We start from the raw sequence: 72,089 nt of genomic DNA, 5'->3' as shown, positions 1-72,089 counted from the left end.
CAGAATGCTCCATGAGACTTGTCATTACAAGTCTCCATGGTCTTCTCCTCACAATGCTCCAGGACCTTGTCATCACCATGCTCCATTCCCTTGTCATCACAATGCTCCATGACCCCTGTCATCACAGTAGTCCATTAACATTTTCAGCCCAGTGCTCCACGACCTACTCATCACAATGCTCCATGGCCCCTGTCATCACAATGCTCCCAGACTCCAATCATCACAATGCTTCATGACCTTTGTCATCACAATGGTCCATGCCCTGGTCATCAACAGTCTCTGTGACTTTTTAACCACAATGCTCCATGAACTTTTCATCACAATACTCTTTGACCCTTGTCATCACAATGCTCCATGCGCTTGGCAGCACAATGCTCCATGACACATGTCATCACAATGCATCATGTGCTTGGCATCACAGTGCTCCACAATCTTGTCATCACAATGCTCCATAAAACTTGTCATCACAATGCTCCATGCACTTCTCATCAAAATGCTCTCTCACCACTGATATCACAATGCTACATCACTATTTGTCACAATACTCCGTCACTCCTGTCATCACAATGCTACATGCAGTTATCATCACAATGTTCGATGACCCCTGACATCACAATGTTCCATAACACCTGTCATCAAAATGTTCCATGACACTTTTCATCAAATTGCTCAAAGACCCTGTCATCAGAATGTTCCCTGCCTTTCTCATCACAATGCACAACGCCCTTGCCATCAAAATGCTCCATGACCTTTGTCATCACAAAGATCCATGACCCTTGGCATCACAATGCTCCATGTCATTGTCATCACAATGCTCCATGAACGCTCTCATCACATTGCTCCCTGCCCTTGTCTTCACAAAGCTCCATGACACATGTCATCAGAATGCTCCATGGCCTTCTCATCACAATGATCCATGCCCTTGCCATCACAATGCTCCATTACCACTGTCATAACAATGCTCCATGACCCCTTCCATCACGATGTTCCATGGCCTTGTCATCACAAGGCTCCATGACCCTTCTCATCACAATGCTCCAAGAACGCTGTAATCACAATGCTCTATGCCCATTTTCATCTCAATGATCCATGAAACCTGTCATCACAATGCACAATGCCCATCATCATAATGCTTCATGCTATTGTCATCACAATGAAATCAAATTGCTCCATGACCTCTGTCATAACAATTCTCCAAACCCTTGTGATCACAATATTCCATAAAACTTGTCATCACAATGCCCCATGACGCTCGTCATCACAATTATCCATGGTCTACTCATCACAATGCTCCATTCCCTACTCATCACAATGCTCCATGACACTTGTCATCACAATGATCCATGCCCTTGTCATCCCAATGCTCCATGACCCCTGTATTCACAATGCTCCGTGACGCTTATCATCACAGTGCTCCATGACACATGTCATCACAATTCTCCCTGCCTTTGTCAGCAAAGTGCTACATGACATTTTCATTACAATGCTCTATGCGTTTGTCATCACAATACTCCATTACAATTGTCATCACAATCCTCCATGAACCTTGGGATCACATTGCTTCATGCCCTTGTCATCACAATGCTCCATGCTCCTTGAAATCAAAATGATCCATGACCTCTGTCATCTCAATGCACCAAACACTTGTGATCACAATGTTCCATTACACTTTTCATCACAACGCTCCATGATGCCTGTCATCACGATACTCCATGCCCTTTTCATCACAATGCTCCATGACATTTGTCATCACAATTCTCAATACACTTTTCATCACAATGCACCCTGACACTTGTCATCAGAATGCTCCTTGAAACCTGTCAGGAAAAGGCTCCATGCCTTTTTCATCACAATGTCCCATGCCGTTTTCATCACAATGCTCCATGCCATTGTCATCAAAATACTCTACAGGCTTGTCTTCAGAATGCTCCATGACCCTTGTCATCATAATTCTCCATACACTTGTCAGCACAATGCTCCCTGACCCTTGTCTTCACAATGCTCCTAGCCATTGTCATCACAATGCTCCATTACCTTTGTCATCAGAATCCTCCATGACACTTGGCATCCCAATGCTCCATGCCATTGTCATCACAATGGGCCATTACATATGTCATCACAATGCTCCCTGACACCTCTCTTCACAATACTGCATGACCTGGTCATCACAATGCTCCATGCCCATGTCATCACAATGTGCCATTCGAACTGTCATCACAATAATCCTTGAAACGTATTAGACCAATGATCCATGCCCGTGTCATCACAATGCTCCATGCCCTTGTTATCACAATGCTCCATGAACCCTGTCATCACAATGCTCCGTGACTCCAGTCATCACAATGCTCCATGACCTTTGTCATCACAATTGTCCATGCCCTCATCATCAACAGTCTCTGTGACCTTTTTAACCAAAATGCTCCATGAACATTTCATCACAATGCTCTTTAACACTTGTCATCACAAAGCTCTATGCCTTTCTCAGCACAATGCTCCATGTCCTTGTCATCACAATGCTCCATGACCCCTGTCATCACAATGCTCCTTGACTCCAGTCATCACAATTCTTCATAACATTTGTCATCACAATGGTCGATGCCCGCGTCATCACAAGGCTCTGTTACCTTTGTAACCACAATGCTCCATGAACATTTCATCACTATGCTCCGTGACCCTTGTCGTCAAAATGCTCCATGCCTTTGTCAGAAAAATGCTCCATGACACTTGTCATCACAATGTGCCACACGCTTTTCATCCCAACGGTCCACAAATTTGTCATCGCAATGCTCCCTAAACCTTGTAATCACAATTCTCCATTACCCCTGTCATAACAATGCTCCATGACCCCTGCCATCACAATGTTCCACGGCCTTGTCATCACAAGGCTCCATGACCCTTGTCATCACAATGCTCCAAAACCACATAATCACAATGCTCAATGCCCTTGTCATCACAAAGATCCATCACACATGTCATCAGAATGTTCCATGGCCTTCTCATCAAAATGCTCCATGCCCTTGTCATCACAATGCTACCACATCCCTGTAATCACAATGCTCCAGGCCCCTTTTCATCTCAATGCTCCATGAACCCTGTCATCACAATGCATCATGCCCATCATCATAATGCTTCTGACTATTGTCAGCACAATGAAATCAATATTCTCTATGACCTCTGTCATCACAATGCTCCATGACCCCTGTCATCACAATACTCCATGAACATTTTCAGCCCAATGCTCCATGACACTTGTCATCACAATGATCCATGCCCTTTTCATCCCAATGCTCCATGACCCCTGTATTCACAATGCTCCTTGACACTTGTCTTCACAGTGCTCCATGACACCTGTCATCACAATGCTCCATGCCTTTGTCAGCAAAATGCTACATGACCCTGTCATTACAATGCTCTATGCGCTTGTCATCACAATACTCCATTACCATTGTCATCAAAATCCTCCATGATACTTGGGATCACATTGCTTCATGCCCTTGTCATCACAATGCTCCATGCTCCTTGAAATCAAAATGATCCATGACCTCTGTCATCGCAATACTCCAAACCCTTGTGATAACAATGTTCCATAACACTTGTCATCACAACACTCCATAATGCCTGTCATCACAATACTCCATGCCCTTTTCATCACAATGCACCATGACCTTTGTCATCACAATTCGCAATACACTTGTCATCACAATGCTCCCTGACACTTGTCATCAGAATTCTCCTTGAACCATGTCACGAATGGTTCCATGACTTTTTCATCACAATGCCCCATGCCGTTTTCATCACAATGTTCCAAGTCATTGTCATCAAAATACTCCAAAGCTTGTCATCAGAATGCTACATGACTCTTGTCATCATAATTCTCTATGCACTTGTCAGCAAAATGCTCCCTGACACTTGTCATCACAATGTTCCAAGCCATTGTCATCACAATGCTCCATTACATTTGTCATCAGAATCCTCCATGATACTTGGCATCACAATGCTCCATGCCATTGTCATCACAATGGGCCATTACATATGTCATCACAATGTGCCCTGACACCTCTCTTTACAATACTGCATGACCTGGTCATCACAATGCTCTATGCCCTTTTCATCACAAATCGCCATTCCAACTCTCATCGCAATAATTCATGAAACTTATTAGACCAATGATCCATGCCCTTGTCATCACAATGCTCCATGCCCTTGTTATCACAGTGCTCCATGACCCGTGTCATCACAATATTCCGTGATTCCAGTCATCACAATGCATCATGACCTTTGTCATCACAATGGTCCATGCCCTCATCATCAACAGTCTCTGTGACCTTCTTAAGCACAATGCTCCATGAACATTTCATCACAATGCTCTTTGACCCATTACATCGCAATACTCCATGAAAGTTTTCACCCCAATGCTCCATGACCTTCTCATCACCATGCTCCATGACCAATATCATCACAATGGTCCATGACCCCTGTCGTCACAACACTCCATGACACCTGACAACACAATGATCTGAGACTTTTGTCATCACAATGCTCCATTCCCTAGACATCACAATGCTCCATGACCCCTGTCATCAAAATACTCCATGAATATTTTCAGCCCAATGTTCCATGACCCTTGTCATCACAATGATCCATGAAATTTGGGATCACATTGCTTCATGCCCTTGCCATCACAATGCTCCATGCTACTTGAAATCAAAATGATCCATGACCTCTGTCATCACAATGCTCCAAACACTTGTGATCACAATGTTCCATAACACTTGTCATCACAAAGCTCCATGATGCCTCTCATCACAACACTCCATGCCCTTTTCATCACAATGCTCCATGAGACTTGTCATCACAAGTCTCCATCGTCATCTCATCACAATACACCAGGACCTTGTCATCACCATGCTCCATTCCCTTGTCATCACAATGCTCCATGACACCTGTCATCACAAAAATCCATGAACATTTTCAACCCAGTGCTCCATTACCTTCTCATCACAATGCTCCATGACCAGTATCATCACAATGCTCCATGACCACTGTTATCACAATGCGCCATTCCAACTGTCATCACAATAATCCATGAAACTTATACCAATGCTCCATGCCCTTGTCATCACAATGCTCCATGCCCTTGCTATCACAATGTTCCAAGACCCCTGTCATCAGAATGCTCCATGCCCCTTTTCATCAATATTCTCCATGAGACCTGTCATCACAAGGCTCCATGGTTTTCTCATCACAATTCTCAAGGACCTTGTCATCACAATGCTTCACGACATTGTCATGAAAATTCTCAATGGCCCTTGTCATCATAATACTCCAAGCCCTAGTCATCACAATGCTCCATCATATTTGTCATCACAATGCTCCATCATATTTGTCATCACAATCCTCCATTACATTTGGCATCACAATGCACCATGCCATTGTCATCGAAATGGACCATGACATATGTCATCAAAATGCTCCCTGACACCTGTCTTCACAATACTCCATGACATTGTCATCACAATGCTCCATGCCCTTGTCATCACAATGCTCCATGAACCCGGTCAACACAGTGCTCCGTGACTCCAGTCATCACAATGCTTCATAACCTTTGTCATCACAACGGTCCATGCCCGCGTCATCACAAGTCTCTCTGACCTTGGTAACCACAATGCTCCATGAACATTTCAACACAGTGCTCCGTGACACTTGTCATCACAATGCTCCATGCATTTGTCAGAAAAATGCTCCATGACCCTTGTCATCAAAATGTGCCACGGGCTTTCCATCACAATGATACACAACCTTGTCATCGCTACGCTCCATAAACCTTGTAATCACAATGCTCCATGCTCTTCTCATCCAAATGCTCTCTCACCTGAGATATAACCATGTTCCCTCACTAGTCATCACAATCCTCCCTCACCCCTGTAATCAAAATGTTCCATGACCCCTGTCATCACCATGTTCCATTCCCTTGTCATCACAATGTTCCATGACCACTGTCATCACAATATTCCATGAATATTTTCAGCCAAATACTCCATGACCTTCTCAACACAATGCTCCATGACACATATCATCACAATGCTCCATGACCACTGTCATCACAACACTCCATGACACCCGACAACACAATGATCCGGGACTCTTGTCATTACAATGCTCCATTCCCTAGTCATCACAATGCTCCATGACCCCTGTCATCACAATACTCCATGAACATTTTCAGCCCAATGCTCCATGACCCTTGTCATCACAATGATCCATGGCCTTGTCATCCCAATTCTCCATGACCCCTGTATTCACAATGCTCCGTGACGCTTGTCATCACAGTGCTCCATGACACCTGGCATCACAATGCTTCATGCCTTTGTCAGCAGAATGCTACATGACCTTGTCATTACAATGCTCTATGTGCTTGTCATCACAATACTCCATTACCATTATCATCACAAACCTCCATGAACCTTGGGATCACAATGCTTCATGCCCTTGTCATCACAATGTTCCATGCTCCTGGAAATCAAAATGATCCATGACCTCTGTCATCACAATGCTCCAAACCCTTGTGATCACAATGTTCCATAGCACTTGTCATCACAACGCTCCATGATGCCTGTCATCACAATACTCCATGCCCTTTTCATCACAATGCTCCATGACATTTGTCATCACAATTCTCAATATATTGTCATCAAAATGCTCCCTGACGTTTGTCGTCAGAATGCTCCTTGAACATTCTAATGAAATGTCTCCATGCCTTTTTCATCACAATGCCCCATGCGGTTTTCATCACAATGCTCCATGCCATTGTCATCAAAAGACTCCACAAGCTTGTCAGCAGAATGCTCCATGACCCTTGTCATCACAATTCTCCATGCACTTGTCAGCACAATGTTCCCTGACCCTTGTCATCACAATGCTCCATGCCATTGTCATCACAATACTCCATTTCCTTTGTCTTCAGAATCCTCCATGACACTTGGCATCACAATGTTCCATGCCATTGTCATCACAATGGGTCATTATATATGTCAGCACAATGCTCCCTGACAACTGTCTTCACAATACTGCATCACAAGGTCATCACAATGCTCCATGCCCTTGTCATCACAATGCTCCATGCCCTTGTTATCACAATGCTCCATGACCCCTGTCATCACAATGCTCCATGACCTTTGTTATCACAATGGTCCATGCCCTCATCATCAAGAGTCTCTGTGACCTTTTTTTTTTTTTTTTTTTTTTTTTCTTTTTGCGGTATGCGGGCCTCTCACTATTGTGGCCTCTCCCGTTGTGGAGCACAGGCTCCGGATGCGCAGGCCCAGCGGCCATGGCTCACGGGCCCAGCCGCTCCGCGGCATATGGGATCCTCCCAGACCGGGGCACGAACCCGTATCCCCTGCATCGGCAGGCGGACTCTCAACCACTGCACCACCAGGGAGGCCCTCTGTGACCTTTTTAACCACAATGCTCCATGAACTTTTCTTCACAATGCTCTTTATCCCCTGTCATCACAATGCTCTATGCCTTTCTCAGCACAATGCTCCATGACATATGTCATCAGAATGCTCCATGGCCTTCTCCTCACAGTGCTCCTTGCCCTTGTCATCACAATGCTCCAAGACCACTGTAATCACAATGCTCCTTGCCCCTTTTCATCAGAATGCTCCATGAGACTTGTCATCACAAGTCTCCATGGTCATCTCATCACAATGCTCCAGGACCTTGTCATCACAATGCTCTGTGACTCCAGTCATCACAGGGCTTCATAATATTTCTCATCACAATGGTCCATGCCCAAGTCATCACAAGGCTCTGTTACCTTTGTATCAACAATGCTCCATGAACATTTCATCAAAATGTTCCGTGACTCTTGTCATCAAAATGCTCCATGCCTTTGTCAATAAAATGCTCCATGACCATTGTCATCACAATGTGCCACGCGCTTTTCATCCCAACGGTCCAAAAATTTGTCATCACAATGCTCCATAAATATTGTAATCACAATGCTGCATGCCCTTCTCATCACAATGCTCCATTACACCTGTCATAATAATGCTCCATGACCCCTGCCATCACAATGTTCCACGGCCTTGTCATCACAAGGCTCCATGACACTTGTCATCACAATGCTCCAAGACCCCTTTAATCACAATGCTCCATGCCGTTGTCATCACAAAGCTCCATGACACATGTCATCAGAATGTTCCATGGCCGTCTCATCAAAATGCCGCATGCCCTTGTCATCACAGTGCTCCAAAACCCCTGTAAACACAGTGCTCCATGACCCTTTTCATCTCAATGCTCCATGAACCCTGTAATCACAACACTCCATGACACGTGACAACACAATGATCCGGGACTCTTGTCATCACAGTGCTCCAAGACCCCTGTAATCAAAATGCTCCATGACCCCTGTCATCACAATACTCCATGAACATTTTCAGCCCAATGCTCCATGACCCTTGTCATCACAATGATCCATGCACTTGTCATCCCAATGATCCATGACCTCTGTATTCAAGATGCTCCATGACAATTGTGTCACAGTTCTCCATGACACCTGTCATCACAATGCTCCATGCCATTCTCAGGAATATTCTACATGAACTTGTCATTACAATGCTCTATGCGCTTGTCATCACAATGCTCCATGCCATTCTCAGGAATATTCTACATGAACTTGTCATTACAATGCTCTATGCGCTTGTCATCACAATGCTCCAAGACCCCTGTAATCACAATGCTACATGCCCCTTTTCATCTCAATGCTCCATGAACTCTGTCATCACAATGCACCATGCCCATCATCATAATGCTTCAGGCTATTGTCATCACGATGAAATCAAAATTCTCCATGACCTCTGTCATCATAATGCTCCAAAGCCTTGTGATCACAATGTTCCATAACACTTATAATCACAACACCCCATGACGATCATCATCACAATTATCCATCGCCTTCTCATCACCATGCTCCATGACTTTTGTCATCACAATTCTCAATACACTTGTCATCACAATGCTCCCTGACACTTGTCGTCAGAATGCTCCTTGAACCCTGTCACGAAAAGGCTGCATGCCTTTCTCATCACATTGCCCCATACCATTTTCATCAAAATGCTCCATGCCATTGTCATCAAAATACTCCACAAACTTGTCATCAGAATTCTCCATGACCCTTGTCATCACAATTCTCCATGCACTTGTCAGCACAATGCTCCCTGACCCTTGTCATCACAATGCTCCAAGCCATTGTCATAACAATGCTCCATTACCTTTGTCATCAGAATCTTTCATGAAACTTGGCATCACAATGCTCCATGCCATTTTTATCACAATGGGCCATTACATATGTCATCACAATGCTCCCTGACACTTTTCTTCACAATACTGCATGAGCTGGTCATCACAATGCTCCATGCCCTTGTCATCACAATGCGCCATTCCAAATGTCATCGCAATAATCCATGAAATATCTTAGACCAATGCTCCATGCCCTTGTCATCACAAAGCTCCATGCCCTTGTTATCACAATGCTCCATGACCCCTGTCATCACCATGCTCCGTGACTCCAGTCATCACAATGCTTCATGACCTTTGTCATCACAATGGTCCACTACCTCATCATCAACAGTCTCTGTGACCTTTTTAACCACAATGCTCCATGAACTTTTCATCACAATGCTCTTTGACCCTTGTCATCACAATGATCTACGCCTTTCTCAGCAGAGTGCTCTATGCCGTTGTCATCTCAATGCTCCATGACCCTGTCATCACAATGCTCCGTGACTCCAGTCATCACAATGCTTCATAACATTTGTCATCACAATGGTCCATGTCCGTGTCATCACAAGGCTTTGTGACATTTTTAACCACAATGCTTCATGAACTTTTCATCACAATGCTCCATGACACTTGTCTTCACAGTGCTCCATGTCTTTGTCAGAAAAATGCTCCATGACCCTTGTCATCACAATGTACCACGTGCTTTTTATCCCAACGTTCCACAGATTTGTCATCGCAAAGCTCCATAAAACTTGTAATCCCAATGCTCCATGCCGTTCTCATCACAATGCTCCATTACCCCTGTCATAACAATGCTCCTTGACCCCTGCCATCACAATGTTCCACGGCCTTGTCATCAAAAAGCTCCATGACCCTTGTCATCACAATGCTCCAAGACCCCTGTAATCACAATGCTCCATGCCATTGTCATCACAAAGCAGCATGACACATGTCATCAGAATGTTCCATGTCCTTCTCATCAAAATGCTCCATGCCCTTGTCATCACAATGCTCTAAGACCCCTGTAATCAAAATGCTCCATGCCCCTTTTCATCTCAATGCTCCATGAACCCTGTCATCACAATGCATCATGCCCATCATCAAAATGCTTCCGGCTATTGTCAGCACAATGAAATCAAAATTCTCCATGACCTCTGTCATCACAATGCTCCATGACCCCTGTCATCACAATACTCCATGAACATTTTCAGCCCAATTCTCCATGACCCTTGTCATCACAGTGATCCATGACCCCTGTATTCACAATGCTCCGTGACACATGTCATCACAGTGCTCCATGACGCCTGTCATCACAGTGCTCCATGCATTTGTCTGCAAAATTCTACATGATCTTGTCATTACAATGCTCTATGCGCTTGTCATCACAATGCTACAAGGCCCCTGTAATCACAATGCTCCATGCCCCTTTTCATCTCAATGCTCCATGAACCCTGTCATCACAATGCACCATGCCCATTATCATAATGCTTCTGGCTATTGCAATTACAATGAAATCAAAAGTCTCCATGACCTCTGTCATCATAATGCTCCAAACCCTTGTGATCACAATGTTCCATAACATTTATCATCACCACACCCCATGACGATCATCTTCACAATTATCCTTGGACTTCTGATCACAATGCTCCCTGATCTTTGTCATCACAATGCTCAATACACTTGTCTTCACAATGCTCCCTGACACTTGTCGTCAGTATGCTCCTTGAACACTCTCATGACAAGGCTCCATTCATTTTTCATCACAATGATCCATGCCCTTTTCATCACAATGCTCCAAGACCCCAGTAATCACAATGCTCCATGCCCTTGTCATCAAAAAGCTCTATGATGCATGTCATCAGAATGCTCCATGGCTTTTTCCTCACTATGTTCCATGGCATTGTCTTCACAATGCTCCATGTACCCTCTCATCACATTGCTCCATGCACTTGCCATTACAATCCTCCATGACCCATGTATCACAGTGTTCCGTGCCCTTGTCGTCACAATGCTCCAGTCCACTCTCATCACAATAAAATATGAAATATTTCAAACCAATGCTCAATGCCCTTCTCATCACAATGCTCCATTACCACTGTCATAACAATGCACCACGACCACTGCCATCACAATGTTCCACGGCCTTGTCATCACAAGGCTCCATGACCCTTGTCATCACAATGCACCAAGAAACATGTAATCAAAATTCTCCATGCCCTTGTCATAACAAAGCTCCATGACGCATGTCATCAGAAGGTCCCATGGCCTTCTCATCACAATGCTCCATGCCCTTGTCATCACAATGCTCCAAGACCACTGTAAACACAATGCACCATGCCCCTATTCATCTCAATGCTCCATGAACCCTGTCATCACAATGCACCATGCCCATCTTCATAATGCTTCAGGCTATTGTCACTACAATGAAATCAATATTCTCCATGACTTCTGTCATCATAATGCTCCAAACCCTTGTGATCACAATGTTCCATAACACTTATCATCACAGTACCCCATGACGATCATCATCACAATTATCCATGGTGTTCTCATCACAATGCTCCATGATCATTGTCATCACAATGCTCAATACACTTGTCATCACAATACTCCCTGACACCTCTCATCAGTATGCTCCTTGAACCCTGTGATGACAAGTCTCCATGCCTTTTACATCACAATGATCCATGCCTTTTCATCACAATGCTCCAAGACCCCTGTTATCACAATGCTCCATGGCCTTGTCAGCACAAAGCTACATGACGCATGTCATCAGAATTCTCCATGGCTTCTCCTCACAATGCTCCATGCTCTTGTCATCACAATGCTCCAAGACCCTTGTAATCACAATGCTCCATGCCCTTTTTCATCAGAATGCTCCATGAGACTTGTCATCACAAGTCTCCATGGTCATCTCATCACAATGCTCCAGGACCTTGTCATCACCATGCTCCATTCCCTTGTGATCACAATGCTCCATGAACCCTGTCATTACAATAATCCATTAACATTTCCAGCCGAATGCTACATGACATTCTCATCACAATGCTCCATGACCAATATCATCACAATGCTCCATGACCCCTGTCATCACAACACTCCATGAACATTTCAGCCCAGTGCTCCATGACCCTTGTCATCACAATCATCCATGCCCTTTTCATCCCAATGCTCCATGACCCATGTATTCACAACGCTCCGTGACGCCTGTTATCACAGTGCTCCATGACACATGTCATCACAATGTCCCATGCCTTTGTCAGCAAAATGCTACATGACCTTGTCATTACAATGCTCTATGCACTTGTCATCACAATACTCCATTACCATTGTCATCACCATCCTCCATGAACCTTGGGATCACTTTGCCTCATGCCCTTGTCATCACAATGCTCCATGCTCCTTGAAATCAAAATGATCCATCACCTCTGTCATCACAATGCTCCAAACACTTGTGATCACAATGTTCCATAACACTTGTCATCACAACGCTCCATGATGCCTGACATCACAATATTCGATGCCTTTTTCATCACAATGCTCCATGACCTTTGTCATCAAAATGCTCAATATGCTTGTCATCACAATGCTCCCTGACATTTGTCATCAGAATGCTCCTTGAAACCTGTCACAAAAAGGCTCAATGCATTTTTAATCACAATACCCCATGCCGTTTTCATCACAATGCTCCATGTCATTGTCATCAAAATACTCCAGAAGCTTGTCATCAGAATGCTCCATGACCCTTGTAATCACAATTCTCCATGCACTTGTCAGCACAATGCTCCCTGACACTTGGCATCACAATGCTCCAAGCCATTGTCATCACAACTCTCCATTACCTTTGTCATCAGAATCCTCCATGACACTTGGCATCAAAATGCTCCATGCCATTGTCATCACAATAGGCCATTGCATATGTCATCACAATGCTCCCTGACACCTGTCTTCACAATACTCCATGACCTTCTCATCACAATGCTCCATGCCCTTGTCATCACAATGCTCCAAGACCTTTGTAAACACAATGCTCCATGCTCCTTTTCATCTCAATGCTCCATGAAACCTGCCATCACAATGCACCATGCCCATCATCATAATGCTTCAGGCTATTGTCATCACAATGAAATCAATATTCTCCATGACCTCTGTCATCATAATGCTACAAACACTTGTGATCACAATGTTCCATAACCCTTATCATAACAAAACCCCATGACGCTCATCATCAAAATTATCCATGGTCTTCTCTTCACAATGCTCCATGATCTTTGTCATCACAATGCTCAATACACTTCTCATCACAAGGCTCCCTGACACTTGTCGTCAGTATGCTCCTTGAACCCTGTCATGACAAGGCTCCATGCCTTTGTCATCCCAATAATCCATGCCCTTTTCATCACAATGCTCCAAGATCCCTGTAATCACAATGATCCATGCCCTTGTCATGAAAAAGCTCAATGACGCATGTCATCAGAATGCTTCATGGACTTCTCATCATAATGCTCCATGCCCTTGTCATCACAATGCTCCAATACCCCTGTAATCAAAATGCTCCATCCCCCTTTTCATCAGAATGCTCCATGAGACTTGTCATCACAAGTCTCCATGGACTTCTCCTCACAATGCTCCAGGACTTTGTCATCACCATGCTCCATTCCCTTGTCATCACAATGCTCCATGACCCCTGTCATCATAGTAGTCCATTAACATTTACAGCCCAATGCTTCACGACCTACTCATCACAAGGCTCCATGGCGAATATCTTCACAATGCTCCATGACCAATGTTATCACAACACTCCATGACAACAGACAACAGAATGATCTGGGACACTTGTCATCACAATGCTCCATTTCCTAGTCATCACAATGCTCCATGACCCCTGTCATCACAACAGTCCATGAACATTTTCAGCCCAGTGCTCCATGACCCTTGTCATCACAATGATCCATGCCCTTGTCATCCCAATGCTCCATGACCCGTGTATTCACAATGCTCCGTGACGCTTGTCATCACAGTGCTCCATGACACATGTCATCACAATGCTCCATGCCTTTGTCAGCAAAATGCTACATGACATTTCCATTACAATGCTCTATGCGCTTGTCATCAAAATACTCCATTTCCATTGTCATCACAATACTCCATGAACCTTGGGATCCCATTGCTTCATGCCCTTGTCATCACAATGCTCCCTGCTCCTTGAAATCCAAATGATCCATGACCTCTGTCATCACAATACTCCAAACCCTTGTGATCACAAAGTTCCATAACACTTGTCATCACAACGCTCCATGATGCCTGTCATCACTATACTCCATGCTCTTTTCATCACAATGCTCCATGACCTTTGTCATCACAATTCTCAATACACTTGTCATCACAATGCTCCCTGACACTTGTCATCAGAATGCTCCTTGAACACTGTCACGAAAAGGCTCCATGCATTTTTCATCACAATGACCCATGCCGTTTTCATCAAAATGATCCATGCCATTGTCATCAAAATACTCCACAAGCTAGTCATCAGAATGCTCCACGACACTTGTCATTACAATTCTCCACGCACTTGTCAGCACAATGCTCCCTGACCCTTGTCATCACAATGCTCCAAGCCATTGTCATCACAATGCTCCATTAATTTTATCATCAGAATCCTCCATGACACTTGGCATCACTATGCTCCATGCCATTGTCATCACAATGGGCCATTACATATGTCATCACAATGCTCCCTGACACCTGTCTTCACAATACTGCATGGCCTGGTCATCACAATGCTCCATGCCGTGGTCATCACAATGCGCCATTCTAACTGTCATCACAATAATCCGTGAAACTTATTACACCAATGTTCCATGCCCTTGTCATCACAATGCTCCATGCCCTTGTTATCACAATGCTCCATGACCCCTGTCATCACAATGCTCCGTGACTCCAATCATCACAATGATTCATGACCTTTGTCATCACAATGGTCCATGCCCTGGTCATCAACAGTCTCTGTGACCTTTTTAACCACAATGCTCCATGGACTTTTCATCACAATGCTCTTTGACCATTGTCATCACAATGCTCCATGCGCTTGGCAGCACAATGCTCCATGACACATGTCATCACAATGCACCATGTGCTTGTCATCACAGTGTTACACAATCTTGTCATCACAATGCTCCATATAATTTGTCATCACAGTGCTCCATGCACTTCTCATCAAAATGCTCTCTCACCACTGATATCACAATGCTACATCACTATTTGTCACAATACTCCGTCACTCCTGTCATCACAATGCTACATGCAATTATCATCACAATGTTCGATGACCCCTGACATCACAATGTTCCATAACACCTGTCATCAAAATGTCCCATCACACTTTTCATCAAATTGCTCAAAGACCCTCTCATCAGAATGTTCCCTGCCTTTTCATCACAATAGACAACGCCCTTGCCATCAAAATGCTCCATGACCTTTGTCATCACAAAGATCCATGACCCTTGGCATCACAATGCTCCATGCCCTTGTCATCACAATGCTCCATGACTTGTCATCACAATCCTCCATGACCCATGACACATGTATCACAGTGTTCCATGCCCTAGTCATCACAATGCTCCAAGACCCATGTAATCACAATGCTCCATGCCCCTTTTCATCAGAATGCTCCATGAGACTTGTCATGAGAAGTCTCAATGGTCTTCTCATCACAATGCTCCTGGACCTTGTCATCACAATGCTACATGCACGCTCTCATCACATTGCTCCATGCCCTTGTCTTCACAAAGCTCCATGACACATGTCATCAGAATGCTCCATGGCCTTCTCATCACAATGATCCATGCCCTTGCCATCACAATGCTCCATTACCACTGTCATAACAATGCTCCATGACCCCTGCCATCACGATGTTCCATGGCCTTGTCATCACAAGGCTCCATGACCCTTCTCATCACAATGCTCCAAGAACGCTGTAATCACAATGCTCTATGCCCCTTTTCATCTCAATGATCCATGAACCCTGTCATCACAATGCACCATGCCCATCATCATAATGCTTCATGCTATTGTCATCACAATGAAATCAAATTGCTCCATGACCTCTGTCATAACAATGCTCCAATCCCTTGTGATCACAATATTCCATAACACTTGTCATCACAATGCCCCATGACGCTCGTCATCACAATTATCCATGGTCTTCTCATCACAATGCTCCATGACCATTGTCATCACAATGCTCAATACACTTGTCATCAAAATGCTCCCTGACACTTGTTGTCTGTATGCTCCTTGAACCCTGTCATGACAAGGCTCCATGCCTATTTCATCACAATGATCCATGCCATTTTCATCACAATGCTCCAAGACCCATGTAATCACAATGCTCCATGCCCTTGTCATCACAAAGCTCGATGACGCATGCCATCAGAATGCTCCTTGGCCTTCTCCTCACAATGCTCCATGCCCTAGTCATCACAATGTTCCAAGACCCTTTTCATCAGTATGATCCATGAGACTTGTCATCACAAGGTTCCATGGTTTTGTCATCACAATGCTCAAGGAACTTGTCATCACAATGCTTCACGACCTTGTCATGAAAATTCTCAATGGCCATTGTCATCATAATGCTCCAAGCCATAGTCATCACGATGCTCCATTATATTTGTCATCACAATTCTCCATTTCATTTGGCATCACTATAATCCCTGCCATTGTCATCGCAATGGACCATGACATATGTCATCACAATGCTCCCTGACACCAGTCTTCACAATACACCATGACCTTTTCTACACAATGATCCATGCCCTTGTCATCACAATGCACCATGTCCACTGTCATCACAGTAATCTATGAATCTTGTCAGACAAATGCTCCATGCTCCTGTCATCACAATGCTCCATGCCCTTGTCATCACAATGCTCCATGACTTGTCATCACAAGCCTCCATGACCCATGACACATGTATCACAGTGTTCCATGCCCTAGTCCTCACAATGCTCCAAGACCCCTGTAATCACTATGCTCCATGCCCCTTTTCATCAGAATGCTCCATGAGACTTGTCATGACAAATCTCCATGGTCTTCTCATCACAATGCTCCTGGACCTTGTCATCACCATGCTCCATTCCCTTCTCATCACAATGCTCCATGACCCCTGTCATCACAATATTCCATGAATATTTTCAGCCCAATGCTCCAAGACCTATTCATCACAATGCTCCATGTCCAATATCATTACAATGCTCCATGACCACTGTCATCACAACAATCCATGACACCCAGCAACACAATGATCCGCGACTCTTGTCATCACAATGCTCCATTCCATAGTCATCACAATGCTCCATGACACCTGTCATCACAACACTCAATGAACATTATCAGCCCAGTGCTCCATGACCATTGTCATCACAATGATCCATGCCCTTGTCATCCCAATGCTCCATGACCCCTGTATTCACAATGCTGCGTGACGCTTGTCATCACAGTGCTCCATGACCCATGTCATCACAATGCTCCATGCCTTTGTCAGCAAAATGCTAAATGACATTTTCATTACAATGCTCTCTGTGCTTCTCATCACAATACTCCATTTCCATTGTCATCACAATCCTCCATGAAACTTGGGATCACATTGCTTCATGCCCTCGTCCTCACAATGCTCCATGCTCCTTGAAATCAAAATGATCCATGAACTCTGTCATCACAATGCTCCAAACCCTTGTGATCACAATGTTCCATAACACTTGTCATCACAACGCTCCATGATGCCTGTCATCACAATACTCCATGCTCTTTTCATCACAATGCTCCATGACCTTTGTCATCACAATTCTCAATACACTTGTCATCACAAGGCTCCCTGACACTTGTCATCAGTATGCTCCTTGAACCCTTTCAGGAAAAGGCTCCATGCCTTTTTCATCACAATGCCCCATGCCGTTTTCATCACAATGCTCCATGCCATTGTCATCAAAATACTCCACAATCTTGTCATCAGAATGCTCCATGACACTTGTCATCACATTTCTCCATGCACTTGTCAGCACAATGCTCCCTGACCCTTGTCATCACAATGCTCCAAGCCATTGTCATCACAATGCTCCATTACTTTTGTCATCAGAATCCTCCATGACACTTGGCATCCCAATGCTCCATGCCATTGTCATCAAAATGGGCCATTACATATGTCATCACAATGCTCCCTGACACCTGTCTTCACAATACTGCATGACCTGGCCATCACAATGCTCCATGCCCTTGTCATCACAATGCACCATTCCAACTGTCATCGCAATAATCCATGAAACTTATTAGACCAATGCTCCTTGCCCTGGTCATAACAATGCTCCATGCCCTTGTTATCACAATGCTCCATGACCCCTGCCATCACAATGTTCTGTGACTCCAGTCATAACAATGCTTCATGACCTTTGTCACCACAATGGGCCATGCCCTCGTCATCATCACTCTCTGTGAGCTTTTTAACCAAAATGATCCATGAACTTTTCATCACAATGCTCTTTGACCCTTGTCATCACAATGCTCTATGCCTTTCTCAGCACAATGCTCCATGACCCTTGTCATCACAATGCTCCATGCGCTTGTCAGCACAATGCTCAATGACACATGTCATCACAATGCTCCAAGACCACTGTCATCACAATGCTCAGTGACTCCAGTCATCACAATGCTTCATAACGTTTGTCATCACAATAATCCATGCCCGTGTCATCACAAGGTTCTGTGACCTTTGTAACCACAATGCTCCATGAACTTTTCATCACAATTCACAGTGACCCTTGTTATCACAATGCTCCATGTCTTTGTCAGAACAATGCTCCATGACCATTGTCTTCACAATGTGCCACGCACGTTTCATCACAACGGTCCACAACCTTGTCATTGCAATGCTCCATAAACCTTGTAATCACAAAGGTCCATGCACTTCTCATCAAAATGCTCTCTCACCAGAGATATCACAGTGTTCCATGAGTAGTCATCACAATACACCCTCACCCCTGTAATCACAATGTTCCATGACACTGTCATCACACTGCTACATCCCCTTATCATCACAATGTTCCATGACCCCTGACATCACAATGTTCCATAACCCCTGTCATCAAAATGCTCCATGATCCTTTTCATCCCAAAGCTCCAAGACCCCTGACATCACTATGTTCTATAACACCAGCCATCCAAATATTCCATTACACTTTTCATCAAATTGCTGCATGGCCCGGTCATCAAAATGATCCCTGCACTTCTCATCACAATGCACCATGCCCTTGTCATCAAAATGCTCCATGACTTGTCATCACAAAACTCCATGACCCTTGGCATCACAATGCTCCATGTCATTGTCATCACAATGCTCCATGAACCCTCTCATAACATTGCTCAATGCCCTTGTCATCACAAAGCTCCATGACACTTGTCATCACAATGCTCGATGCCCTTCTCATCGCAATGCTCCATGCCCTTGTCATTACAATCCTGCATGACCCATGTATCATATTGTTCCGTACCCTTGTCATCACAATACTCCATGCAAACTCTCATCACAATAATCCATGAAACATTTCAGACCAATGTTCCATGCCCTTCTCATCTCAATGCTCCATTACTCCTGTCATAACAATGCACCATGACCCCTGCCATCACAATGTTCCACGGCCTAGTCATCACAAGTTTCCATGACACTTGTCATCACAATGCTGAAGGCCCCTGTAATCACAATGCTCCTTGCCCTTGTCATCACAAAGCTCCATGACGCATGTCATCAGAAAGTTCCATGGCCTTCTCATCACAATGCTCCTTGCCCTTGTCATCACAATGCTCCAAGACCTCTGTAAACACAATGCTCTATGCCCCTTTTCATCTCAATGCTCCATGAAACCTGCCATCACAATGCACCATGCCCAACATCATAATGCTTCAGGCTATTGTCATCACAATGAAATCAATATTCTCCATGACCTCCGTCATCATAATGCTCCAAACACTTGTGATCACTATGTTCCATAACACTTATCATCACAACACCCCATGACGCTCATCATCACAATTATCCATGGTCTTCTCTTCACAATGCTCCATGATCTTTGTCATCACAATGCTCAATACACTTGTCATCACAATGCTCCCTGACACTTGTCGTCAGTATGCTTCCTGAACCCTGTCATGACAAGGCTCCATGCCTTTGTCATCACAATAATCCATGCCCTTTTCATCACAATGCTCCAAGATACCTGTAATCACAATGATCCATGTCCTTGTCATCAAAAATCTCCATGACGCATGTCATCAGAATGCTTCATGGCCTTCTCATCATAATCCTCCATGCCCTTGTCATCACAATGCTCCAAGACCCCTGTAATCACAATGCTCCATGCCCCTTTTCATCAGAATGCTCCATGAGACTTGTCATTACAAGTCTCCATGGTCTTCTCCTCACAATGCTCCAGGACCTTGTCATCACCATGCTCCATTCCCTTGTCATCACAATGCTCCATGACCCCTGTCATCACAGTAGTCCATTAACATTTTCAGCCCAATGCTCCACGACCTACTCATCACAATGCTCCATGGCCCCTGTCATCACAATGCTCCCAGACTCCAATCATCACAATGCTTCATGACCTTTGTCATCACAATGGTCCATGCCCTGGTCATCAACAGTCTCTGTGACTTTTTAACCACAATGCTCCATGAACTTTTCATCACAATGCTCTTTGACCCTTGTCATCACAATGCTCCATGCGCTTGGCAGCACAATGCTCCATGACACATGTCATCACAATGCATCATGTGCTTGGCATCACAGTGCTCCACAATCTTGTCATCACAATGCTCCATAAAACTTGTCATCACAATGCTCCATGCACTTCTCATCAAAATGCTCTCTCACCACTGATATCACAATGCTACATCACTATTTGTCACAATACTCCGTCACTCCTGTCATCACAATGCTACATGCAGTTATCATCACAATGTTCGATGACCCCTGACATCACAATGTTCCATAACACCTGTCATCAAAATGTTCCATGACACTTTTCATCAAATTGCTCAAAGACCCTGTCATCAGAATGTTCCCTGCCTTTCTCATCACAATGCACAACGCCCTTGCCATCAAAATGCTCCATGACCTTTGTCATCACAAAGATCCATGACCCTTGGCATCACAATGCTCCATGTCATTGTCATCAGAATGCTCCATGCACGCTCTCATCACATTGCTCCCTGCCCTTGTCTTCACAAAGCTCCATGACACATGTCATCAGAATGCTCCATGGCCTTCTCATCACAATGATCCATGCCCTTGCCATCACAATGCTCCATTACCACTGTCATAACAATGCTCCATGACCCCTTCCATCACGATGTTCCATGGCCTTGTCATCACAAGGCTCCATGACCCTTCTCATCACAATGCTCCAAGAACGCTGTAATCACAATGCTCTATGCCCATTTTCATCTCAATGATCCATGAAACCTGTCATCACAATGCACAATGCCCATCATCATAATGCTTCATGCTATTGTCATCACAATGAAATCAAATTGCTCCATGACCTCTGTCATAACAATTCTCCAAACCCTTGTGATCACAATATTCCATAAAACTTGTCATCACAATGCCCCATGACGCTCGTCATCACAATTATCCATGGTCTACTCATCACAATGCTCCATTCCCTACTCATCACAATGCTCCATGACACTTGTCATCACAATGATCCATGCCCTTGTCATCCCAATGCTCCATGACCCCTGTATTCACAATGCTCCGTGACGCTTATCATCACAGTGCTCCATGACACATGTCATCACAATTCTCCCTGCCTTTGTCAGCAAAGTGCTACATGACATTTTCATTACAATGCTCTATGCGTTTGTCATCACAATACTCCATTACAATTGTCATCACAATCCTCCATGAACCTTGGGATCACATTGCTTCATGCCCTTGTCATCACAATGCTCCATGCTCCTTGAAATCAAAATGATCCATGACCTCTGTCATCTCAATGCACCAAACACTTGTGATCACAATGTTCCATAACACTTTTCATCACAACGCTCCATGATGCCTGTCATCACGATACTCCATGCCCTTTTCATCACAATGCTCCATGACATTTGTCATCACAATTCTCAATACACTTTTCATCACAATGCACCCTGACACTTGTCATCAGAATGCTCCTTGAAACCTGTCAGGAAAAGGCTCCATGCCTTTTTCATCACAATGTCCCATGCCGTTTTCATCACAATGCTCCATGCCATTGTCATCAAAATACTCTACAGGCTTGTCTTCAGAATGCTCCATGACCCTTGTCATCATAATTCTCCATACACTTGTCAGCACAATGCTCCCTGACCCTTGTCTTCACAATGCTCCTAGCCATTGTCATCACAATGCTCCATTACCTTTGTCATCAGAATCCTCCATGACACTTGGCATCCCAATGCTCCATGCCATTGTCATCACAATGGGCCATTACATATGTCATCACAATGCTCCCTGACACCTCTCTTCACAATACTGCATGACCTGGTCATCACAATGCTCCATGCCCATGTCATCACAATGTGCCATTCGAACTGTCATCACAATAATCCTTGAAACGTATTAGACCAATGATCCATGCCCGTGTCATCACAATGCTCCATGCCCTTGTTATCACAATGCTCCATGAACCCTGTCATCACAATGCTCCGTGACTCCAGTCATCACAATGCTCCATGACCTTTGTCATCACAATTGTCCATGCCCTCATCATCAACAGTCTCTGTGACCTTTTTAACCAAAATGCTCCATGAACATTTCATCACAATGCTCTTTAACACTTGTCATCACAAAGCTCTATGCCTTTCTCAGCACAATGCTCCATGTCCTTGTCATCACAATGCTCCATGACCCCTGTCATCACAATGCTCCTTGACTCCAGTCATCACAATTCTTCATAACATTTGTCATCACAATGGTCGATGCCCGCGTCATCACAAGGCTCTGTTACCTTTGTAACCACAATGCTCCATGAACATTTCATCACTATGCTCCGTGACCCTTGTCGTCAAAATGCTCCATGCCTTTGTCAGAAAAATGCTCCATGACACTTGTCATCACAATGTGCCACACGCTTTTCATCCCAACGGTCCACAAATTTGTCATCGCAATGCTCCCTAAACCTTGTAATCACAATTCTCCATTACCCCTGTCATAACAATGCTCCATGACCCCTGCCATCACAATGTTCCACGGCCTTGTCATCACAAGGCTCCATGACCCTTGTCATCACAATGCTCCAAAACCACATAATCACAATGCTCAATGCCCTTGTCATCACAAAGATCCATCACACATGTCATCAGAATGTTCCATGGCCTTCTCATCAAAATGCTCCATGCCCTTGTCATCACAATGCTACCACATCCCTGTAATCACAATGCTCCAGGCCCCTTTTCATCTCAATGCTCCATGAACCCTGTCATCACAATGCATCATGCCCATCATCATAATGCTTCTGACTATTGTCAGCACAATGAAATCAATATTCTCTATGACCTCTGTCATCACAATGCTCCATGACCCCTGTCATCACAATACTCCATGAACATTTTCAGCCCAATGCTCCATGACACTTGTCATCACAATGATCCATGCCCTTTTCATCCCAATGCTCCATGACCCCTGTATTCACAATGCTCCTTGACACTTGTCTTCACAGTGCTCCATGACACCTGTCATCACAATGCTCCATGCCTTTGTCAGCAAAATGCTACATGACCCTGTCATTACAATGCTCTATGCGCTTGTCATCACAATACTCCATTACCATTGTCATCAAAATCCTCCATGATACTTGGGATCACATTGCTTCATGCCCTTGTCATCACAATGCTCCATGCTCCTTGAAATCAAAATGATCCATGACCTCTGTCATCGCAATACTCCAAACCCTTGTGATAACAATGTTCCATAACACTTGTCATCACAACACTCCATAATGCCTGTCATCACAATACTCCATGCCCTTTTCATCACAATGCACCATGACCTTTGTCATCACAATTCGCAATACACTTGTCATCACAATGCTCCCTGACACTTGTCATCAGAATTCTCCTTGAACCATGTCACGAATGGTTCCATGACTTTTTCATCACAATGCCCCATGCCGTTTTCATCACAATGTTCCAAGTCATTGTCATCAAAATACTCCAAAGCTTGTCATCAGAATGCTACATGACTCTTGTCATCATAATTCTCTATGCACTTGTCAGCAAAATGCTCCCTGACACTTGTCATCACAATGTTCCAAGCCATTGTCATCACAATGCTCCATTACATTTGTCATCAGAATCCTCCATGATACTTGGCATCACAATGCTCCATGCCATTGTCATCACAATGGGCCATTACATATGTCATCACAATGTGCCCTGACACCTCTCTTTACAATACTGCATGACCTGGTCATCACAATGCTCTATGCCCTTTTCATCACAAATCGCCATTCCAACTCTCATCGCAATAATTCATGAAACTTATTAGACCAATGATCCATGCCCTTGTCATCACAATGCTCCATGCCCTTGTTATCACAGTGCTCCATGACCCGTGTCATCACAATATTCCGTGATTCCAGTCATCACAATGCATCATGACCTTTGTCATCACAATGGTCCATGCCCTCATCATCAACAGTCTCTGTGACCTTCTTAAGCACAATGCTCCATGAACATTTCATCACAATGCTCTTTGACCCATTACATCGCAATACTCCATGAAAGTTTTCACCCCAATGCTCCATGACCTTCTCATCACCATGCTCCATGACCAATATCATCACAATGGTCCATGACCCCTGTCGTCACAACACTCCATGACACCTGACAACACAATGATCTGAGACTTTTGTCATCACAATGCTCCATTCCCTAGACATCACAATGCTCCATGACCCCTGTCATCAAAATACTCCATGAATATTTTCAGCCCAATGTTCCATGACCCTTGTCATCACAATGATCCATGAAATTTGGGATCACATTGCTTCATGCCCTTGCCATCACAATGCTCCATGCTACTTGAAATCAAAATGATCCATGACCTCTGTCATCACAATGCTCCAAACACTTGTGATCACAATGTTCCATAACACTTGTCATCACAAAGCTCCATGATGCCTCTCATCACAACACTCCATGCCCTTTTCATCACAATGCTCCATGAGACTTGTCATCACAAGTCTCCATCGTCATCTCATCACAATACACCAGGACCTTGTCATCACCATGCTCCATTCCCTTGTCATCACAATGCTCCATGACACCTGTCATCACAAAAATCCATGAACATTTTCAACCCAGTGCTCCATTACCTTCTCATCACAATGCTCCATGACCAGTATCATCACAATGCTCCATGACCACTGTTATCACAATGCGCCATTCCAACTGTCATCACAATAATCCATGAAACTTATACCAATGCTCCATGCCCTTGTCATCACAATGCTCCATGCCCTTGCTATCACAATGTTCCAAGACCCCTGTCATCAGAATGCTCCATGCCCCTTTTCATCAATATTCTCCATGAGACCTGTCATCACAAGGCTCCATGGTTTTCTCATCACAATTCTCAAGGACCTTGTCATCACAATGCTTCACGACATTGTCATGAAAATTCTCAATGGCCCTTGTCATCATAATACTCCAAGCCCTAGTCATCACAATGCTCCATCATATTTGTCATCACAATGCTCCATCATATTTGTCATCACAATCCTCCATTACATTTGGCATCACAATGCACCATGCCATTGTCATCGAAATGGACCATGACATATGTCATCAAAATGCTCCCTGACACCTGTCTTCACAATACTCCATGACATTGTCATCACAATGCTCCATGCCCTTGTCATCACAATGCTCCATGAACCCGGTCAACACAGTGCTCCGTGACTCCAGTCATCACAATGCTTCATAACCTTTGTCATCACAACGGTCCATGCCCGCGTCATCACAAGTCTCTCTGACCTTGGTAACCACAATGCTCCATGAACATTTCAACACAGTGCTCCGTGACACTTGTCATCACAATGCTCCATGCATTTGTCAGAAAAATGCTCCATGACCCTTGTCATCAAAATGTGCCACGGGCTTTCCATCACAATGATACACAACCTTGTCATCGCTACGCTCCATAAACCTTGTAATCACAATGCTCCATGCTCTTCTCATCCAAATGCTCTCTCACCTGAGATATAACCATGTTCCCTCACTAGTCATCACAATCCTCCCTCACCCCTGTAATCAAAATGTTCCATGACCCCTGTCATCACCATGTTCCATTCCCTTGTCATCACAATGTTCCATGACCACTGTCATCACAATATTCCATGAATATTTTCAGCCAAATACTCCATGACCTTCTCAACACAATGCTCCATGACACATATCATCACAATGCTCCATGACCACTGTCATCACAACACTCCATGACACCCGACAACACAATGATCCGGGACTCTTGTCATTACAATGCTCCATTCCCTAGTCATCACAATGCTCCATGACCCCTGTCATCACAATACTCCATGAAAATTTTCAGCCCAATGCTCCATGACCCTTGTCATCACAATGATCCATGGCCTTGTCATCCCAATTCTCCATGACCCCTGTATTCACAATGCTCCGTGACGCTTGTCATCACAGTGCTCCATGACACCTGGCATCACAATGCTTCATGCCTTTGTCAGCAGAATGCTACATGACCTTGTCATTACAATGCTCTATGTGCTTGTCATCACAATACTCCATTACCATTATCATCACAAACCTCCATGAACCTTGGGATCACAATGCTTCATGCCCTTGTCATCACAATGTTCCATGCTCCTGGAAATCAAAATGATCCATGACCTCTGTCATCACAATGCTCCAAACCCTTGTGATCACAATGTTCCATAGCACTTGTCATCACAACGCTCCATGATGCCTGTCATCACAATACTCCATGCCCTTTTCATCACAATGCTCCATGACATTTGTCATCACAATTCTCAATATATTGTCATCAAAATGCTCCCTGACGTTTGTCGTCAGAATGCTCCTTGAACATTCTAATGAAATGTCTCCATGCCTTTTTCATCACAATGCCCCATGCGGTTTTCATCACAATGCTCCATGCCATTGTCATCAAAAGACTCCACAAGCTTGTCAGCAGAATGCTCCATGACCCTTGTCATCACAATTCTCCATGCACTTGTCAGCACAATGTTCCCTGACCCTTGTCATCACAATGCTCCATGCCATTGTCATCACAATACTCCATTTCCTTTGTCTTCAGAATCCTCCATGACACTTGGCATCACAATGTTCCATGCCATTGTCATCACAATGGGTCATTATATATGTCAGCACAATGCTCCCTGACAACTGTCTTCACAATACTGCATCACAAGGTCATCACAATGCTCCATGCCCTTGTCATCACAATGCTCCATGCCCTTGTTATCACAATGCTCCATGACCCCTGTCATCACAATGCTCCATGACCTTTGTTATCACAATGGTCCATGCCCTCATCATCAAGAGTCTCTGTGACCTTTTTTTTTTTTTTTTTTTTTTCTTTTTGCGGTATGCGGGCCTCTCACTATTGTGGCCTCTCCCGTTGTGGAGCACAGGCTCCGGATGCGCAGGCCCAGCGGCCATGGCTCACGGGCCCAGCCGCTCCGCGGCATATGGGATCCTCCCAGACCGGGGCACGAACCCGTATCCCCTGCATCGGCAGGCGGACTCTCAACCACTGCACCACCAGGGAGGCCCTCTGTGACCTTTTTAACCACAATGCTCCATGAACTTTTCTTCACAATGCTCTTTATCCCCTGTCATCACAATGCTCTATGCCTTTCTCAGCACAATGCTCCATGACATATGTCATCAGAATGCTCCATGGCCTTCTCCTCACAGTGCTCCTTGCCCTTGTCATCACAATGCTCCAAGACCACTGTAATCACAATGCTCCTTGCCCCTTTTCATCAGAATGCTCCATGAGACTTGTCATCACAAGTCTCCATGGTCATCTCATCACAATGCTCCAGGACCTTGTCATCACAATGCTCTGTGACTCCAGTCATCACAGGGCTTCATAATATTTCTCATCACAATGGTCCATGCCCAAGTCATCACAAGGCTCTGTTACCTTTGTATCAACAATGCTCCATGAACATTTCATCAAAATGTTCCGTGACTCTTGTCATCAAAATGCTCCATGCCTTTGTCAATAAAATGCTCCATGACCATTGTCATCACAATGTGCCACGCGCTTTTCATCCCAACGGTCCAAAAATTTGTCATCACAATGCTCCATAAATATTGTAATCACAATGCTGCATGCCCTTCTCATCACAATGCTCCATTACACCTGTCATAATAATGCTCCATGACCCCTGCCATCACAATGTTCCACGGCCTTGTCATCACAAGGCTCCATGACACTTGTCATCACAATGCTCCAAGACCCCTTTAATCACAATGCTCCATGCCGTTGTCATCACAAAGCTCCATGACACATGTCATCAGAATGTTCCATGGCCGTCTCATCAAAATGCCGCATGCCCTTGTCATCACAGTGCTCCAAAACCCCTGTAAACACAGTGCTCCATGACCCTTTTCATCTCAATGCTCCATGAACCCTGTAATCACAACACTCCATGACACGTGACAACACAATGATCCGGGACTCTTGTCATCACAGTGCTCCAAGACCCCTGTAATCAAAATGCTCCATGACCCCTGTCATCACAATACTCCATGAACATTTTCAGCCCAATGCTCCATGACCCTTGTCATCACAATGATCCATGCACTTGTCATCCCAATGATCCATGACCTCTGTATTCAAGATGCTCCGTGACAATTGTGTCACAGTTCTCCATGACACCTGTCATCACAATGCTCCATGCCATTCTCAGGAATATTCTACATGAACTTGTCATTACAATGCTCTATGCGCTTGTCATCACAATGCTCCAAGACCCCTGTAATCACAATGCTACATGCCCCTTTTCATCTCAATGCTCCATGAACTCTGTCATCACAATGCACCATGCCCATCATCATAATGCTTCAGGCTATTGTCATCACGATGAAATCAAAATTCTCCATGACCTCTGTCATCATAATGCTCCAAAGCCTTGTGATCACAATGTTCCATAACACTTATAATCACAACACCCCATGACGATCATCATCACAATTATCCATCGCCTTCTCATCACCATGCTCCATGACTTTTGTCATCACAATTCTCAATACACTTGTCATCACAATGCTCCCTGACACTTGTCGTCAGAATGCTCCTTGAACCCTGTCACGAAAAGGCTGCATGCCTTTCTCATCACATTGCCCCATACCATTTTCATCAAAATGCTCCATGCCATTGTCATCAAAATACTCCACAAACTTGTCATCAGAATTCTCCATGACCCTTGTCATCACAATTCTCCATGCACTTGTCAGCACAATGCTCCCTGACCCTTGTCATCACAATGCTCCAAGCCATTGTCATAACAATGCTCCATTACCTTTGTCATCAGAATCTTTCATGAAACTTGGCATCACAATGCTCCATGCCATTTTTATCACAATGGGCCATTACATATGTCATCACAATGCTCCCTGACACTTTTCTTCACAATACTGCATGAGCTGGTCATCACAATGCTCCATGCCCTTGTCATCACAATGCGCCATTCCAAATGTCATCGCAATAATCCATGAAATATCTTAGACCAATGCTCCATGCCCTTGTCATCACAAAGCTCCATGCCCTTGTTATCACAATGCTCCATGACCCCTGTCATCACCATGCTCCGTGACTCCAGTCATCACAATGCTTCATGACCTTTGTCATCACAATGGTCCACTACCTCATCATCAACAGTCTCTGTGACCTTTTTAACCACAATGCTCCATGAAATTTTCATCACAATGCTCTTTGACCCTTGTCATCACAATGATCTACGCCTTTCTCAGCACAGTGCTCTATGCCGTTGTCATCTCAATGCTCCATGACCCTGTCATCACAATGCTCCGTGACTCCAGTCATCACAATGCTTCATAACATTTGTCATCACAATGGTCCATGTCCGTGTCATCACAAGGCTTTGTGACATTTTTAACCACAATGCTTCATGAACTTTTCATCACAATGCTCCATGACACTTGTCTTCACAGTGCTCCATGTCTTTGTCAGAAAAATGCTCCATGACCCTTGTCATCACAATGTACCACGTGCTTTTTATCCCAACGTTCCACAGATTTGTCATCGCAAAGCTCCATAAAACTTGTAATCCCAATGCTCCATGCCGTTCTCATCACAAAGCTCCATTACCCCTGTCATAACAATGCTCCTTGACCCCTGCCATCACAATGTTCCACGGCCTTGTCATCAAAAAGCTCCATGACCCTTGTCATCACAATGCTCCAAGACCCCTGTAATCACAATGCTCCATGCCATTGTCATCACAAAGCAGCATGACACATGTCATCAGAATGTTCCATGTCCTTCTCATCAAAATGCTCCATGCCCTTGTCATCACAATGCTCTAAGACCCCTGTAATCAAAATGCTCCATGCCCCTTTTCATCTCAATGCTCCATGAACCCTGTCATCACAATGCATCATGCCCATCATCAAAATGCTTCCGGCTATTGTCAGCACAATGAAATCAAAATTCTCCATGACCTCTGTCATCACAATGCTCCATGACCCCTGTCATCACAATACTCCATGAACATTTTCAGCCCAATTCTCCATGACCCTTGTCATCACAGTGATCCATGACCCCTGTATTCACAATGCTCCGTGACACATGTCATCACAGTGCTCCATGACGCCTGTCATCACAGTGCTCCATGCATTTGTCTGCAAAATTCTACATGATCTTGTCATTACAATGCTCTATGCGCTTGTCATCACAATGCTACAAGACCCCTGTAATCACAATGCTCCATGCCCCTTTTCATCTCAATGCTCCATGAACCCTGTCATCACAATGCACCATGCCCATTATCATAATGCTTCTGGCTATTGCAATTACAATGAAATCAAAAGTCTCCATGACCTCTGTCATCATAATGCTCCAAACCCTTGTGATCACAATGTTCCATAACATTTATCATCACCACACCCCATGACGATCATCTTCACAATTATCCTTGGACTTCTGATCACAATGCTCCCTGATCTTTGTCATCACAATGCTCAATACACTTGTCTTCACAATGCTCCCTGACACTTGTCGTCAGTATGCTCCTTGAACACTCTCATGACAAGGCTCCATTCATTTTTCATCACAATGATCCATGCCCTTTTCATCACAATGCTCCAAGACCCCAGTAATCACAATGCTCCATGCCCTTGTCATCAAAAAGCTCTATGATGCATGTCATCAGAATGCTCCATGGCTTTTTCCTCACTATGTTCCATGGCATTGTCTTCACAATGCTCCATGTACCCTCTCATCACATTGCTCCATGCACTTGCCATTACAATCCTCCATGACCCATGTATCACAGTGTTCCGTGCCCTTGTCGTCACAATGCTCCAGTCCACTCTCATCACAATAAAATATGAAATATTTCAAACCAATGCTCAATGCCCTTCTCATCACAATGCTCCATTACCACTGTCATAACAATGCACCACGACCACTGCCATCACAATGTTCCACGGCCTTGTCATCACAAGGCTCCATGACCCTTGTCATCACAATGCACCAAGAAACATGTAATCAAAATTCTCCATGCCCTTGTCATAACAAAGCTCCATGACGCATGTCATCAGAAGGTCCCATGGCCTTCTCATCACAATGCTCCATGCCCTTGTCATCACAATGCTCCAAGACCACTGTAAACACAATGCTCCATGCCCCTATTCATCTCAATGCTCCATGAACCCTGTCATCACAATGCACCATGCCCATCTTCATAATGCTTCAGGCTATTGTCACTACAATGAAATCAATATTCTCCATGACTTCTGTCATCATAATGCTCCAAACCCTTGTGATCACAATGTTCCATAACACTTATCATCACAGTACCCCATGACGATCATCATCACAATTATCCATGGTGTTCTCATCACAATGCTCCATGATCATTGTCATCACAATGCTCAATACATTTGTCATCACAATACTCCCTGACACCTCTCGTCAGTATGCTCCTTGAACCCTGTGATGACAAGTCTCCATGCCTTTTACATCACAATGATCCATGCCTTTTCATCACAATGCTCCAAGACCCCTGTTATCACAATGCTCCATGGCCTTGTCAGCACAAAGCTACATGACGCATGTCATCAGAATTCTCCATGGCTTCTCCTCACAATGCTCCATGCTCTTGTCATCACAATGCTCCAAGACCCTTGTAATCACAATGCTCCATGCCCTTTTTCATCAGAATGCTCCATGAGACTTGTCATCACAAGTCTCCATGGTCATCTCATCACAATGCTCCAGGACCTTGTCATCACCATGCTCCATTCCCTTGTCATCACAATGCTCCATGAACCCTGTCATTACAATAATCCATTAACATTTCCAGCCGAATGCTACATGACATTCTCATCACAATGCTCCATGACCAATATCATCACAATGCTCCATGACCCCGGTCATCACAACCATCCATAACACCTGACAACACAGTGATCCCTGACTCTTGTCATCACAATGCTCCATTCCCTAGTCATCACGATGCTCCATGACCCCTGTCATCACAATAGTCAATGAACATTTTCAGCCCAATGCTCCATGAACCTTGTCATCACAATGATCCATGCCCTTGTCATCCCAATGCTCCATGACCCCTGTATTCACAGTGCTCCTTGACGCTTGTCATCACAGTGCTCCATGACACCTGTCATCACAATGCTCCATGCCTTTGTCAGCAAAATGCTACATGACCTTGTCATTGCAATGCTCTATGCGCTTGTCATCACAATACTCCATTACCATTGTCATCACAAACCTCCTTGAATCTTGGGATCACATTGCTTCATGCCCTTGTCATCACAATGCTCCATGTGCCTTGAAATCAAAATGATCCATGACCTCTCTCATCACAATGCTCCAAACCATTGTGATCACAATGTTCCATAACACTTGTCATCACAATGCTCCATGAAGCCTGTCATCACAATACTCCACACTCTTTTCATCACATTGCTCGATGACCTTTGTCATCACAATTCTCAATACACTTGTCATCACCATGCTCCCTGACACTTGTCGTCAGAATTCTCCTTGAAACCTGTCACGAAAAGGCTCCATGCCTTTTCATCACAATGCCCCATGCCGTTTTCATCACAATGCTCCATGACATTGTCATTAAAATTCTCCACAAGCTTGTCATTAGAATGATCCATAACCCTTGTCATCACAATTCTCCATGCACTTGTCAGCACAATGCTCCCTGACCCTTGTCATCACTATGCTCCAAGCCATTGTCATCACAATGCTCCATTACCTTTGTCATCAGAATCCTCCATGACACTTGGCATCACAATGTTCGATGCCATTGTCATCACAATGGGCCATTACATATGTCATCACAATGCTCCCTGACACCTGTCTTCATAATACTGCATCACCTTGTCATCACAGTGCTCCATGCCCTTGTCATCACAATGTGTCATTCCATCTGTCATCGCAATAATCCATGAAATATATTAGACCAATGCTCCATGCCCTTGTCATCACAATGCTCCATGTCCTTGTTATCACAATGTTCCAAGACCCCTGTAATCAGAATGCTCCATGCCCCTTTTCATCAGTACGCTCCATGAGACTTGTCTTCACAAGGCTCCATGGATTTCTAATCACAAAGCTCCAGGACCTTGTCATCACAATGCTTCACGACCTTGTCATGAAAATCCTCAATGGTCCTTGTAATCATAATGCTGCAAGCCCTAGTCATCAAAATGCTCCATTATATTTGCCATCACAATGCTCCATTACATTTGGCATCACAATGCTCCCTGCCAATGTCATCGCAATGGACCATGACATATGTCATCACAATGCTCCCTGACACCTCTCTTCACAATACTCCATGACCTTCTCATCACAATGCCCCATGCCCTTGTCATCACAATGCACCATGTCCACTGTCATCACAATAATCTATGAAATTACTCAGACCAATGCTCCATGCCCCTGTCTTCACAATGCCCCATGCCCCGTTTAGCACAATGCTCCATTACCCCTGTGCTCACAATGCTCCATGACTCCAGTCATCACAATGCTTCATAACGTTTGTCATCACAGCGGTCCATGCCCGCGTCATCACAAGGCCCTGTGTCATTTGTAACCACAATGCTCCATGAACATTTCATCACACTGCTCCGTGACCCTTGTCATCACAGTGCTCCATGCCTTTGTCAGAACAATGCTCCATGACCCTTGTCATCACAATGTGCCATGCGCTTTTCATCACAATGATCCACAACCTTGTCATGTCTATGCTCCATAAACCTTGTAATCACAATGCTCCATGCACTTCTCATCCAAATGCTCTCTCACCTGAGATATCACAATGTTCCATCACTAGTTATCACAATGCTCCCTCACCCCTGTAATCACAGTGTTCCATACCCCTGTCATCACAATGCTACATCCCCTTATCAGCACAGTGTTCCATGACCCCTAACATCACAATGTTCCATAACCCCTGTCATCAAAATGCTCCATGACACTTTTCATCCCAAAGCTCCATGACCCCTGGCATCACAATGTTCTATGACCAGTGTCATCAAAATGTTCCATTACACTTTTCATCAAATTGCTGCATGACCCTGTCACCAAAACGCTCCCTGCCCTTCTCATCACAATGCACCACACCCTTGTCATCAAAATGTTCCATGACCTTTGTCATCACAAAGCTCCATGACCCTTGGCATCACAATGCTCCATGTCTTCATCACAATGCTCCATGAACCCTCTCATCACATTGCTCCATGCCCTTGTCATCACAAAGCTCCATAACACTTGTCATCACAATGCTCGATTTGTTCTCATCACAATGCTCCATGCCCCTGTCATTACAATCCACCATGACCCATGTATCACAGTCTTCCGTGCCCTTGTCATCACAATGCTCCATGCCCACTCTCATCACAATAATCCATGAAATATTACAAACCAATGCTCAATTCTCTTCTCATCAATATGCTCCATTAATTCTGTCATAACAATGATCCATGACCACTGCCATCACAATGTTCCACGGCCTTGTCATCACTAGGCTCCATGACCCTTGTCATCACAATGCTCCAAGAACCCTGTAATCACAATGCTCCATGCCCTTGTCATCACAGTGCTCCAAGATCCCTGTAATCACAATGCTCCATGCCCCTTTTCATCTCAATGCTCCATGAACCCTGTCATCACAATGCACCATGCCAATCATCATAATGCTTCAGGCTATTGTCATCACAATGAAATCAAAATTCTCCATGACCTCTGTCATCATAATGCTCCAAAACCTTGTGATCACAATGTTCCATAACACTTATCATCACAACACCCCATGACGATCATCATCACAATTATCCATGGCCTTCTCATCACAATGATCCATGACCTTTGTCATCATAATTCTAAATACACTTGTCATCACAATGCTCCCTGACACTTGTCATCAGAATGCTCCTTGAACCCTGTCACAAAAAGGCTCCATGCATTTTTCATCACACTGTCCCATGCCGTTTTCATCACAATGCTCCATGCCATTGTCATCAAAATACTCCACAGGCTTGTCATCAGAATGCTCCATGACCCTTTTCATCACAATTCTCCATGCACTTGTCAGCACAATGCTCCTTGATACTTGTCATCGCAATGCTCCAAGGCATTTTCATCACAATGCTCAATTACCTTTGTCATCAGAATCCTCCATGACACTTGGCATCACAATGCTCCATGCCATCGTAATCACAATGGGCCATTAAATATATCATCACAATGCTCCCTGACACCTGTCTTCACAATACTGCATGACCTGGTCATCACAATTCTCCATGCCCTTGTCATCACAATGCGCCATTCCAACTGTCATCGCAATAATCCATGAAACTTATTAGACAAATGTTCATTGCCCTTGTCATCACAATGTTCCATGCCCTTTTTATCACCATGCTCCATGACCATTGTCATCACAATGCTCCGTGACTCCAGTCATCACAGTGCTTCATTACCTTTGTCATCACAATGGTCCGTGCCCTCGTCATAAACAGTCTCTGTGACCTATTTAACCACAATGCTCCATGAACTTTTCATCACAATGCTCTTTGACCCTTGTCATCACAATGCTCTATGCGTTTCTCAGCACAATGCTCCATGAACCTTGTCATCACAATGCTCCATGCGCTTGTCAGCACAATGTTCCATGACACATGTCATCACAATGCACCATGCGCTTATCATCACTGTGCTCCACAATCTTGTCATCACAATGCTCCATAAAATTTGTCATCACAATGCTCCATGCACTTCTCATCAAAATGCTCTCTCAAAAGATATATCACAATGCTACATCACTATTTGTCACAATACTCCCTCACCCCTGTCATCACAATGTTCCATGACTCCTGTCATCACAATGCTACATGCACTTATCATCATAGTGTTCGATGACCCATGACATCACAATGTTCCATAACACCTGTCATCAAAATGTTCCATGACACTTTTCATCAAATTGCTCCATGACCCTGTCATCACAATGCTCCCTGCCCTTCTCATCACAATGCACAACGCACTTGCCATCAAAATGCTCCATGACCATTGTCATCACAAATATCCATGACACTTGGCATCACAATGTTCCATGTCATTGTCATCACAATGCTCCATGAACGCTCTCATCACATTGCTCCATGCCCTTGACTTCACAAAGCTCCATGACACAGGTCATCAGAATGCTCCATGACCTTCTCATCACAATGCTCCATGCCCTTGCCATCACAATGCTCCATTATACCTGTCATAACAATGCTCCATGACCCCTGCCATCACGATGTTCCATGGCCTTGTCATCACAAGGCCCCATGACCCTTCTCATCACAATGCTCCAAGAACACTGTAATCACAATGCTCTATGCCCCTTTTCATCTCAATGATCGATGAAACCTGTCATCACAATGCACCATGCCCATCATCATAATGCTTCATGCTATTGTCATCACAATGAAATGAAATACTCCATGACCTCTGTCATAACAAAGCTCCAAACCCTTGTGATCACAATATTCCATAACACTTGACATCACAGTGCCCCATGACGCTCGTCATCACAATTTTCCATGGTCTTCTCATCACAATGCTCCATGACCTTCGTCATCACAATGCTCAATACACTTGTCATCATACTGCTCCCTGACACTTGTTGTCTGTATGCTCCTTTTACCCTGTCATGACAAGGCTCCATGCCATTTTCATCACAATGATCCATGCCCTTTTCATCACAATGCTCCAAGACCCATGTAATCACGATGCTCCATGTCCTTGTCATCACAAAATTCAATGATGCATGCCATCAGAATGATCCTTGGACTTCTCCTCACAATGCTTCATGCCCTTGTCATCACAAAGTTCCAAGACCCCTGTAATCACAATGCTGCATGCCCTTTTTCATCTGTAAGCTCCATGAGACTTGTCATCACATGGCTCCATGGTTTTGTCATCATAATGCTCCCAGCCCTAGTCATCACAATGCTCCATTATATTTGTCATCACATTCCTCCATTACATTTGGCATCACAATGCTCCCTGCCATTGTCATCTCAATGGCCCATGCCATATGTCATCCCAATGCTCCATGACCACTGTATTCACAATGTTCCGTGACGCTTGTCATCACAGTGCTGCATGACACCTGTCATCACAATCCTCCATGCCTTTTTCAGTAAAATGCTACATGACCTTGTCATTACAATGCTCTATGCCCTTTTCATCACAATACTCCATTACCATTGTCATCACTATCCTCCATGAACCTTGGGATCACATTGCTTCATGCCCTTGTCATCACAATGCTCCATGCTCCTTGAAATCAAAATGATCCATGACCTCTGTCATCGCAATGCTCCAAACCCTTGTGATCACAATGTTCCATAACACTTGTCATCACAATGCTCCATGATGCCTATCATCACAATACTCGATGGTCTTTTCATCACAATGCTCCATGACCTTCGTCATCACAATTCTCAATACACTTGTCATCACAATGTTCCCTGACACTTGTCTTCAAAATGCTCCTTGAAACCTGTCACGAAAAGGCTCCATGCCTATTTCATCACAAAGCCCCATGCCGTTTTCATCACACTGGTCCATGCCATCGTCATCAAAATAATCCACAAGCTTGCCATCAGAATGCTCCATGACCCTTGTCATCACAATTCTCCATGCACTTGTCAGCACAATGCTCCCTGGCCCTTGTCATCACTATGCTCCAAGCCATTGTCATCACAATGCTCCATTACATTTGTCATCATAATTCTCCATGACACTTGGCATCACAATGCTCCATGCCATTGTCATCACAATGGGCCAATACATATGTCATCACAATGCTCCCTGACACCACTTTTCACAATAATCCATGACCTGGTCATCACAATGCTCCTTGCCCTTAACATCACAATGCTCCATTACATCTGTCATAACAATGCTCCATGACCACTGATATCACAATGTTCCACGGTCTTGCCATGACAAGGCTCCATGACCCTTATCATCACAATGGTCCAAGACACCTGTAATCACAATGCTCCATGCCCTTTTTCATCAGAATGCTCCATGAGACTTGTCACCACAAGTCTCCATGGTCATCTCATCACAATGCTCCAGGACCTTGTCATCACCATGCTTCATTCCCTTGTCATCACAATGCTCCATGACCACTGTCATCACAATACTCCATGAATATTTTCAGCCCAATGCTCCACGAGCTTCTCATCACAGTGCTCCATGACCAATATCATCACAATGCTCCATGACCACTGTCATCACAACACTCCATGACACCTGACAACACAATGATCCGGGACTCTTGTCATCACAATGCTCCATTCCCTAGTCATCACAGTGCACCATGACCCCTGTCATCACAATAATCCATGAACATTTTCAGCCCAATGCTCCATGACTCTTGTCATCACAATGATCCATGCCCTTGTCATCCCAATGCTCCATGACCACTATATTCACAATGCTCCGTGACGCTTGTCATCACACTGCTCTATGACACCTGTCATCACAATGCTTCATGCCTTTGTCATCACAATGGGCCATTACATATGTCATCACAATGCTCCCTGACTCCTCTCTTCACAATACTGCATGACCTGGTCATCAAAATGCTCCATGACCTTGTCATCACAATGCGCCATTTCAACTGTCATCACAATAATACATGAAACTTATTAGACCAATGCTCCATGCCATTGTCATCAAAATGGACCATGACATATGTCATCACAATGCTCCCTGACACGTCTGCACAATACTCCATGCCCTTGTCATCACAATGCTCCATGTCCTTGTCATCACAATGCTACATGCCCACTGTCATCACAATAATCTATGAAACTTGTCAGACCAAATCTCCATGCCCCTTTCATCACAATGCTCCATGCCCTATTCATCACAAGGCTCCATGACCCCTGTCATCACAATGCTCCTTGAATCCAGTCATCACAGTGCTTCATAACGTTTGTCATCACAACGGTCTATGCCCGTGTCATCACAAGGCTCTGTGACCTTTGTAACCACAATGTTCCATGAACTTTTCATCACAATGCTCCGTGACACTTGTCATCACAATGCTCCAAGCCTTTGTCAGAACAATGCTCCATGACCCTTGTCATCCCACTGGGCCATGCGCATTTCATCACAATGATACACAACCTTGTCATTTCTATGCTCCATAAAGCTTGTAATCACAATTCTCCATGCACTTCTCATCCAAATGCTCACTCACATGAGATATCACTATGTTCCATCATTAGTCATCACAATCCTCCCTTAACCCTGTTATCACAATGTTCCATGACCCCTGTCATCACAATGCTACATCCCCTTATCAGCACATGGCTCCATGACCACTGTCATCAAAATACTCCATGAACATTTTCAGCCCAATCCTCCATGAACCTTGTCATCACAATCATCCATGCCCTTGTCATTCCAATGCTCCATGACCCCTGTATTCACAATGATCCGTGACGCTTGTCATCACAGTGCTGCATGACACCTGTCATCACAATGCTCCATGCCTTTGTCAGCAAAATGCTACATGACCTTGTCATTACAATGCTCTAGGCGCTTGTCATCGCAATACTCCATTACCATTGTCATCACAATCCTCCATGAACCTTGGGATCACATTGCTTCATGCCCTTGTCATCACAATGCTCCATGCTCTTTGAAATCAAAATGATCCATGACTTCTGTCATCACAATGCTTCAAACACTTGTGATCACAATGTTCCATAACACTTGTCATCACAACGCTCCATGATGCCTGTCATCACAGTACTCCATGCCCTTTTCATTACAATGCTCCATGACTTTTGTCATCACAATTCTCAATACACTTGTCATCACAATGCTCCCTGACACTTGTCGTCAGCATGCTCCTTGAAACCTGTCACGAAAGGCTGCTTGACTTTTTATCACAAAGCCCCATGCCATTTTCATCACAATGCTCCATGCCATTGTCATCAAAGTACTCGACAAGCTTGTCATCAGAATGCTCCATGACCCTTGTCATCACAATTCTCCATGCACTTGTCAGCACAGTGTTCCCTGACCCTTCTCATCACAGTGCTCCTAGCCATTGTCATCACAATGCTCCATTACCTTTGCCATCAGAATCCTCCATGACACTTGGCATCACAATGCTCCATGCCATTGTCATCACAATGGGCCATTACATATGTCATCACAATGCTCCCTGACAACTATCTTCACAATATTGCAAGACCTGGTCATCACAATGCTCCATGCCCTAGTCATCACAATGCGCCATACAAACTGTCATCGCAATAATCCATGAAACATATTAGACGAATGCTCCATGCCCTTGTCATCACAATGCTCCATGCCCTTGTTATCACAATGTTCCATGACCCCAGTCATCACAATGCTCCTTGACTCCAGTCATCACAATGCTCCGTGACTCCAGTCATCACAATGCTCCATGACTTTTGTCATCACAATGGTCCATGCCCTCATCATCAACAGACTTTGTGACCTTTTTAACCACAATGCTCCATGAACATTTCATCACAATGCTCTTTGACCCTTGTCATCACAATGCTCTATGCCTTTCTCAGCACAATGCTCCATGCCCTTTTCATCACAATGCTCCATGACCCCTGTCATCACATTGTTCCGTGACTCCAGTCATCACAATTCTTCATAACATTTGTCATCACAATGGTCTATACCCGCGTCATCACAAGGCTCTGTTACCATTGTAACCACAATGCTCCATGAACTTTTCATCACAATGCTCCGTGACCCTTGTCATCACAATGCTCCATGCCTTTGTCAGAAAAATGCTCCATGACACTTGTCATCACAATGTGCCATGCACTTTTCATCTCAACGGTGCACAAATTTGTCATCGAAATGCTCCATAAAACTTGTAATCACAATGCTCCATGTCCTTCTCATCACAATGCTCCATTACCCCTGTCATAACAATGCTCCATGACCCCTGCCATCATAATGTTCCACGGCCTTGTCATCAGAAGGCTCCATGGCACGTGTCATCACAATGCTTCAAGACCCCTGTAATCACAATGCTCCATGCCCTTATCATCACAAAGCTCCATGACACATGTCATTAGAAAGTTCCATGGCCTTCTCATCAAAATGCTCCATTCCCTTGTCATCACAATGCTCAAAGACCCCTGTAATCACAATGCTCCATGCCCTTATCATCACAAAGCTCCATGACACATGTCATTAGAAAGTTCCATGGCCTTCTCATCAAAATGCTCCATTCCCTTGTCATCACAATGCTCAAAGACCCCTGTAATCACAATGCTCCATGCCCCTTTTCATCTCAATGCTCCATGAACCCTGTCATCACAATGCATCATGCTAATCATAATAAAGCTTCCAGCTATTGTCAGCACAATGAAATCAAAATTCTCAATGACATCTGTCATCGCAATGCTCCATGACCCCTGTCATCACAATACTCCATGAACATTTTCAGCCCAATGCTACATGACACTTGTCATCACAATGATCCATGCCCTTGTCTTCCCAGTGCTCCATGACCCCTGTATTCACAATGCTCCGTGACGCTTGTCATCACAGTGCTCCATGACACATGTCGTCACAATGCTCCATGCCTTTGTCAGCAAAATGCTACATGACCTTGTCATTACAATGCTCTATGTGCTTGTCTTCACAATACTCCATTACCATTGTCATCACTCTACTCCATGAAACTTGGGATCACATTGCTTCATGCCCTTGTCATCACAATGCTACATGCTCCTTGAAATCACAATGATCCATGACCTCTGTCATCGCAATGCTCCAAAACCTTCTGATCACAATGTTCCATAAAACTATTCATCACAACGCTCCATGATGCCTGTCATCACAATACTTCATGACCTTTTCATCACAATGCTCCATGACATTTGTCATCACAATTCTCAATACACTTGTCATCACAATGCTCCCTGACACTTGTCGTCAGAATGCTCCTTGAACCCTGTCACGAAAAGGCTCCATGCCTTTTTCATCACAATGCCCCATGCCGTTTTCATCACAATGCTCCATGCCATTGTCATCAAAATACTCCACAAACTTGTCATCAGAAAGCTCCATGACCCCTTTCATCACAATTCTCCATGCACTTATCAGCACAATGCTCCCTGAACATTGTCATCACTATGCTCCAAGCCATTGTCATCACAATGCTCCATTAACTTTGTCATCAGAATCCTCCATGACACTTGGCATCACAATGCTCCATGCCATTGTCATCACAATGGGCCAGTACATATGTCATCACAATGTTCCGTGACACACCTTTTTACAATACTGCATGACCTGGTCATCACAATGCTCCATGCCCTTCTCATCACAATGCTCCATTACCTCTGTCATAACAATGCTCCATGACCCCTGACATCACAGTGTTCCACGGCCTTGTCATCACAAGGCTCCATGACCCCTGTCATCACAATACTTCATGCCCTTTTCATCACAATGCTCCATGACACATGTCATCAGAATGCTCCATGGCCTTCTCCTCACAATGCTCCATGCCCTTGTCATCACAATGCTCCAAGACCCATGGAATCACAAAGCTCCATGCACTTGTCATCGCAATGCTCCATGCACTTGTCATCACATTGCTCCATGACACCTGTCATCACAATGCTCCCTGACACCTGTCATCACAGTGGTTCATGCCACTTTTCATTATAGTGCTCCATGATGCTCGACACCACAATTACCCAAGGTCTTCTCATCACAATGCTCCACGGTTTTGCCATCACCATGCTCCATGCCTAGTCATCACAAAGCTAAATGTCCCTTGTCCTCACAATTCTCCACGTCCTTGTCATTACAATGCTCCTGGCACTTCACATCAAAATGTTATATGCTCTTGTCATCACAATACTCCATGCAATTGTCATCGCAATGCTCCATGACCCTTGTTATAGGAAGCTCCATGCACTGTCCATCACAATGTTTCACGACCTGGACATTAAAATTATCAATGGCCCTTGATATCACAATGCTCCATGCCCTTGTCATCACAATGCTCCTTTACTTTGTCACAGCAAACCTCCATGACACTTGGCATCACAGTGCTCCATGATATTGTCATCAAACTGGAACATGACATATTTCATCACAATGCTACCTGACACCTTTCTTCACAATAATCCATGACCTTGTCATCACAGTGCTCCATGCCCTTGTCATTACAATGTGCCATGCCCAATCTTATCACAATAATCCATGAAAATTGTCAGACCAATGCTCCATGCCACTTTTCATCACAATGCTCCATGAACGCTGTCATCAAAATGCACCATGCCCATCATCATAATGCTTCATGCTATTGTCATCACAATGAAATCAAAATGCTCCATGAACTCTGTCCTCACAATGCTGCAAACCCTTGTGATCACAGTGTTGCATAACACTTGTTATCACAATGCCCCATGACGCTGGTCAGCAAAATTATCCATGGTCTTCTCATCACAATGCACCATGACTTTTGTCATCACAATGCTCAATACACTTGTCATCACAATGCTCTCTGATTATTGCCCTCAGTATGCACCTTGAACTCTTTCATGACAAGGCTCCATGCGTATTTCATCACAATGATCCATGTCCTTTTCATCACAATGCTCTAAGACCCCTGTAATCACAATGCTCCATGCCCTTGTCATCACAAAGCTCCATGACACATGTCATCAGCATGTTCCATGGCATTATCATCAAAATGCTCCATGCCCTTGTCATCACAATGCTCCCAGATCCCTGTAATCACAATGCTCCATGCCCCTTTTCAAATCAATGTTCCATGAACCCTGTCATCACAATGCATCATGCCCATCATCATAATGCTTCCGGCTATGGTCAGCACAATGAAATCAAAATTCTCCATGACCTCTGTCATCACAATGCTCCATGACCCCTGTCATCACAATACTCCGTGAACATTTTCCGCCCAATGCTCCATGACCCTTGTCATCACAATGATCCATGCCCTTGTCATCCCAATGCTCCATGACCCCTGTATTCACAATGCTCCGTGACGCTTGTCATCACAGTGCTCCATGACACCTGTCATCACAATGCTCCATGACTTTGTCAGCAAAATGCTACATGACCTTGTCATTACAATGCTCTATATGCTTGTCATCACAATACTCCATTACCATGGTCATCACAATCCTCCATGAAACTTGGGATCACATTGCTTCATGCCCTTGTCATCACAATGCTCCCTGCTCCTTGAAATCAAAATGATCCATGAAATCTCTCATCGCAATGCTCCAAACACTTGTGATCACAATGTTCCATAACACTTGTCATCACAACGCTCCATGATACCTGTCTTCACAATGCCCCATGCCGTTTTCATCACAATGCTCCATGACCTTTGTCATCACAATTCTCAATACACTTGTCATCACAATGCTCCCTGACACTTGTCTTCAGAATGCTCCTTGAACCCTCTCACGAAAAGGCTCCATGACGTTTTTATCACAATGCCCCATGCCGTTTTCATCACAATGCTCCATGCCATTGTCATCACAATGGGCCATTACATATGTCATCACAAAGTTCTCTGACACCTATATTCACAATAATGCATGACCTGGTCATCACAATGTTCCATGCCCTTGTCATCACAATGCGACATTCCAACAGTCATCACAATACTCCATGAAACATATTAGACCAATGATACATGCCCTATTCATCACAATGCTCCATGCCCTTTTTATCACAATGCTCCATGACCCCTGTCATCTCAATGCTCCGTGACTCCAGTCATCACAATGCTCCATGACATTTGTCATCACAGTGGTCAATGCCCTCATCATCAACAGTCTCTGTGAATATTTTAACCACAAAGCTCCATGAACATTTCATCACAATGCTATTTGACCCACGTCATCACAATTCTCTATGCCTTTCTCAGCAAAATTCTCCATGTCCTTCTCATCACAATGCTCCATGACCCCTGTCATCACAATGTTCCGTGACTCCAGTCATCACAATTCTTCATAACATTTGTCATCACAATGGTCGATGCCCACGTCATCACAAGGCTCTGTTACTTTTGTAACCACAATGCTCCATGAACTTTTCATCACAAAGCTCTGTGACACTTGTCATCACAATGCTCCATGCCTTTGTCAGAAAAATGCTCAATGACCCTTGTCATCACAATGTGCCAAGCGCTTCTCATCCCAATGGTCCAAAAATTGGTCATGACAATGCTCCATAAACCTTGTAATCACAATGCTCCACGCCCTTCTCATCACAATGCTCCATGCCCTTGGCATCACAATGCACCATGTGCACTCTCATCACAATAGTCTATGAAACATGTCAGACAAATGCTCCATGCCCCTTTCATCACAATACTCCATGCCCTTGTCATCACAATGCTCCATGACACATGTCATCACAATGCTCCTTGACTCCAGTCATCACAATGCTTCATAACGTTTGTCATCATAATGGTCCATGCCCGCGTCATCACAAGGCTCTGTGACATTTGTAACCACAGTGCTCCTTGAACATTTCATCACAATGCTCCGTGACCCTTGTCATCACAATGCTCCATGCCTTTGTCAGAACAATGCTCAATGAAACTTGTCATCACACTGCACTGTGGCACGCGCTTTTCATTACAGCGGTCCACAACCTTGTCATCGCTATGCTCCATAAATCTTGTAATCACAATGCTCCATGCACTTCTCATCAAAATGCTCTCTCACCAGAGATATCACAGTGTTCCATCACTAGTCATCACAATACTCCCTCACCCCTGTAGTCACAATGTTCCATGACACCTGATATCACAATGTTCTATAACCCCTGTCATCAAAATGTTCCATGATCCTTTTCATCCCAAAACTCCATGAGCCCTGGCATCACAATGTTCTATAACCCCTGTCATCAAAATGTTCCATGACACTTTTCATCAAATTGCTGCATGACCCTTTCATCAAAATGCTCCCTGCCCTTCTCATCACAATGCACCACACACTTCTCATCAAAATGCTCCATGACGTTTGTCATCACAAAGCTCAATGACCCTTGGCATCACAATGCTCCATGTCATTGTCATCACAATGCTCCATGAACCCTCTCATCACATTGCTCCATGCCCTTGTCATCACAAAGCTCCATGACACTTGTCATCACAATGCTCGATGCCCTTCTCATCACAATGATCCATGCCCTTGTAAATACAATCCCCCATGACCCATGTATCACAGTGTTCCGTGCCATTGTCATCACAATGCTCCATGCCCTTTCTCATCACAATCATTCATGAAACATTTCAGACCAGTGCTCAATGCCCTTCTAATCACAATGCTCCATTACCTCTGTCATAACAATGCTCCATGAACCCTGCCATAACAATGATCCACGGCCTTGTCATCACAAGGCTCCATGACCCTTGTCATCACAATGCTCCAAGACCCCTGTAATCACAATGCTCCATGCCCTTGTCATCAAAATGCTCCAAAACCACTGTAATCACAGTGCTCCATGACCCTTTTCATCTCAATGCTCCATGAACCCTGTCATCACAATGCACCATGCCCATCATCATAATGCTTCTGGCTATTGTCATCACAATGAAATCAGTAATCTCCATGACCTCTGTCATCATAATGCTCCAAAACCTTTTGATCACAATGTTCCATAACACTTATCATCACAACACACCATGACACTCATCATCACAATTATCCATGGTCTTCTCATCACAATGCTCCATGACATTTGTCATCACAATGCTCAATACACTTGTCATCACAATGCTCCCTGACACTTGTCGTCAGTATGCTCCTTGAACCCTGTCATGACAAGGCTCCATGCCTTTTTCATCACAATGATCCATGCCCTTTTCATCACAATGCTCCAAGACCCCTGTAATCACAATGCTCCATGCCCTTGTCATCACAAAGCTCCATGACCGATGTCATCAGAATGCTGCATGGCCGTCTCATGACAATGCTCCATGCCCTTGTCATCACGATGCTCCAAGACCACTGTAATCACAATGATCCATGCCCCTTTTCATTAGATTGCTCCATGAAACTTGTCATCACAAGCCTCCATGCTCTTCTCATCACAATGCTACAGGAACTTGTCATCACCAAGCTCCATGACCCTTGTCATCACAATACTCAATGAATATTATCAGCACAATGCTCCATGACATTCTCATCACAATGCTCAATGACCAATATCATCACAATGCACCATGACAACTGTCATCACAATACTCCATGAATATTATCAGCAAAATGCTCCATTACCTACTCATCACAATGCTCCATGTCCAATATCCTCACAATGCACCATGACAACAGTCATCACAACACTCCATGACACCTGACAACACAATGATCAGGGACTCTTGTCATCACTATGCTCCATTCCCTAGTCATCACCATTATCGATGACCCCTGTCATCACAATGCTCCGTGACACATGTCATCACAATGCTTCATAACGTTTGTCATCACAATGGTCCATGCCCGCGTTATCCCAAGTCTCTGTGACATTTATAACCACAATTCTCAATGAACTTTTCATCACAATGCTCTGTGACACTTGTCATCACAATGCTCCATGACACATGTCATCAGAAAGCTCCATGGCTTTCTCATCACAAAGCTCCTTGCCCTTGCCATCACAATGCTACATTACCCCTGTCATAACAATGCTCCATGATCCCTGCCATCACGATGTTCCATGGCAATGTCATCACAAGGCTCCATGACCCTTCTCATCACAATGCTCCAAGAACACTGTAATCACAATGTTCCATGCCCCTTTTCATCTCAATGATCCATGAACCCTGTCATCACAATGCACCATGCCCATCATCCTAATGCTTCAGGCTATTGTCATCACAATGAAATCAGTAATCTCCACGACCTCTGTCATCACAATGCTCCAAACCCTTGTGATCACAATGTTCCATAACACTTATCATCACAACACCCCATGACGCTCATCATCAAAATTAACAATGGTCTTCTTATCACAATGCTCCATGACCTTTGTCATCACAATTCTCAATACACTTGTCATCACAATGCTCCCTGACACTAGTCGTCAGTATGCTCCTTGAAGCCTGTCATGACAAGGTTCCATACCTTTTTCATAACAATGATCCGTGCCGTTTTCATAACAATGCTCCAAGATCTCTGTAATCACAATGCTCCATGCCCTTGTCATCACAAAACTCCATGACACATGTCATCAGAAAGCTCCATGGCCTTCTCATCACAAAGCTCCATGCCCTAGTCATCACAGTGCTCCAAGACCCCTGTAATCACAATGCTCCATGCCCATTTTCATCAGAATGCTCCATGAGACTTGTCATCACAAGTCTCCATGGTCTTCTCATCACAATGCTCCAGGACCTTGTCATCACCATGCTCCATTCCCTTGTCATCACAATGCTCCATGACCAGTATCATCACAATAATCCATGAACATATTCAGCCCAATGCTCCACGACCTACACATTACAGTGCTCCATGGCCAATATCATCACAATGCTCCATGACCACTGTCATCACAACACTCCATTACTCCTGACAACACAATGATCCGGGACTCTTGTCATCACAATGCTCCATGACCCCTGTCATCACAACACTCCATGAACATTTCAGCCCCGTGCTCCATGACCCTTGTCATCACAATGATCCATGCTCTTTTCATCCCAATGCTCCATGACCCCTGTATTCACAATGCTCCGTGACGCCTGTTATCACAGTGCTCCATGACACATGTCATCACAATGCTCCATGCCTTTGTCAGCAAAATGCTACATGACCTTGTCATTACAATGCTCTATGCACTTGTCATCACAATACTCCATTTCCATTGTCATCACCATCCTCCATGAACCTTGGGATAACATTGCCTCATACCCTTGTCATCACAATGCTCCATGCTCCTTGAAATCAAAATGATCCATGACCTCTGTCATCACAATGCTCCAAACACTTGTGATCACAATGTTCCATAACACTTGTCATCACAACGCTCCATGATGCCTGTCATCACTATATTCCATGCCTTTTTCATCACAATGCTCCATGACCTTTGTCATCAAAATGCTCAATACACTTGTCATCACAATGCTCCCTGACATTTGTCATCAGAATGCTCCTTGAACCCTGTCACAAAAAGGCTCAATGCCTTTTTCATCACAATACCCCATGCGTTTTCATCACAATGCTCCATGCCATTGTCATCAAAATACTCGAGAAGCTTGTCATCAGAATGCTCCATGACCCTTGTCATCACAATTCTCCATGCACTTGTCAGCACAATGCTCCCTGACCCTTGTCATCACAATGCTCCAAGCCATTGTCACCAAAACTCTCCGTTACCTTTGGCATCAGAATCCTCCATGACACTTGGCATCAAAATGCTCCATGCCATTGTCAACACAATAGGCCATTGCATATGTCATCACAGTGCTCCCTGACACCTGTCTTCACAATACTGCATGACTTGGTCATCACAATGCTCCGTGCCCCTGTCATCACAATGTGCCATTCCAACTGTCATCGCAATAATCCATGAAAGTTATTAGACCAATGTTCCATGCCCTTGTCATCACAATTCTCCATTCCCTTATTATCACAAAGCTCCATGACCCCTGTAATCACAATGATCCGTGACTCCAGTCATCACAGTGCTTCATGACCTTTGTCATCAAAACGGTCCGTGCCCTCGTCATCAACAGTCTCTGTGACTTTTTAACCACAATGTTCCATGAAATTTTCATCACAATGCTCTTTGACCCTTGTCATCACAATGCTCTATGCCTTTCTCAGCACAATGCTCCATGACCCTTGTCATCACAATGCTCCATGCGCTTGTCAGCACAATGCTCCATGACACATGTCATCACAATGCTCCATGACCCCTGTCATCACAATGCTCCTTGACTCCAGTCATCAAAATACTTCATAACCTTTGTCATCACAGTGGTCCATGCCCGCGTCATCACAAGGCTCTTTGACCTTTGTAACCACAATGCTCCATGAATATTTCTTCACAATGCTCCAAGACCCCTGTAATCACAATGATCCATGCCCCTTTTCATCAGTATGCTCCATGAGACTTGTCATCACAAGGCTCCATAGTTTTGTCATCACAATGCTCCAGGACTTTGTCATCACAATGCTTCACGACCTTGTCATGAAAATTCTCAATGACCATTGTCATCATAATGCTCCAAGCGCTAATCATCACAATGCTCCATTATATTTATCATCACAATCCTCCATTACATTTGGTATCACAATGCTCCATGCCATTGTCATCGCAATGGACCATGACTTATGTCATCACAATGTTCCCTGACACCTGTCTTCACAATATTCCATGACCTTCTCATCACAATGCTCCATGCCCTTGTCATCACAATGCTCCAAGACCTTTGTAAACACAATGCTCCATGCCCCTTTTCATCTCAATGCTCCATGAACCCTGCCATCACAATGCACCATGCCCATCATCATAATGCTTCAGGCTATTGTCATGACAATGAAATCAATATTCTCCATGACCTCTGTCATCATAATGCTCCAAACACTTGTGATCACTATGTTCCATAACACTTATCATCACAACACCCCATGACGCTCATCATCACAATTATCCATGGTCTTCTCTTCACAATGCTCCATGATCTTTGTCATCACAATGCTCAATACACTTGTCATCACCATGCTCCCTGACACTTGTCGTCAGTATGCTCCTTGAACCCTGTCATGACAAGGCTCCATGCCTTTGTCATCACAATAATCCATGCCCTTTTCATCACAATGCTCCAAGATCCCTGTAATCACAATGATCCATGCCCTTGTCATCAAAAAGCTCCATGACGCATGTCATCAGAATGCTTCATGGCCTTCTCATCATAATGCTCCATGCCCTTGTCATCACAATGCTCCAAGACACCTGTAATCACAATGCTCCATCCCCCATTTCATCAGAATGCTCCATGAGACTTGTCATCACAAGTCTCCATGGTCTTCTCACAATGCTCCAGGACCTTGTCATCACCATGCTCCATTCCCTTGTCATCACAATGCTCCATGACCCCTGTCATCACAGTAGTCCATTAATATTTTCAGCCGAATGCACCACGACCTACCCATCACAATGCTCCATGGCCAATATCTTCACAAAGCTCCATGACCACTGTTATCACAACACTCCATGATAACTGACAACAAAATGATTTGGGACTCTTTTCATCAAAATGCTCCATTCCCTAGTCATCACAATGCTCCATGACCCCTGTCATCACAACAGTCCATGAACATTTTCAGCCCATTGCTCCATGACCCTTGTCATCCCAATGCTCCATGACCCGTGTATTCACAATGCTCCGTGACGCTTCTCATCACAGTGCTCCATGACACATGTCATCACAATGCTCCATGCCTTTGTCAGAAAAATGCTACATGACATTTCCATTACAATGCTCTATGCGCTTGTCATCAAAATACTCCATTTCCATTGTCATCACAATCCTCCATGAACCTTGGGATCCCATTGCTTCATGCCCTTGTCATCACAATGCTCCCTGCTCCTTGAAATCAAAATGATCCATGACCTCTGTCATCACAATACTCCAAACCCTTGTGATCACAAAGTTCCATAACACTTGTCATCAAAACGCTCCATGAGTCCTGTCATCACTATACTCCATGCTCTTTTCATCACAATGCTCCATGACCTTGGTCATCACAATTCTCAATACACTTGTCATCACAATGCTACCTGACACTTCTCATCAGAATGCTCCTTGAAGCCTGTCACGAAAAGTCTCCATGCATTTTTCATCACAAACCCCATGCCGTTTTCATCAAAGTGATCCATGCCATTATCATCAAAATACTCCACAAGCTTGTCATCAGAATGCTTCATGACACTTGTCATTACAATTCTCCATGCACTCGTCAGCACAATGCTCCCTGACCCTTGTCATCACAATGCTCCAAGCCATTGTCATCACAATGCTCCATTACTTTTGTCATCAGAATCCTCCATGACACTTGGCATCACTATGCTCCATGCCATTGTCATCACAATGGGCCATTACATATGTCATCACAATGCTCCCTGACACCTGTCTTCACAATACTGCATGGCCTGGTCATCACAATGCGCCATTTTAACTGGCATCACAATAATCCATGAAACTTATTAGACCAATGTTCCATGCCCTTGTCATCACAATGCTCCATGCCCTTGTTATCACAATGCTCCATGACCCCTGTCATCACAATGCTCCGTGACTCCAATCATCACAATGCTTCATGACCTTTGTCATCACAATGGTCCATGCCCTCGTCATCAACAGTCTCTGTGACCTTTTTAACAACAATACTCCATTAACTTTTAATCACAATGCTCTTTGACCCTTGTCATCAGAATGCTCCATGCGCTTGGCAGCACAATCCTCCATGACACATGTCATCACAATGCACCATGTGCTTGTCATCACAGTGCTCCACACTCTTGTCATCACAATGCTCCATAAAATTTGTCATTACAATGCTCCATGAACTTTGTCATCACAATGCTCAATACACTTGTCATCAAAATGCTCCCTGACACTTGTTGTCTGTATGCTCCTTGAACCCTGTCATGACAAGGTTCCATGCCTATTTCATCACAATGATCCATGCCATTTTCATCACAATGCTCCAAGACTCATGTAGTCACAATGCTCCATGCCCTTGTCATCACAAAGCTCGATGACGCATGCCATCAGAATGCTCCTTGGCCTTCTCCTCACAATGCATCATGCCCTTGTCATCACAATGTTCCAAGACCCTTTTCATCAGTATGATCCATGAGACTTGTCATCACAAGGTTCCATGGTTTTGTCATCACAATGCTCAAGGAACTTGTCATCACAATGCTTCACGACCTTGTCAGGAAAATTCTCAATGGCCATTGTCATCATAATGCTCCAAGCCATAGTCATCACGATGCTCCATTATATTTGTCATCACAATTCTCCATTTCATTTGGCATCACTATAATCCCTGCCATTGTCATCGCAATGGACCATGACATATGTCATCACAATGCTCCCTGACACCTGTCTTCACAATACACCATGACCTTCTCTACACAATGATCCATGCCCTTGTCATCACAATGCACCATGTCCACTGTCATCACAATAATCTATGAATCTTGTCAGACAAATGCTTCATGCTCCTGTCATCACAATGCTCCATGCCCTTGACATCACAATGCTCCATGACTTGTCATCACAATCCTCCATGACCCATGACACATGTATCACAGTGTTCCATGCCCTAGTCCTCACAATGCTCCAAGACCCCTGTAATCACTATGCTCCATGCCCCTTTTCATCAGAATGCTCCATGACACTTGTCATGACAAGTCTCCATGGTCTTCTCATCACAATGCTCCTGGACCTTGTCATCACCATGCTCCATTCCCTTCACATCACAATGTCCCATGACACCTGTCATCACAATAATCCATGAATATTTTCAGCCCAATGATCCAAGACCTATTCATCACAATGCTCCATGTCCAATATCATCACAATGCTCCAGGACCACTGTCATCACAACACTCCATGACACCCGGCAACACAATGATCCGTGACTCTTGTCATCACAATGCTCCATTCCATAGTCATCACAATGCTCCATGACACCTGTCATCACAACACTCCATGAACATTATCAGCCCAGTGCTCCATGACACTTGTCATCACAATGATCCATGCCCTTGTCATCCCAATGCTCCATGACCCCTGTATTCACAATGCTCCGTGACGCTTGTCATCACAGTGCTCCATGACACATGTCATCACAATGCTCCATGCCTTTGTCAGCAAAATGCTACATGACCTTGTCATTACAATGCTATATGCGCTTCTCATCACAATACTCCATTTCCATTGTCATCACAATCCTCCATGAAACTTGGGATCACATTGCTTCATGCCCTCGTCCTCACAATGCTCCATGCTCCTTGAAATCAAAATGATCCATGACCTCTGTCATCACAATGCTCCAAACCCTTGTGATCACAATGTTCCATAACACTTGTCATCACAACGCTCCATGATGCCTGTCATCACAATACTCCATGCTCTTTTCATCACAATGCTCCATGACCTTTGTCATCACAATTCTCAATACACTTGTCATCACAAGGCTCCCTGACACTTGTCATCAGTATGCTCCTTGAACCCTGTCAGGAAAAGGCTCCATGCCTTTTTCATCTCAATGCCCCATGCCGTTTTCATCACAATGCTCCATGCCATTGTCATCAAAATACTCCACAAGCTTGTCATCAGAATGCTCCATGACCCTTGTCATCACATTTCTCCATGCACTTGTCAGCACAATGCTCCCTGACCCTTGTCATCACAATGCTCCAAGCCATTGTCATCACAATGCTCCATTACCTTTGTCATCAGAATCCTCCATGACACTTGGCATCCCAATGCTCCATGCCATTGTCATCACAATGGGCCATTACATATGTCATCACAATGCTCCCTGACACCTGTCTTCACAATACTGCATGACCTGGCCATCACAATGCTCCATGCCCTTGTCATCACAATGCGCCATTCCAACAGTCATCGCAATAATCCATGAAACTTATTAGACCAATGCTCCTTGCCCTGGCCATCACAATGCTCCATGCCCTTGTTATCACAATGCTCCATGACCCCTGCCATCACAATGATCTGTGACTCCAGTCATAACAATGCTTCATGACCTTTTTCACCACAATGGGCCATGCCCTCGTCATCATCACTCTCTGTGAGCTTTTTAACCAAAATGATCCATGAACTTTTCATCACAATGCTCCATGACCCTTGTCATCACAATGCTCCATGCGCTTGTCAGCACAATGCTCCATGACACATGTCATCACAATGCTCCATGACCCCTGTCATCACAATGCTCAGTGACTCCAGTCATCACAATGCTTCATAACGTTTGTCATCACCATAATCCATGCCCGTGTCATCACAAGGTTCTGTGACCTTTGTAACCACAATGCTCCATGAACTTTTCATCACAATTCACAGTGACCCTTGTTATCACAATGCTCCATGTCTTTGTCAGAACAATGCTCCATGACCATTGTCTTCACAATGTTCCACGCGCATTTCATCACAACGGTCCACAACCTTGTCATTGCAATGCTCCATAAACCTTGTAATCACAATGGTCCATGCACTTCTCATCAAAATGCTCTCTCACCAGAGATATCACAGTGTTCCATGACTAGTCATCACAATACACCCTCACCCCTGTAATCACAATGTTCCATGACCCTGTCATCACACTGCTACATCCCCTTATCATCACAATGTTCCATGACCCCTGACATCACAATGTTCCATAACCCCTGTCATCAAAATGCTCCATGATCCTTTTCATCCCAAAGCTCCAAGACCCCTGACATCACAATGTTCTATAACACCTGCCATCAAAATATTCCATTACACTTTTCATCAAATTGCTGCATGGCCCGGTCATTTAAATGATCACTGCACTTCTAATCACAATGCACCATGCCCTTGTCATTACAATCCTGCATGACCCATGTATCATAGTGTTCCGTACCCTTGTCATCACAATGCTCCATGCCCACTCTCCTCACAATAATCCATGAAGCATTTCAGACCAATGTTCCATGCCCTTCTCATCACAATGCTCCATTACCTCTGTCATAACAATGCACCATGACCACTGCCATCACAATGTTCCACGGCCTAGTCATCACAATGTTCCATGACACTTGTCATCACAATGCTGAAGGCCCCAGTTATCACAATGCTCCTTGCCCTTGTCATCACGAAGCTCCATGACGCATGTCATCAGAAAGTTCCATGGCCTTCTCATCACAATGCTCCATGCCCTTGTCATCACAATGCTCCAAGACCTTTGTAAACACAATGTTCCATGCCCCTTTTCATCTCAATGCTCCATGAACCCTGCCATCACAATGCACCATGCCCATCATCATAATGCTTCAGGCTATTGTCATCAAACTGAAATCAATATTCTCCATGACCTCTGTCATCATAATGCTCCAAACACTTGTGATCACTATGTTCCATAACACTTGTCATCACAACACCCCATGACGCTCATCATCACAATTATCCATGGTCTTCTCTTCACAATGCTCCATGATCTTTGTCATCACAATGCTCAATACACTTCTCATCACAATGCTCCCTGACACTTGTCTTCAGTATGCTCCTTGAACCCTGTCATGACAAGGCTCCATGCCTTTGTCATCACAATAATCCATGCCCTTTTCAACACAATGCTCCAAGATCCCTGTAATCACAATGATCCATGTCCTTGTCCTCAAAAAGCTCCATGACACATGTCATCAGAATGCTTCATGTCCTTCTCATCATAATCCTCCATGCCCTTGTCATCACAATGCTCCAAGACCCCTGTAATCACAATGCTCCATGCCCCTTTTCATCAGAATGCTCCATGAGACTTGTCATCACAAGTCTCCATGGTCTTCTCGTCACAATGCTCCAGGAACTTGTCATCACCATTCTCCATTCCCTGGTCATCACAATGCTCCATGACCCCTGTCATCACAGTAGTCCATTAACATTTTCAGCCCAATGCTCCACGACCTACTCATCACAATGCTCCATGACCCCTGTCATCACAATGCTCCCAGACTCCAATCATCACAATACTTCATGACCTTTGTCATCACAAGGGTCAATGCCCTGGTCATCAACAGTCTCTGTGACCTTTTTAACCACAATGCTCCATGAACTTTTCATCACAATGCTCTTTGACCCTTGTCATCACAATGCTCCATGCGCTTGGCAGCACAATGCTCCATGACACATGTCATCACAAGGCACCATGTGCTGGTCATCACACAGCTCCACAATCTTGTCATCACAATGCTCCATAAAATTTGTCATCACTATGCTCCATGCTCTTCTCATCAAAATGCTCTCTCACCACTGATATCACAATGCAACATCACTATTTGTCACAATACTGCGTCACTCCTGTCATCAAAATTCTACATGCACTTATCATCACAATGTTCGATTACCCCTGACATCACAATGTTCCATAACACCTGTCATCAAATGTTCCATGACACTTTTCATCAAATTGCTCAAAGACCCTGTCATCAGAATGTTCCCTGCCTTTCTCATCACAATGCACAACGCCCTTGCCATCAAAATGCTCCATGACCTTTGTCATCACAAAGATCAATGACCCTTGGCATCACAATGCTCCATGTCATTGTCATCAGAATGCTCCATGCACGCTATCATCACATTGCTCCATGTCCTTGTCTTCACAAAGCTCCATGACACATGTCATCAGAATGCTCCATGGCCTTCTCATCACAATGATCCATGCCCTTGCCATCAAAATGCTCCATTACCACTGTCATAACAATGCTCCATGACCCCTGCCATCACGATGTTCCATGGCCTTGTCATCACAAGGCTCCATGACCCTTCTCATCACAATGCTCCAAGAACGCTGTAATCACAATGCTCTATCCCCCTTTTCATCTCAATGATCCATGAACCCTGTCATCACAATGCACCATGCCCATCATCATAATGCTTCATGCTATTGTCATCAAAATGAAATCAAATTGCTCCATGACCTCTGTCATAACAATGCTCCAAACCCTTGTGATCACAATATTCCAAAAAACTTGTCATCACAATGCCCCATGACGCTCGTCATCACAATTATCCATGGTCTTCTCATCACAATGCTCCATTCCCTACTCATCACAATGCTCCATGACGCTTGTCATCACAATGACCCATGCCCTTGTCATCCCAATGCTACATGACCCCTGTATTCTCAATGCTCCGTGACGCTTATCATCACAGTGCTCCATGACACATGTCATCACAATTCTCCCTGCCTTTGTCAGCAAAGTGCTACATGACATTTTCATTACAATGCTCTATGCGTTTGTCATCACAATACTCCATTACAATTGTCATCACAATCCTCCATGAACCTTGGGATCACATTGCTTCATGCCCTTGTCATCACAATGTTCCATGCTCCTTGAAATCAAAATGATCCATGACCTCTGTCATCACAATGCACCAAACACTTGTGATCACAAAGTTCCATAACACTTTTCATCACAACGCTCCATGATACCTGTCTTCACGATACTCCATGCCCTTTTCATCACAATGCTCCATGACATTTGTCATCACAATTCTCAATACACTTTTCATCACAATGCACCCTGACACTTGTCATCAGAATGCTCCTTGAAACCTGTCAGGAGAAGGCTCCATGCCTTTTTCATCACAATTTCCCATGCCGTTTTCATCACAATGCTCCATGCCATTGTCATCAAAATACTCTACAGGCTTGTCTTCAGAATGCTCCATGACCCTTGTCATCATAATTCTCCATACACTTGTCAGCACAATGCTCCCTGACCCTTGTCTTCACAATGCTCCTAGCCATTGTCATCACAATGCTCCATTACCTTTGTCATCAGAATCCTCCATGACACTTGGCATCCCAATGCTCCATGCCATTGTCATCACAATGGGCCATTACATATGTCATCACAATGCTCCCTGACATCTCTCTTCACAATACTGCATGACCTGGTCATCACAATGCTCCTTTCCCATGTCATCACAATGCGCCATTCGAACTGTCATCACAATAATCCATGAAACGTATTAGACCAATGATCCATGCCCGTGTCATCACAATGCTCCATGCCCTTGTTATCACAATGCTCCATGAACCCTGTCATCACAATGCTCCGTGACTCCAGTCATCACAATGCTCCATGACCTTTGTCATCACAATTGTCCATGCCCTCATCATCAACAGTCTCTGTGACCTTTTTAACCACAATGCTCCATGAACATTTCATCACAATGCTCTTTAACACTTGTCATCACAAAGCTCTATGCCTTTCTCAGCACAATGCTCCATGCCCTTGTCATCACAATGCTCCATGACCCCTGTCATCACAGTGCTCCTTGACTCCAGTCATCACAGTTCTTCATAACATTTGTCATCACAAAGGTCGATGCCCGCGTCATCACAAGGCTCTGTTACCTTTGTAACCACAATGCTCCATGAACATTTCATCACAATGCTCCGTGACTCTTGTCATCAAAATGCTCCATGCCTTTGTCCGAAAAATGCTCCATGACACTTGTCATCACAATGTGCCACACGCTTTTCATCCCAACGGTCCACAAATTTGTCATCGCAATGCTCCCTAAACCTTGTAATCACAATGCTCCATTACCCCTGTCATAACAATGCTCCATGACCCATGCCATCACAATGTTCCACGGACTTGTCATCACAAGGCTCCATGACCCTTGTCATCACAATGCTCCAAGACCACATAATCACAATGCTCAATGCCCTTGTCATCACAAAGCTCCATCACACATGTCATCAGAATGTTCCATGGCCTTCTCATCAAAATGCTCCATGCCCTTGTCATCACAATGCTACCACATCACTGTAATCACAATGCTCCAGGCCCCTTTTCATCTCAATGCTCCATGAACCCTGTCATCACAATGCATCATGCCCATCATCATAATGCTTCTGGCTATTGTCAGCACAATGAAATCAAAATTCGCTATGACCTCTGTCATCACAATGCTCCATGACCCCTGTCATCACAATACTCCATGAACATTTTCAGCCCAATGCTCCATGACACTTGTCATCACAATGATCCATGCCCTTTTCATCCCAATGCTCCATGACCCCTATATTTACAATGCTCCTTGACACTTGTCTTCACAGTGCTCCATGACACCTGTCATCACAATGCTCCATGCCTTTGTCAGCAAAATGCTACATGACCCTGTCATTACAATGCTCTATGCGCTTGTCATCACAATACTCCATTACCATTGTCATCACAATCCTCCATGATACGTGGGATCACATTGCTTCATGCCCTTGTCATCACAATGCTCCATGCTCCTTGAAATCAAAATGATCCATGACCTCTGTCATCGCAATACTCCAAACCATTGTGATAACAATGTTCCATAACACTTGTCATCACAACACTCCATAATGCCTGTCATCACAGTACTCCATGCCCTTTTCATCACAATGCACCATGACCTTTGTCATCACAATTCGCAATACACTTGTCATCACAATGCTCCATGACACTTGTCGTCAGAAGGCTCCTTGAACCCTGTCACGAAAGGTTCCATGACTTTTTCATCACAATGCCCCATGCCATTTTCATCACAATGTTCCAAGTCATTGTCATCAAAATACTCCAAAGCTTGTCATCAGAATGCTACATGACTCTTGTCATCATAATTCTCTATGCACTTGTCATCAAAATGCTCCCTGACACTTGTCATCACAATGTTCCAAGCCATTGTCATCACAATGCTCCATTACTTTTGTCATCAGAATCCTCCATGACACTTGGCATCCCAATGCTCCATGCCATTGTCATCAAAATGGGCCATTACATATGTCATCACAATGCTCCCTGACACCTGTCTTCACAATACTGCATGACCTGGCCATCACAATGCTCCATGCCCTTGTCATCACAATGCGCCATTCCAACTGTCATCACAATAATCCATGAAACTTATTATACCAATGCTCCATGCCCTTGTCATCACAATGCTCCATGCCCTTGCTATCACAATGTTCCAAGACCCCTGTCATCAGAATGCTCCATGCCCCTTTTCATCAGTATGCTCCATGAGACCTGTCATCACAAGGCTCCATGGTTTTCTCATCACAATGCTCAAGGACCTTGTCATCACAATGCTTCACGACATTGTCATGAAAATTCTCAATGGCCCTTGTCATCATAATGCTCCAAGCCCTAGTCATCACAATGCTCCATCATATTTGTCATCACAATCCTCCATTACATTTGGCATCACAATGTACCATGCCATTGTCATCGAAATGGATATGACATATGTCATCAAAATGCTCCCTGACACCTGTCTTCACAATACTCCATGACTTTGTCATCACAATGCTCCATGCCCTGGTCATCACAATGCTCCATGAACCCTGTCAACACAATGCTCCGTGACTCCAGTCATCACAATGCTTCATAAGGTTTGTCATCACAACGGTCCATGCCGCGTCATCACAAGTCTCTCTTACCTTTGTAACCACAATGCTCCATGAACATTTCAACACAGTGCTCCGTGACACTTGTCATCACAGTGCTCCATGCCTTTGTCAGAAAAATGCTCCATGACCCTTGTCATCAAAATGTGCCACGGGCTTTCCATCACAATGATACACAACCTTGTCATCGCTATGCTCCATAAACCTTGTAATCACAATGCTCCATGCTCTTCTCATCCAAATGCTCTCTCACCTGAGATATAACCATGTTCCCTCACTAGTCATCACAATCCTCCCTCACCCCTGTAATCAAAATGTTCCATGACCCATGTCATCACCATGTTCCATTCCCTTGTCATCACAATGTTCCATGACCACTGTCATCACAATACTCCATAAACATTTTCAACCAAATACTCCATGACCTTCTCATCACAATGCTCCATGACAAATATCATCACAATTCTCCATGACCACTGTCATCACAACACTCCATGACACCCGACAACACAATGATCCGGGACTCTTGTCATTACAATGCTCCATTCCCTAGTCATCACAATGCTCCATGACCCCTGTCATCACAATACTCCATGAACATTTTCAGCCCAATGCTCCATGACCATTGTCATCACAATGATCCATGCCCTTGTCATCCCAATTCTCCATGACCCCTGTATTCACAAAGCTCCGTGACGCTTGTCATCACAGTGCTCCATGACACCTGGCATCACAATGCTTCATGCCTTTGTCAGCAGAATGCTACATGACCTTGTCATTACAATGCTCTATGCGCTTGTCATCACAATACACCATTACCATTATCATCACAATCCTCCATGAACCTTGGGATCACATTGCTTCATGCCCTTGTCATCACAGTGTTCTATGCTCCTTGAAATCAAAATGATCCATGACCTCTGTCATCACAATGCTCCAAACACTTGTGATCACAGTGTTCCATAGCACTTGTCATCACAACGCTCCATGATGCCTGTCATCACTATACTCCATGCCCTTTTCATCACAATGCTCCATGACCTTTGTCATCACAATTCTCAATATATTGTCATCACAATGCTCCCTGACGTTTGTCGTCAGAATGCTCCTTGAACCCTCTAATGAAAAGTCTTCATGCTTTTTTCATCACAATGCCCCATGCGGTTTTCATCACAATGCTCCATGTCATTGTCATCAAAATACTCCACAAGCTTGTCAGCAGAATGCTCCATGACCCTTGTCATTACAATTCTCCATGCACTTGTCAGCACAATGTTCCCTGAACTTTGTCATCACAATGCTCCAAGCCATTGTCATCACAATGCTCCATTACCTTTGTCTTCAGAATCCTCCATGACACTTGGCATCACAATGCTCCATGCCATTGTCATCACCATGGGCCATTATATATGTCAGCACAATGCTCCCTGACAACTGTCTTCACAATACTGCATCACAAGGTCATCACAATGCTCCATGTCCTTGTCATCACAATGCTCCATGCCCTTGTTATCACAATGCTCCATGACCCCTGTCATCACAATGCTCCATGACTCCAGTCATCACTATGCTTCATGACCTTTGTCATCACAATGGTCCATGCGCTCATCATCAAGAGTCTCTGTGACCTTTTTAACCACAATGCTCCATGAACTTTTCTTCACAATGCTCTTTATCCCCTGTCATCACAATGCTCTATGCCTTTCTCAGCACAATGCTCCATGACGTATGTCATCAGAATGCTCCATGGCCTTCTCCTCACAGTGCTCCTTGCCCTTGTCATCACAATGCTCCAAGACCCCTGTAATCACCATGCTCCTTGCCCCTTTTCATCAGAATGCTCCATGAGACTTGTCATCACAAGTCTCCATGGTCATCTCATCACAATGCTCCAGGACCTTGTCATCACAATGCTCTGTGACTCCAGTCATCACAGTGCTTCATAATATATGTCATCACAATGGTCCATGCCCAAGTCATCACAAGGCTCGTTTACCTTTGTATCCACAATGCTCCATGAACATTTCATCACAATGTTCCGTGACTCTTGTCATCACAATGCTCCATGCCTTTGTCATTAAAATGCTCCATGACCATTGTCATCACAATGTGCCACGCGCTTTTCATCCCAACGGTCCAAAAATTTGTCATCACAATGCTCCATAAATATTGTAATCACAATGCTGCATGCCCTTCTCATCACAATGCTCCATTACACCTGTCATAACAATGCTCCATGACCCGTGCCATCACAATATTCCACGGCCTTGTCATCACAAGGCTCCATGACACTTTTCATCACAATGCTCCAAGACCCCTTTAATCACAATGCTCCATGCCGTTGTCATCACAAAGCTCCATGACACATGTCATCAGAATGTTCCATGGCCGTCTCATCAAAATGCCACATGCCCTTGTCATCACAGTGCTCCAAAACCCCTGTAAACACAGTGCTCCATGCCCCTTTTCATCTCAATGCTCCATGAACACTGTCATCACAACACTCCATGACACGTGACAACACAATGATCCGGGACTCTTGTCATCACAGTGCTCCAAGACCCCTGTAATCAAAATGCTCCATGACCCCTGTCATCACAATACTCCATGAACATTTTCAGCCCAATGCTCCATGACCCTTGTCATCACAATGATCCATGCACTTGCCATCCCAATGATACATGACCTCTGTATTCAAAATGCTCCGTGACAATTGTGTCAAAGTTCTCCATGACACCTGTCATCACAATGCTCCATGCCATTTTCAGGAAAATTCTACATGAAATTTTCATTACAATGCTCTATGCGCTTGTCATCACAATGCTCCAAGACCCCTGTAATCAAAATGCTACATGCCCCTTTTCATCTCAATGCTCCATGAACTCTGTCATCACAATGCACCATGCTCATCATCATAATGCTTCAGGCTATTGTCATCACGATGAAATCAAAATTCTCCATGACCTCTGTCATCATAATGCTCCAAAGCCTTGTGATCACAATGTTCCATAACACTTATAATCACAACACCCCATGACGATCATCATCACAATTATCCATGGCCTTCTCATCACCATGCTCCATGACTTTTGTCATCACAATTCTCAATACACTTGTCATCACAATGCTCCCTGACACTTGTCGTCAGAATGCTCCTTGAACCCTGCCACGAAAAGGCTGCATGCCTTTTTCATCACAATGCCCCATGCCGTTTTCATCACAATGCTCCATGCCATTGTCATCGAAATACTCCACAAGCTTGTCATCAGAATGCTCCCTGACCCTTGTCATCACAATGCTCCAAGCCATTCTCATAACAGTGCTCCATTACCTTTGTCATCAGAATCTTTCATGAAAGTTGGCATCACAATGCTCCATGCCCATTATCATAATGCTTCAGGCTATTTTCATTACAATGAAATCAAAAGTCTCCGTGACCTCTGTCATCATAATGCTCCAAACCCTTGTGATCACAATGTTCCATAATATTTATCATCACCACACCCCATGACGATCATCATCACAATTATCCTTGGTCTTCTGATCACAATGCTCCCTGATCTTTGTCATCACAATGCTCAATACACTTGTCTTCACAATGCTCCCTGACACTTGTCATCAGTATGCTCCTTGAACACTGTCATGACAAGGCTCCATGCATTTTTCATCACAATGATCCATGCACTTTTCATCACAATGCTCCAAGACCCCTGTAATCACAATGCTCCATGCCCTTGTCATCAAAAAGCTCCATGACGCATGTCATCAGAATGCTCCATGGCCTTTTCCTCACTATGCTCCATGGCATTGTCATCACAATGCTCCATGTACCCTCTCATCACATTGCTACATGCACTTGTCATTACAATCCTCCATGACGCATGTATCACAGTGTTCCGTGCCCTTGTCGTCACAATGCTCCAGTCCACTCTCATCACAATAAAATATGAAATATTTCAAACCAATGCTCAATGCCCTTCTCATCACAATGCTCCATTACCTCTGTCATAACAATGCACCACGACCACTGCCATCACAATGTTCCACGGCCTTGTCATCACAAGGCTCCATGACCCTTGTCATCACAATGCTCCAAGAAATATGTAATCAAAATTCTCCATGCCCTTGTCATAACAAAGCTCCATGACGCATGTCATCAGAAGGTCCCATGGCCTTCTCATCACAATGCTCCATGCCCTTGTCATCACAATGCTCCAAGACCCCTGTAAACACAATGTTCCATGCCCTTTTCATCTCAATGCTCCATGAACCCTCTCATCACAATGCACCATGCCCATCTTCATAATGCTTCAGGCTATTGTCACTACAATGAAATCAAAATTCTCCATGACTTCTGTCATCATAATGCTCCAAACCCTTGTGATCACAATGTTCCATAACACTTATCATCACAATACCCCATGACGATCATCATCACAATTATCCATGGTGTTCTCATCACAATGCTCCATGATCATTGTCATCACAATCCTCAATACATTTTTCATCACAATACTCCCTGACACCTGTCGTCAGTATGCTCCTTGAAGCCTGTGATGACAAGTCTCCATGCCTTTTCATCACAATGCTCCAAGACCCCTGTTATCACAATGCTCCATGGCCTTGTCAGCACAAAGCTCCGTGACGCATGTCATCAGAATTCTCCATGGCTTCTCCTCACAATGCTCCATGCCCTTGTCATCACAATGCTCCAAGACCCTTGTAATCACAATGCTCCATGCCCTTTTTCATCAGAATGCTCCATGAGACTTGTCACCACAAGTCTCCATGGTCATCTCATCACAATGCTCCAGGACATTGTCATCACCATGCTCCATTCCCTTGTCATCACAATGCTCCATGACCCCTTACATTACAATAATCCATTAACATTTCCAGCCGAATGCTACATGACATTCTCATCACAATGCTCCATGACCAATATGATCACAATGCTCCATGACCCATGTAATCACGATGCTCCATGCCCTTGTCATCACAAAGCTCAATGATGCATGCCATCAGAATGCTCCTTGGACTTCTCCTCACAATGCTTCATGCCCTTGTCATCACAAAGTTCCAAGACCCCTGTAATCACAATGCTGCATGCCCTTTTTCATCAGTAAGCTCCATGAGAATTGTCATCACATGGCTCCATGGTTTTGTCATCATAATGCTCCCAGCCCTAGTCATCACAATGCTCCATTATATTTGTCATCACAATCCTCCATTACATTTGGCATCACAATGCTCCCTGCCATTGTCATTTCAATGGCCCATGCCATATGTCATCCCAATGCTCCATGACCCCTGTATTCACAATGTTCCGTGAAGCTTGTCATCACAGTGCTGCATGACAACTGTCATCACAATCCTCCATGCCTTTTTCAGCAAAATGCTACATGACCTTGTCATTACAATGCTCTATGCGCTTTTCATCACAATACTCCATTACCATTGTCATTACTATCCTCCATGAACCTTGGGATCACATTGATTCATGCCCTTGTCATCACAATGCTCCATGCTCCTTGAAATCAAAATGATCCATGACCTCTGTCATCGCAATGCTCCAAACCCTTGTGATCACAATGTTCCATAACACTTGTCATCACAATGCTCCATGATGCCTATCATCACAATACTCGATGCTCTTTTCATCACAATGTTCCATGACCTTTGTCATCACAATTCTCAATACACTTGTCATCACAATGTTCCCTGACACTTGTCGTCAGAATGCTCCTTGAACCCTGTCACGAAAAGGCTCCATGCCTATTTCATCACAAAGCCCCATGCCGTTTTCATCACAATGCTCTATGCCATTGTCATCAAAATACTCCACAAGCTTGTCATCAGAATGCTCCATGACCCTTCTTATCACAATTCTCCATGCACTTGTCAGCACAATGCTCCCTGACCTTTGTCATCACTATGCTCCAAGCCATTGTCATCTCAATGCTCCATTACCTTTGTCATCAGAATCCTCCTTGACACTTGGCATCACAGTGCTCCATGCCATTGTCATCACAGTGGGCCATTACATATGTCATCACAATGTGCCCTGACCCCTCTCTTTACAATACTGCATGACCTGGTCATCACAATGCTCCATGCCCTTGTCATCACAATGCTCCATGCCCTTGTTATCACAGTGCTCCATGACCCGTGTCATCACAGTGTTCCGTGATTCCAGTCATCACAATGCATCATGACCTTTGTCATCACAATGGCCCATGCCCTCATCATCAACAGTCTCTGTGACCTTCTTAAGCACAATGCTCCATGAACTTTTCATCACAATGCTCTTTGACCCTTTACATCGCAATACTCCATGAACGTTTTCACCCCAATGCTCCATGACGTTCTCATCACCATGCTCCATGACCAATATCATCACAATGGTCCATGACCACTGTCATCACAACACTCCATGACACCTGACAACAAAATGATCTGGGACTTTTGTCATCATAATGCTCCATTCCATAGCCATCACAATGCTCCATGACCCCTGTCATCAAAATACTCCATGAATATTTTCAGCCCAATGCTCCATGACCCTTGTCATCACAATGATCCATGAAATTTGGGATCACATTGCTTCATGCCCTTGCCATCACAATGCTCCATGCTACTTGAAATCAAAATGATCCATGACCTCTGTCATCACAATGCTCCAAACACTTGTGATCACAATGTTCCATAACACTTGTCTTCACAATGCTCCATGATGCCTCTCATCACAATACTCCATGCCCTTTTCATCACAATGCTCCATGACTTTGTCATCACAATTCTCAATACACTTGTCATCACAATGCTCCCTGACACTTGTCATTAGAATGCTCCTTGAAACCTGTCACGAAACGTCTCCATGCCTTTTTCATCACAAGGCCCCATGCCATTTTCATCACAATGCTCCATGCCATTGTCATCAAAATACTCCACAAGCTTGTCATCAGAATGCTCCATGACCGTTGTCATCACAATTCTCCATGCACTTGTCAGCACGATGCTCCCTGGCACTTGCCATCACAATGCTCCAAGCCATTGTCATCACAAATCTCCATTATTTTTGTCATCAGAATCCTCCATGACGCTTGGCATCACAATGCTCTATGCCATTGTCATCACAATGGGCCATTACATATGTCATCACAATGCTCCCTGACATCTGTCTTCACCATATTCCATGACCTTCTCATCACAATGCTCCAAGCCCTTGTCATCACAATGTTCATAGACGCATGTAATCACAGTGGTCCATGCCCCTTTTCTTCAGTATGCTCCGTGAGATTTGTCATCACAAGGCTCCATGGTTTTCTCATCAAAATGCTCCAGGACCTTTTTGTCACAATGCTTCATGACCTTGTTATGAAAATTCTCAATGGCCCTTGTCATCATAATGCTCCAAGCCCTAGTCATCACAATGCTCCATTATATTTTCCATCACAATCCTCCATTACATTTCGCATCACAATGCTCCATTACACTGTCATCGCAATGGACCATGACATATGTCATCACAATGCTCCCTAACATCTGTCTTCACCATATTCCATGACATTCTCATCACAATGCTCCATGCCCTTGTCATCACAATGCACCATGTCCACAGTCATCACAATAATCTAAGCAACATGTCAGACCAATGTTTCATGCCCGTGTCATCAAAATGCTCCATGCCCTTGTCATCACAATGCTCCATGACCCCTCTATTCACAATGCTCCGTGACTCTTGTCATCCCAGTGCTCCATCATACCGGTCATCACAATGCTCCATGCCTTTGTCAGGAAAATGCTATATGACCTTTTCATTACAATGCTCTATGTGCTTGTCATCACAGTACTCCATTAACATTTTCATCACAATCCTCCATGAACCTTGGAATCACATTGCTTCATGCCCTTGTCATCACAATGCTCCATGATACTTGAAATCAAAATGATCCATGACCTCTGGCATCACAATTCTTCAAACCCTTGTGATCAAAATGTTCCATAACACTTGTCATCACAACGCTCCATGATGCCTGTCATCACAATATTCCATGCCCTTTTCATAACAATGCTCCGTGACCCTTGTCATCACAATGCTCCATGCCTTTGTCAGAACAATGCTCCATGACCCTTGTCATCACAATGTGTCGTGCGCTTTTCATCACAATGATCCACAACATTGTCATAGCTATGCTCCATAAACCTTGTAATCAGAATGCTCCATGCACTTCTCATCCAAATGCTCTCTCACATGAGATATCACAATGTTCCATCACTAGTCATCACAATCCTCCCTCACCCCTGTTATCACAATGTTCCATGACCCCTGTCATCACAATGCTACATCCCCTTATCAGCACAATGTTCCTTGACCCCTGACATCACAATGTTCCATAACCCCTGTCATCAAAATGTTCCATGACCCTTTTCATCCCAAAGCTCCATGATCCCTGGCATCACAATGTTCTATAACCCCTGTCATCAAAATATTCCATTACACTTTTCATCAAATTGCTGCATGACCCGGTCATCAAAATGCTCCCTGCCCTTCTCATCACAATGCACCACACACTTGTCATAAAAATGCTCCATGACCTTTGTCATCACAAAGCTCCATGACCCTTGGCATCACAATGCTCCATGTCACTGTCATCACAATGCTCCATGAACCCTCTCATCACATTGCTCCATGCCTTTGTCATCACAAAGCTGAATGACACTTGTCAGCACAATGCTCGATGCCTTTCTCATCACAATGCTCCATGCCCTTGTCATTACAATCCTCCATGACCCATGTATCACAGTGTACCGTGCCCTTTTCATCACAATGCTCCATGCCCACTCTCATCACAATAATCCATGAAACATTTCAGACCAATGCTCAATGCCCTTCTCATCACAATGCTCCATTACCACTGTCATAACAATGCTCTATGACCCCTGCCATCACAATGTTCCACGGCCTTGCCATCAAAAGGCTCCATGACCCTTGTCATCACAATGCTCCAAGACCCCTGTAATCACAATGCTCCATGCCCTTGTCATCACAAATCTCCATGATGCATGACATCAGAACGTTCCGTGGCCTTCTCCTCACAATGCTCCATGCCCTTGTCATCACAATGTTCCAAGACCCCTGTAATCAAAATGCTCCATGCCTCTTTTCATCAGAATGCTCCATGAGAATTGTCATCACAAGTCTCCATCGTCATCTCATCACAATACTGCAGGACATTGTCATCACCATGCTCCATTCCCTTGTCATCACAATGCTCCATGACACTTGTCATCACAATAATCCATGAACATTTTCAACCCAGTGCTCCATTACCTTCTCATCACAATGCTCCATGACCAGTATCATCACAATGCTCCATGACCACTGTCATCACAATGCGCCATTCCAACTGTCATCACAATAATCCATGAAACTTATTATACCAATGCTCCATGCCCTTGTCATCACAATGCTCCATGCCCTTGCTATCACAATGTTCCAAGACCCCTGTCATCAGAATGCTCCATGCCCCTTTTCATCAGTATGCTCCATGAGACCTGTCATCACAAGGCTCCATGGTTTTCTCATCACAATGCTCAAGGACCTTGTCATCACAATGCTTCACGACATTGTCATGAAAATTCTCAATGGCCCTTGTCATCATAATGCTCCAAGCCCTAGTCATCACAATGCTCCATCATATTTGTCATCACAATCCTCCATT

The sequence above is a fragment of the Mesoplodon mirus genome, assembly GCF_964341445.2.
Source record: "Mesoplodon mirus genome assembly, contig: HAP1_SCAFFOLD_196, whole genome shotgun sequence".
NCBI lineage: Eukaryota > Metazoa > Chordata > Mammalia > Artiodactyla > Ziphiidae > Mesoplodon > Mesoplodon mirus.
This window is presented reverse-complemented; position numbering follows the sequence as displayed.